The sequence below is a fragment of the Gossypium arboreum genome, chromosome 4 (assembly GCF_025698485.1).
Source record: "Gossypium arboreum isolate Shixiya-1 chromosome 4, ASM2569848v2, whole genome shotgun sequence".
In the NCBI taxonomy this organism is placed as follows: Eukaryota; Viridiplantae; Streptophyta; class Magnoliopsida; order Malvales; family Malvaceae; genus Gossypium; species Gossypium arboreum.
The window spans coordinates 117,421,890-117,493,978 of record NC_069073.1 but is presented as its reverse complement, the minus strand read 5'-3'; the positions used below and the strand labels follow the sequence as shown (position 1 = coordinate 117,493,978).

Genomic DNA, 72,089 nt, shown 5'->3' with positions numbered 1-72,089 from the left:
ATGTTGAAAAGTAAGCAAATGGTGATGCTCAAACTCAAAACCTCTAGTATCGAGAGGATATTGTGGGAGCTTAAATGGTACTATCACTCTTGTTTTGTGAATTCGTCAAAGCTTTTGATATATTAGAAAAACAACTTCGATCAAGATTAATATCAAATTTATTGATACACTTCTTTATCTGTGAACTTATAAAAAATTTAAACAGAACCAAAACACATTAACATACACGAAAAGAAAAGTTTAACTTAAAAATCACATTATAGAAAATATAGAATTTAACCAATGTTAGATTACATTATTTAAATGAAAAATATACTCAACTATTTCATCTCTATTATCCTTATTAATTATTATCTTGAATAATGTTACTTTATATTAATTACATAAATTAAAACTATATTATTTAATAAATTATAAAACTTAAACATCAAATCACAGGCACTATACATGTTACTAGGAACTAATTTTATTAAAGATATTAATTTAATAAATCACTTATATTATTTTACTATAAATTTGAAATATCGAAACTTTGTAAGTTTATCGACTTGAACATGATAATTACAAGATAAATTACAACATGATAAAATTTTGTGTAAATTTGACAAATAATTAAATATATTATAGAGTTAATTGTATATATAGAAGAGAATGTTTTGCCCATGAATTCGCAGGCCTAGTAAATATAATTTTTAGATTTGTTAATATTATATATTTATTAAAATATTTATATGTTTAATATAAAATTAAATCATTGAAATTATTTATTAATTAACTCAAGTTACAAATCCATAAAATTAAAATTTAATTTGAGTTTTTATTTATGGATTTCAACCTATTACTTCTATTATCTTTTACTCAAAAGATAAAAAAATTATAATGTATAAAAATAGTTTTTAAAATTTTTCTATAATTATAATAAAAAGTAAAAACTTAATTAATTAGATTCTTGACAATATTATAATTTATTAAATTATTTATTAAAATAAAATTTAAATTTACACAATACCTTTAAATATATAAACTAATATTGGGGTTGAATATCCAAAACTTTTATTGTTATATTAGTAAATTGAATTTTGATAATGAAATCAAATATTTAAAATATTTGTATTAAAATCAAATTAAATTGAAGTAATAAATATTCTTTGACATATCTTTCTAACTATCAATGAATATTGAATAATAAATCTAATATTTGAATATATAATACATAAATTGATAAGAAAATAAATTAAATAATATTAAATATTTAATTTTTATTATATATTCAATGATTATAAATACATACACCAATTATCTTATCTAGCTTTTTGACAAGTGAACAATCTTGAATGACTGACATAGTTATTATGATTTTAAATTTCCAATTTTTTTAAATGGGTGGTTGCTAAGTTGTTATAAAGGATAGTAACAAAACAAAAGAAAAATAAGTAAATATTTGTGTAGTTCAGACTTAAAATACGTTTGTAAGGTCTTACTTAAAGAAGAAATTAATACTAAATTTTTGATAATTTTTGTAGTTTTAGTCTTATACATTTTACATGAACTCTCCCCATTCAAACAACTTTTCCCTATTAAAGGTTTCTAGAACTCTTAACAAGACAAGACAATACTTTCCTATTGAAAGTTTTTAAATCTCATATGATAAAATAGTTTACTCTTTAGAATTTTTACATGTTAATGTTATTGGATGATAATGTAAAAAAAAAAAAAGAGTCAAAAAATAAAAGAAGAAAAAAAGCGAGGTTTCAACAAATGAGATAAGTGTAACAAACTATGCAATTTTATATATAAGTTGTGAAATTGTTAAAGTTGCCATTCAAATTTTCACTTAGTTGCAAATGAAGTAACTTACTAAAAATTATAACATGAGAGATGGGCTCAAAGTTTAGTTACACAATTCAAAAACTTCCTATTAGATTTTCTCTAAAGAGTAATATACTATAAATCAACAAGTGCAAGATGTGATTTAAGTTCAACTTACTTACCAAGTTGCAATCTCACTCCTATTAGAAAAGAACTATCTTTTCAGTATACTTTCCTAGGTTCCGTTGCTACCGAGGGCTTTACGCAATCGATCGGATCATATAGATATCCTTTGAACACAACATAGGTCGTCGAAAGGATCCTAAAGACTCACCAAAAACTTATGGAACTAATTATGTTTTCATTAGGAGTAAATAAATTAGCAGCTATCATTCTTAAGTTGCATTGAGGTAATTCTTATATGAGTTTGATATTTTATTGCTATGTAACCTAATTGCCTAATTTAGCCCAAGGGTCGTCTTTGCTTTTGCATGTTATGTGTGTTTGCTTGAGGACAAGCAAAGAATTAAGTGTAGGGGAGTTCATTGAACACAAATTGATGTGGCAAATTAAGCTCTTCCGATGCACTTAAGGAGATTTTTCCTGAGCAAAATAGCGTCTTTAGCATAGTTTTCGTTATTTTTAGATTTTGAGTTAATAAGTGAAAATGTCTCATTTTTGCCCGTATTATGACCCAAATTCACCAATAGTGCCATTGGGAGGCCTAACATGTGATTGAGTGATGTAGGGATGTGTAGTAGTGGAAAATAAGCGAGAATGACACCCAAGGGAAGGGTATCATGATACCTTTAACAATATTGAGTGATGTTAGCTATTGCTCAATCGTCATCTCCTTTGGGTTTGATTTTTAGAATACTCTGATGTTCCATTGTAACACTATAAATATTATAACTAACTTGTACACTTGCAGTAAAATCGAGTTTTAAAAATTATTTCATAAATTCATTGTTTTATCGCATATATGTGATACCAGTCAGATCCCATTCCACAGGACATGCATAGAAGAACCCGTAATGGTAGACATAATACCATTTCGAAGGAAATCAGGTATACCTGCAGCTTTCAACGAGGTATCAATAAACTCCTAACTGACTCTATCTTAAGCCTTCTCAAGATCAATTTTAATTGCCATCCACTTCTATGCTTTTGCTTACATCTCATGGAGTGGATCACTTTTTGTGCAAAAATGACGTTATCTGTGATGTTCCTTCCTGCTATAAACCCTATTTGCTCCGGAGCAATGATCTTTAGAAATATAACTCTGAAACGGTTTGCAATTAGCTTCATAACTAATTTGTAAAGAACTGTGCATCTACTAATTAGCTTGATGGGCAAAACTCTCAGGGTTAATGCTCTTTGGAATAAGGACAATTAAAGTATTATCCAAATACGGGTCAATAGCTTGTTCATCAAAAACCTTTTGGACTCATTCACACACAACATCCCCAACCAAATTCTAATAGGTCTGAAACCAAAAAGCACAAAGCACGTAAAGCTTTCTCAAAAGATGTTTTTTATGAATGCCAATGTGACCATAGAGAAACTTATTCCAAGATTTTATACTCAAAGTAAAATGAACAATAGAGTCCACCATATTCCCATAAATTTTCCAATTATCTTTAACAGAATTAGCAAACCTCGGATGGTGAACCCAACCTTCCAAGAATAAAAAAGGTTTACCTTTGGGCAAGTTACCTTCTAGTTTCAAAGAGAGATTCAAAGAGAGAAGTAAAGGCCTATGATCTGATTTCAATGTCGGTAGACGAGTAACTGTGCAATTAGGAAAAGTATTAACTAACGCGTCATTTTCAATTTGTCTATCAAGGAATTCAGAGACCCTTCCTTTATGCCAAGTAAATGATGGTCCCTCGAATCCCAAGTCCTCAAACTCAGCAGACTCCATTAATTCACCAAAAAAGGGACACCTTTTCCTATATCGTGTACCACATATTTTATCATTTGAGGATAATAACGCATTAAAGTCTTCGATTATATATACACACATTAATTATCTTATCTAGCTTTTTGACAAGTGAACAATCAAATTTTCAACTTTTTTTAAATAGGTGGTTGCTAAGTTGTCATAAAAGATAGCAACAAAACAAAAAACAAAAACAAAAAATTATTTATATAGTTTAGACTTAAAATACGTTTGTAAGGTCTTACTTAAAGAAGAATTTAATATTAAATTTTCAGTAACTGTTGCAATTTTAGTCTTATACATTATACATGAACTTTTCGCATTTATACAACTTTTCCTATTAAGGATTTCTACAACTCTTAACAAGACAAGACTTTCCTATTGAAAACTTTTAAATCTCATATGATAAAATAGTTTACTCTTTAGAATTTTCACACGTTAATGTTACTGGATGATAATGTTAAAAAAATGACAAAAAGAAAAAAAAAGAAAAAGCGAGGTGTCAACAAATGAGATAAGTGTAACGAACTATGTAATTCTATATATAAGTTGTGAAATCGTTAAAGTTGTCATTCAAAATTTCACTTAGTTGCAAATGAAGTAACTTACTAAAAATTATAACATGAGAGATGGACTTAAATTTTATTTACACAATTCAAAAACTTCCTATTAGATTTTGTCTAAAGAGTAATCTACTATAAATCAACAAGTGCAAGATGTGATTCAAGTTCAGTTTACTCACCAAGTTGCAGTCTCACTCCTATTAGAAAAGAGTTGTCTTTTCTGTATACTTTCCCCTGTTCCGTTGCTACCGGGGGCTTTACGCAATCGATCAGATCATATAGATATCCCTTGAACACAACATAGGTCGTCAAAAGGATCTCAGAGACTCACTAAAAACTTATGGAACTAATAATGCTTGCATTAGGAATAAATAAATTAGCTAGCTATCATTCTTAAGTTGCATTGAGGTAATTTTCATACGAATTTAATGTTTTACTACTATGTAACCTAATTGCCTAATTTAGTCCAAGGGTCATCTTTTCTTTTGCATGTTATGTGTGTTTGCTTGAAGACAAGCAAAGAATTAAGTTTAGGGGAGTTGATCGACCACAAATTGATGTGGCAAATTAAGCTTTCTCGACGCATTTAAAGAGCTTTTTCTCGAGCAAAATAGTGTATTTAGCATAGTTTTTCGTTATTTTTAGATTTTAAGTTAATAAGTGAAAATGTCTCATTTTTTCCCATATTGTGACCCAAATTGGCTAATAGTGCCATTGGGAGGCCTAATGTGTGATTGAGTGATGTAGAGATGTGTCGGAGGTGGAAAACAAGCGAGAACGACACCCAATGGAAGTATATCGTGATACCTTTGATAATATTGAGTGATGTTAGCTATTGCTCAATCGTCACCTCTTTTGGGTTTTATTATTGGAATACTCTGATGTTCTATTGTAACAGTATAAAAATTATAATTGAGTTGTACGTTTACATAAAATTGGGTTTTAAAAATTGTTTCATAAATTCATAGTTTTTATCGCATATGCACAATGCCAGTCAGATCCCACTCTACAAGACTTGTATGGAAAAATCCGTAATGGCAGACATAATAACATTTAGAAGGAAATCAGGTAAACCTACAGCTTTCAACGAGGTATCAATAAACTTTCAACTGGCTCTGTCATAAGCCTTCTCAAGATCAATTTTAATTGTCATCCACTTCCTACGCTTTTGCTTACATCTCATTGAGTGGATCACTTCTTGTGCAAAAAAAATGTTATCCATGATGTTCCTTTCTGCTATGAACCCTGCTTGCTCCGAAGCAATGATATTTAGAAATACAACTCTGAAGCGATTTGCTATTAACTTCATAACTAATTTGTAAAGTACCGTACATAAATTGATTGGCCTGAAATGGGCAAAACTCTCAGGGCTAATGCTCTTTGGAATAATGACAATTAAAGTATTATCCAACTACGGTTAATAGCTTATCCATCAAAGACCTTTTGAACCACTGACACACACTATCCCTAACCAAATTCCACTAAGTCTGAAATAAAAAAGCACGAAACACGTCAATCTTAGGCGCCTTTATCTAAGACGTATCGAATAAAGTTGTCTTGATGTCATCCTTTGAAATCGCCTTGCCCAAAAAGAGAATATCACTAGAATCAAGTCTTGGAAAATTATTAGATGGTAGATCTCTCGTTCTAGTAGGATGTTCCCTATATAATTTTTGAAAGAATTTGATTGCCTCCTATTGTAAAACTATTTCTTCATAGAGCCACTCACCCTCCTCAACTTTAAGGGTCGAGATATAATTATGCTTCCTTCTCTGTAACGTACTCCTGTGCAAAAAGGTGGTATTACAGTTCCCCAAACTCAATCAATTACACCTAGCTTTCTATTTCAACAATAATTCCTCATGATGAAGAACTCATTCCAGCTCATCTCGTACTTTCATTTCTAATCGAACTAAATTGTCAGAACTTGTGCTTTGCATCTCCTTTTGAATACATGAAAGCTTTCTCAAAAGTTGTTTTTTACGAACGCCAATGTGACCACAGAGAAACTTATTCCAATATTTTATACTTAAGGTAAAATGAGCAATAAAGTCTGTCATATTCCCATAAAATTTCCAATTATCTTTAACAAAATTAGAGAACCTCGGATGGTGAACCCAACTTTCCAAGAATCAAAAGAGTCTACCTTTGGGCAAGTTACCCTCTGGTTTTAAAGAGAGAAGTAGATGCATGTAATCTGGTTTCAATCTCAGTAGATGAGTAACTGTGCAATTAGAAAAAGTATTAACCAGCGCGTCATTTCCAATTTCTCTATCAAGCTAAGTAAAGGATGGTTCTTCAAATCCCAAGTCCTCAAACTCAGCAGACTCCATTAATTCACCAAAAAGGGGACACCTTTTCCTATATCGTCTACCACATATTTTATCATTTGAGGATAATAACACATTAAAGCCTTTGATTATATATACACACATTAATTATCTTTTCTAGCTTTTTGACAAGTGAACAATTAAATTTCCAACTTTTTTTTTAAATGAGTGGTTGCTAAGTTGTCATAAAGGATAACAACAAAAAAAAAACAAATAAATATTATATAGTTTAAACTTAAAATACATTTGTGAGGTCTTACTTAAAGAAGAATTTAATATTAAATTTTCAGTAATTGTTGCAATTTTAGTCTTATACATTTTACATGAACTTTCCCCATTCAAACAACTTTTCCTATTAAGGATTTCTACAACTCTTAACAAGATAATACATTCCTATTGAAAGTTTTTAAATCTCATATGATAAAATAGTTTACTCTTTAGAATATTCACATGTTAATGTTATTGGATGATAATGGAAAAAGAATGACAAAAAAGAAAAGAAAAGAAAAGAAAAAGCGAGGTTCAGCAAATGAGATAAGTGTAACGAACTATGTAATTCTATATATAAGTTGTGAAATTGTTAAAGTTGCCATTCAAATTTTCACTTAGTTGCAAATGAAGTAACTTACTAAAAATTATAACATAAGAGATGGACTCAAAGTTTAGTTACACAATTCAAAAACTTCCTATTAGATTTTGTCTAAAGAGAAATCTACTATAAATCAACAAGTGCAATTCACCAAGTTGCAGTATCACTCTTATATTTAATCTTAGATTAATCTCCTCACTAAGTCCTCCTTGAAAGCTTATTTGCAAACTGAACAACTCAAGCAACTTGCTTACAATAATTTTGCTCTAAAAGACAATTTCTCACTAGAATAAATAAGTGCTTTTTTTCTCTCTACCGAAAACTAAAACAAACTTTCTGTTAAGTAGATATTTAAAACAATCAACGCGAATCTCTAATCTCAAAAGTAGTCTTCAAATATAGAAAAAATTGACAGAAATCTTCGTGATATAAACTTGTTATGTTATCAAATCTCTTCAATAAGGAAGCTCTAGATCACATTGAAATTCTTCGAAAAATCCTTGTTTGGATTGATTCTTGTATGACTTATTTTCAGTGAAGTGCTACTAAAATTCTCTAAGATGTTCAATACAAAAATCTTAACGATTTTGGTCAAAATATGCTACCAAATATAGAAACTTACACTAGAGTATACCATATGCATGTGAGTACATGTCACACTTGTAATGTTAGTGAATTTTTTGGTACTATACAAGTTAATATTTACACACACACTATAGGAATATATCCACACTATAGACACATTTATCTAAAGGGAATTGCTCAAATAAAAACCTACCATTTACTTCCCAAAAGCTGAAACCCAAATTGGCTGCATGGATAAACATCTTTTACCCCAACACCAATCATAATGTTTGTGGTATTTTAACTAAAAGAAATAGGTAACTCATCTCGTAGTATGCAACTATTAATGAGGCATTCGAAAATGAGTGAATGTGGGAATGGTTAGTATTTAATGTAGAGAGAGTTTGTGTGTGCATGAAATGAATTATGCATGTAAAGCAGCAGTCATACGTGTGGGGTATTTTGCCTTTTCATTCAAAACCTACTCAAATTTTCAATTTCCACAAACGTAATCACAACTAGTGAAGAATGTCTTTAGGAACCCCACCACAATTGCCACCCCAATAATGCAAAACAAGAGCAAAAAGCAAATTTAATTTAATACAAATATTTCCTCCTTTCATTTTTTTAAACCATAAAATTAAATTTGATTTTCAATATTTATAACTATGCAAAAGAAGAGTTGAACTTTGTGAACCACAAAAATATCTTAAGAGAGTTTATTTGATACGTAATCTAACCCAACTTAACTTCGGATTTTATAAAGAGTTGATCAGTATTATTTTTAATAACTTATTTAATTCAATAGTTGAACTAATTTGATTCATTCTATTATTTTTAATAACTTATTTGATTAAACCGAACATGGGTATAGACAAGGATAGATGGTGGCCTTGGCCCTCCTAAAAGAATTAAATTATCTTGTAGCCTTTCAATTTTTAAAATTTACAAATTAATATATTGATAAAATTTGAACTTAACCCAAAAATTTATAATTCATCTTTAGTTTCCTTCATAGTATTTTTTTTTTATTTCGCCCTTAAAATCAAACAAATTTATCAAACTAATTAACTTGAGAACAAATAATTTGACCAGTCAAAATGATAGATCGAATTTTAAAATCTTGAAAAGAAAACTTAAATATTGCAAGGGTGTCTTCAACAATTTTTGTGGGTGTTAGGCCATACCCTTAGTTATGTCAAAAATTAAATTTAGACAATAAAGAGCACACGTGTGATTACGACCTAATAATTGATGAATATCTAATATTGGAACTTGGATTTGTACATAAAATTGACATTTAATAAATGAGTCAACAAAGACTGCTAACCATACATAAAAATTTGGTAGTTTTAGTTTATGTATTTTCAAATATCATTTGCCCTTTTTATTTTTCCTATTTTTCCTGTCACTATTTTATTCCTTACCCTGTGATTTGTTCCTTTTTATAATTTAAAAGATCACTTTTTTCTTTTTAAAAATTAATATATATATATATATATATATTTAATTTTTTTTAAAAACAAAATAGTATGAGGATTACACAAGCCCTATACTATTACCTCATGTTAAAATAGAGAGAACCGATTATAAAACCTCGAATCAATTATTTCGATTATATGGTTTGCTGCTAAATTATGTTTCTGTCATATTTGAATGTGTAAAATATTTCATAAAGTAAGAAGAGGTTATGAATCTGCAAATAAAACTTAAAATTTGATGTTTTATCATTATGATAAAAATAAATATTTTTAACCATTTGATATCGTTGATGTGCTTTTACCTTGTACCGCATTCTATTAGGTTTACAAATTGAAGGGTATATCAATAAATTTGATATTATTTTTAGTGAGTTTTATATTCTGATTGTGTTAAATAAATAGGAGACATAATCGTTAAAGAGCAAGCACACGATTGCATGATTGTTGAAAAGCAAGCAAATGGCAATGCTCAAACTCAAAACCTCCAGTATCAAGAGGATATTGAGGGAGCCATGGTAGCTCAAATGGTACTATCACTTTTGTTTTGTGAATTCGTCAAAACTCTTGGTAGGTTAAGAAGATAATTCCGATCAAGATTAATACTAAATTTATTGATGCACATCTTTATCTGTAAACCTATAAAAAAATTTAATAAAATCAAAACACATCAACATATACTAAAAAAAAAAAAGAAAGTTAAACTTAAATATCACATTGTAGAAAATATAAAATTTAACGAATGTTAGATTATATTATTTATATGAAAAATATACTTAACTATTTCATCTCTATTATGCTTATTAATTATTATCTTGAATAATATTAATTTATATTAACTACATAAATTAAAATTATATTATTTAATAAATTACAAAACTTAAACATCAAATCACGGGCACTGTACATGTTATTGGGAGCTAATTTTATTAAAGACATCAATTTCATAAACCTTTAAATTATTTCACCATAAACTTGAAATATAACTCATAAAATAAACTAAACTTGGTAAGTTTATCAACTTGAACATGATTGTCACAGGATTAATTTGACAACTTTTTGTATGTATTTATATGTATTAAATTATTGACGAATGTCGAGACATAGAAGTTTTTTGATCAACATTTTTCGAATTACAAGTTTAGCGTATATGAAAAATTAAGAATTTTTTTATTTTTCAAAATCTAACATAGAGTTTTATAGAAACTATCAAAGTGTCAATAAATTGGACAAAACAGTATAATACAGTTAGCAGCGGGGATTCATATAGAAAAGCAAACCGGAGTATCTTTTAGGAATTTGTTTGAACGGTAGGGTAGTTGAATGTTAGCATTTTTTTTTTTTTTAGTTTAGGTTTTTTAACCAAAAAGATTATTGAAATTATTTATTAACTAAAAAGTTAATTGAAAACATTTTAAAGATTTAACTTTTTATTAAATCAAGTTACCAATCCATAAAATTAAAATTTAATTTGAGTTTTCATTTATAGATTTAACTTTCTTTAGACCAATTACTTCCATCATTATCTTTTACTCAAAAGATAAAAAAAAAAATTATAATGTTTAAAAATTAAGTATAAAAATATTTGATAAAATGAGACGACATATTTTAAAATTTTCTACAATTATAATAAAACCAAAAACTTAATTAATTCAATTCTTGAAAATATTATAATTTATTAAAATTTAAAATTAAATTTAAACAATACCTTTAATATTCGGTTTGAATATCCAAAACTTTTATTCTTATATTAACAAATTGAATTTTGATAATGAATTTAAATATTTAAAATATTTGTATTAAAATCAAATTAAATTTAAGTAATAAATATTCTGACTCATATCCTTCTAACTATGAATTAATATTGAATAATAAATTTAATATTGGAGTACATATAATACATAAATCGATAAGAAAATAAATTAAATAGTGTTAAATATTTAATTTTTATTTATATATTCAATGATTATATATGCATACATTGTTAGGGATTGACCTGTATAAACAACGAACAAGAAATGTAGAGAAGATCGAACACAAATATTTTACATGAAAAATTCCTCTGAAGAGGATAAAAACTACACGCAAAGGAGGCTTCAACTTTTCACTAAATGAGTAAAACTAACAAGAGTAAAATATAGAGAAAATAAACTTAAATGTAATAAACGTACAATAAGCAAACCCCAAAAATAGAGTCTTAACTCGGGAACAAAATTCTCTCCATAGTTACCACGAAACTCTCACTAAAACTCATATGCGACCGCATCTTGTCACCCTCAAAAGAAAAGCGCTTGCTGATTGGCACATTGAAACATGGATACAATGGCCCCTTTAAATATACTAAGGTTAGAGTTTTAATCATACTAAAATATCTTTGGAATAATCAGAGTTCAACTGGGGTAAGAAGTACTACTTGGAGTCTAAAACGCGATTGCATAACTTGGAGAAATCATCGTGACATCCCATGCATGCTCGTCTCAATGTCATCGAAATGTTCATTTGGGGTTTTGTCGCGTCTTTACAACATTGCTTGTCTTTACGTCACTACTTCGCCTTATCTGTTTTACCCTTTCTTCCATAAATCGTCGAACGTCTTCCTAAGATCCTACACAATAATAAATGTGAGGCACACCCCACACACATGAATTATCTCAATTTTTGACAAGTGAATAATCTTGAATGATTGACATAATTATTTTGATTTTAAATTTCCAATTTTTTTTTAAAAAATGGGTGGTTGCTAAGTTGTCATAAAGGATAGTAACAAAACAAAAAGAAAAGCAAATAAATATTTGTGTAGTTTTGGACTTAAAGTACGTTTGTAATGTCTTAGTTAAAGAAGAATTTAATACTAAATGTTCGATAACTATTGTAGTTTTAGTCTTATACATTTTACATGAACTCTTCCCATCCAAACAACTTTTCCTATTAAAGGTTTCTACAACTCTTAACAAAATAAGGCTTTCTTATTGAAAGTTTTTAAATCTCATATGTTAAAATAGTTCACTCTTCAAAATTTTCACATGTTAATGGTATTGGATGATAATGTAAAAAAAGGAAAAAGAAGAAAAGAAAAAGCAAGTTGTCAACAAATGAGAGAAGTGTAACAAACTATGTAATTCTATATATAACTTGTGAAATCGTTGAAGTTGCCATTCAAATTTTCACTTAGTTACAACTGAAGTAACTTACTAACAATTATAAAATGAGAGATGGACTCAAAGTTTAGCTACTCAGTTTAAAAACTTCCTATTAAATCTTGTTTAAAGAGTAATCTACTATAAATAAAAAATTACAAACTGTGATTTAAGTTCAACTTACTCACCAAGTTGCGGTCTTACCCCTATACTTAATCTAGATTAATATCCTTACTAAGGGCGCCTTTAGATGGGTGGTGTGTTCACTTGTGGTTAGTGTAAAAATAGCGGCGGCGATAAGATTAGGTATTGTAAGTTGAGACACCCATCCAAAGGGGCCCTAACTCTTTCTTCTTGAATACTTATTTGCAAATTGAACAACTCAAACAACTTGCTTACAATAATTTTTCTCTAAAAGACAATTTCTCATTAGAACAAATAAATGCTTTTTTCTCTCTCTGTTGAATACTAAAACAAACCCTCTATTAAGTAGACATTTAAAACAATTACTGTGAATCTCTAATCTAAAATGTAGCCTTCGAATATGGAATAAATTGGCAGAGATTTTCATGATATAAACTTGTTATGTCATCAAATATCTTCAACAAGGGAGCGCTAGATCACACTGAAATTCTTCGAAAAGTCATCGTTTAGTTTAGTTCTTGCACGAATTACTTTCAGTGAAGTGCTACTAAAATTCTCTAAGATGTGCAATTCCTAAATCTTAATGGTTTTGGTCAAAATATGCCAACCAAATATAAAAAGTTATGAGAGTATACCACATGCTTGCTGAGTACATGTCGCACTTCTAATGATAGTGAGTTTTAGTACTATACAAGTTAATATTCACACACATTGTAGGGATATATCCACACTACAGACACACTATATCTAAAGAGAACTACTCAAATAAAGGCCTATCACTTACTTCCCAAAAGCTTAAACCCAAATTGGTTGTATGGATACACATCTTTTACCTCAACACTAATCACAGTGTTTGTGGTATTTAACTAAAACCAATTGGTAGCTCATCTTATAGTATGCAATTATTAATGAGGCATTGAGAAATGAGTGAATGTGGGAATGCTTAGTATTTAATGTAGAGAGAGTTTGTGTGTGCATGAAAAACAACTTGGGTGGAGAAGGTCTTTGGCAACCCCACCATAATTGCAACCCCAATAATACAAAACGATAGCAAAAAGCAAATTTAATTTAATCCAAATATTTCCTCCTTTCGTTTTCTTTAAACCATAAAATTAAATTCTTTTTTCGATATTTATAACCAAGCAAACGAAAAGTTGAACATTGTGAACCACAAAAATATACTTTGATAGTTTATTTGACACGTAATCTAATCTAACTTAACTTTAAATTTTATAAAGAGTTGAATCGGTTGATCCATAAATTGGTCTAGGGTGTGCCTCACATTTATCGAACACGTTGCAGGCACCTTAGACGAGAATTGACAAGGAATCAAAGAAGGGCCAACACTTGCCTGGTGTCGGGACGAGGAGGTTGGCTCGTTGGGACGAGGCGATGGACGACATCATGACAAAGCGAATGGGATGTTGCTATGTTACGGCGTGTTCTCCTATTTGGCAACTGCGTTTTAGACTTTAAATAGGACTGCTTCTTCCAATCGGACTCTAATTATTCCAAGGATATTTTAGTATGATTAGAACTCTAATCTAAGCCTATTTATGTTGGGAAATGTGCTATATTGTAGTAAAAATGTAATTGTTTTCTATGTATTTGAACAACGAATGAATAAATAAAGTTATTTCATATTTCACTATTATGTCTTTTGTGTTTTTGTATTTCATGTTTTGCATGCATAGCGAAATTGTGACAAGAAAATATTAGCTCATTGATCGTCTAAGTTCAAACTAATGATAAATGACACTATAAGAATGTTTTAATTGTGAGAAAGACAACTTACTTTAGTAGATAATCTAAACAAGCCTGTAATCCCATAAAAGAATCAAAGTGAGTGTTTGATTCAAATACTTAGAAGGATTATCATGTCATCTACAATTCCAATTGGGGAGATGTCTGGTCTATGTTATTGAAGCAGTTGACTCCACGGGTAGAGACATAGATGTACTCATTGAAAGAATGATACATTGGACTAGACCCAAGTTGAATTAATTTTGAATCCGTTTGTGAATTAATTCACTTGTGACGCTCATTGTGTGATTTACCTAAACCTAAGTTTGTCACTGGTCATGCATATGTGACTTATGTGCTTTGATATAATTGGATGCTTATGCTTTAAAGATGATTGAGCCCATAACTGGTATGTTAGGTACATGACTTGTGTATGACATGACTTTACTAACAACAATGGAATTCATAGCTTGATTAAAAAGTTAACAATATCTTCTTATTGGTATTGTGTAGATTGATAAGTATGGAAAGTGACCACAGGTTGGTTGTTCTCGAACGAGTAATTTATCACAGTCATTTGTTGATAGTGACTATATTAATCATTAAAAAGACATAATAGTGACAATAAGATAAAATAAGATTGTATTGAGTAAACGGATTTAACTCAAAGGAATCGAAGATATCATATGAGGGTAACACACATATGACAAGGTTATTGGATAAAGTAGTTGGATGAATTACTTTTGTAAAGAGTATGCAATAAGAAGTTTTTAGTCATGGTACTTTTTGTGGACTGAGTCTATGATTAAGTAAATTGCGAATTATTGGAATGATGCTTATGAACATAATTGCAATTACTAGAGCTTAATTGTATATGTTTGATTGGTCCCTCCACTAGCTCAACAAAAGCTCAATCGGATTGCATTTTAATTAAAAGAAAATTCTACGAATTTGGGAATAATTTAATTGAGTTGATTTATTCGATGTGGAATTAAATTAGGCAGTCTTGAGAATTTTTCAACTAGAAATTTTGATTAAAGAATTTTCTTGAAAAATTAATTTGAAAATTTTTAATGATTTTTGGGAAAATTAATTTTGATAAAGTAAAATTAAATTAATCAAATAATTAAAATTAATATGATATTTTTTTAAAATTGATTTTCATGTAAGACAATTGACCTAATGAGTAATTTAATTTGAAAATTGGACTTGAAATCGAAAATTGGGCCTGAGAATCCAAAACTAAGACTGAGACCCAAAAACTAATTGAACCGGGCTTGGTATGTGAACCGTGCTGACGGTCCAACCAATGGTAAGACCAGACCGATTGGTTCATCACTAGAACCAAACCAAATTGGCTTGGGTGTCACACTTGCAATGGCACCAACGAACACAACTGTGCCGGCTGTGGCGACAGTGATATTTGGGTGGTCGGCGGGTGGTCCTTCGGTGGTTGAACAATGTAGGAATCAGAGTCATACTGGGACTCTACAGAATAATTTGATTTTAGATTAACTATTCTAAAAATAATATTATTTTAATAAATTTAATTTAATACTTATCTTGATAGTATTTTATTAATTTAATATTAAAATGATTATTTTAATATTAAATTAATAAAATATTTATCTATAAGATTAAATTAAATTAAATATTAAATATAACATCTATCTTATAAGTATTATATTACTTTAATATTAAAGTATTTAAGTTTAATAATAGTTGAACTCTCTAAACTCTCCATATATAAAGAGAGCCATGGGTTATTATTTTTCACACACTTTAATTCAAGAGAAAGTTGTAGAGAGAAAATTCTCTGAATAAGTTATTTTAGAGAATTTCTCGAGATACTTTTTATATTTACAACTAGACCCTAAAGTTTAGAAAACTTACAAAATTACTCCACTGGTAATTTTGTGGAAAATTTACGGATTCGAAGAGAGCCCACACTTGGCAGAGGTGAGCTTGAGGATAGCGAAGAAGACTACTTAGTTGAAGCGTTCATCCTAGATGAAACAAAAAAGGTACAATTTTGAATAAGTGTTTGTTACTTTAGATATCACAACTAAATTTTTTTTTTTGGAAAAAAAATTAAAACTTTTATTTTTCATCAAATTTATTTTTTGTTGCGTTTTTCAAACCCGATTTTCAAACAATTTAAAGGGGCCAATGTATCTCTATTAGATACGTCAATCAACAAAGGGCTTTTTTCTGGTGGGCGACAAGTGTAGTCGTAAATGAGTTTTGGTGAGAGTTATGTGATAATTATGGAGAGTATTTTATACCCCTTTTGTGAGCGTCCTGTGAGATTTAGGGTTTTGTTTATCGATTTGCTCTTTGGGATTTTTAGGTTTGTTTACGAGGTTTGAATATTGTACATTTAGTACTTTTAGGTTTATTTTCTCCATATTGTACTATCGTTTGTTTACTAATTTAGTGAAAAGTCAAAGCCTCATTTGTCTGTAGTTTTTCACTCTTTGGGGGCTTTCTACATAAAATATTTGTGTATTCACTCTTCTCTATTTTTCTATTTTTTTATTTATACGGGTTGATCCGTAATAAATTGGTATCAAAGCTTGGTTCAGTTTTTACAGATCGACTTGTTCAGTGACACAAAAATGATTTTGGATATTGAGAAGTTTAACGGATTACAATTTTCAGTTTCTGCCAGTTTCGAATAATTACGAAATTAGCTAATGTGGCCAAGGACAAGGGTGATGATTCATTACTCTCTACATAATCTGATTGAAAGTGGAGTTGTATCAGATGTCAAACATGTGTCTGATTTAAAGTAGAATCTAATTCCTTTTTTGGCCTTTAGGACTCAAGTAGTTCACAGAGTGTTTGAGGAAAGGTTGGTCGTAGAGGGTTACAGACAGGTGGAGAGGGTTGATGTTTTCTCTCCTGTTCAGGTATTATTGGCCCTTGTTGCATTATACAACTTTAATTTGTAGACTAAGAGTCTTTCAGTTTCCAAGTTCGAGCACGATTTAGACTTGGTTGACATTCTGCAAAATTCGAGTTTGGCTTGTGATGCGGAATGGAAAAGGAGGTGTGATAAATATGAGTCAATGTGGAGATTTGTGAGATGTGTCATGCATTTATCGGACACGTCGCAAGCACCTTAGATGAGAATAGACAAGCAACCAAAGTAGGGCCAAAATAGGCCCGATGTAGGGATGAGAAGCGCCGACTTATTGAGACGGTGTGATGGACGACGTCGTGACAAGGTGAATGAGTCGTTGCAATGTCACGACGTGTTCTCCTATTTGGCAGCGGTGTTTTAGACTTGAAGCAGGACTGCTTCTCCTAGTTAGACTCTAATTATTCAAGGGATAGTATGACTAGGACTCTAATCTAAGCCTATTTAAATGGGTCATTGTATCACATTTAGATACGCCAATCAAAAAAATGAATTTTTTTTTGGGGTGGCAAGATGTAGTCATAGATAAGCTTCAGTGAGAGTGTCGTGGTAGTTATGGAGAGTATTTTATACCCCTTTTGTGAGTTCCATATGAGATTTAAGGTTTTGTTTATCAGTCTGCTCTGTGGGATTTTTAGCTTTATTTTTGGGGTTTGGGTATTGTGCGTTTAGTACTTTTAGGTTTATTTTCTCCATATTATATCTTGTTTGTTTACTTATTTTGTGAAAAGCCAAAGCCTCCTTTGCCCATGGTTTTTCCCTTTTTAAGGGCTTTCCATGTAAAATATTTATGTGTTTGATCTTCTCTATTTTTCTATTTTATTGTTTATACGGGTCAATCCCCAACAATCGGGACAAACCAACTCAATCAATGGTTGAACTAATTTGATTTATTCTATGATTTTTGAAAACTTATTTGATTAAACCGGACATGGGCATAAACAAGGATAGATGATAGCTTTGGCCATCCTAAAAATGATAAAATTATTTTGAAGCCCCTTCAAATTTTTAAAATTTACAAGTTAATATAATGATAAAATTTTAATTCAACCCCAAAAATTTATGATTCATCTTTGGTTTCCTCTATAGTAATTTTTTTTACTTTGCTCTTAAAACCGAACAAACTAATCAAACTAATTAACTTAAAAAACCAAATAATTTGACCAATTTAATCATTGATACAATTTTAAAATCTTAAAAAAAATATTGATTAAGTCTTACCCCAATTGGCATGAGTATTGTTGCCAATGCAGGAGGACGTGGATTCGAGTTTGCTAAAGCGCATTATCCTCCTATTTATTGGTGAGAGAGGAGCTATAAATAATTTTAAGTATTGTAAAATATAAAAACAAATATGATTAAAATCTAAAATAAAATTATTCAAAGAAAAAATATTTTAAAAAAAAAATTAAGTATTGCATGGGTGTCTTCAACAACTTTTATGGGTGTCGGGCCATACCCTTTGTTATGCCAAAAATTAAATTTAGACATTAAAGAACACACGTGTGATTACGATGTAATAATTGATGAATATCTAACATTGGGACTTGTACATAAAATTGACATAACAAGCTTAATATCCACGTACGATTCCTAATTCTTCCCTACACATTTAATAAATGACGTATGTGACCATACATGAGTCAACAAAGAAGGCTGACCATGGGTAAACAATTAGTGGTTCATCACATACAGGACCACAAAAAAATAAAAAAGTTAGTAATTAAATTCAATACCCATAATGAAACTTAAGTTAGATTATGCTATTACTAAGTATATTTAATAAAAAATTTAGATTTAATTATTGTATTTTTTAAATTTAAAATTTTAATATTTATCAAATGATATCTGTTATATTCATTAAATTAAGCAATGCTATTATCACATCTCTAATAACATGTTAGTTTGTTATTCCCACATATTATTCATTAAAAATTCAGTTAATGGATTAGCGACTGTCATTTGCATTAAGATTGAAATTTCAAAAATCCAAAAGTATAGGAACTTAGAATGATCCAATTGGAGAATATGGACTAAATGTGCAACCGTACATATAGTACAAGACCAGTAATTGAATTTAACTAAACGGATTTAATTGCTACTGTTTGGTTAGAACTAAAATTTCAAAATTCTAAAAGTACAGAGACTAAAATTTATTAAATCAAAGTATAAGAACTAAATCCAAAACTTTCACAAAATACAAGCATTAATGGCAGAATGTGGAGTGTGCCTCGCATTTCAGACGAAACAAGGTTGACGTCGGGACGAGGAAGAGCAGATGTCCTGATGATATGACAACGACGTCCCGACGACGCGAAGAATGACATTCCGACGTGGCGACATGTACTCAACTTAAATCAGACTTCTTCTTGTTAAGCACTGCTATTTTTTCTTAGTCAAACTCTGACAATTCTAGGGATATTCTAATTAGATTAGCCATGAATTTTAGTCTATAAATAGGGCTTTTAGCAACCTTAGAGTATTTTAGAGTATTCAATTCAACAACATAATTAAGAGAGACTTTTGTGGGAATTTTGAAAGAATTTTGTATTTCGGGTTCAGGTTTGTTTATTGTTTCTCCATCTTGTATTCCTCTTTGTTTTTTTTCCATTTTAGTGAACTTTTCTTTTCCCGTAGTTTTTTATCTTCTTCGAAGAGAATTTTTTCACGTAAATATGTGTCCAATTTTTTTCGTTTTTCATTCGTATTCGTTGCATAATTCAAATTTATCCCAACATAGAATTTAACCTAAAACACAATATTTTGTAAACTAAATTCAATACCCATAATAAAAATAAATCATTTTCAAGCTTATCCTATAAATGAATCTTATTCAGTATTAATACCAACTGGTGAGGTTCATGCATGGATTCAAATTTTAGGGCAAAATTAAGCCAGCTATTTCGAAAAAAACAGCACACCAAACAATGTTTTAAGTAACGATTGATGAGCTTTGTCACTTCGATTCTAATTCGAAAAAGAAAAGCAATTAATAATGAATATTAGAATGGTGGAGAGCCTCCTCACCATGTTTATTTGACATTAATGCTCCTTTTAAATGTCACCATTGGAGGATAGTGATTTTATGTTTGAATTTTTTTTAATGTATGAAATTGGATTAACTCATAATTAGTAGGCTAAAACACAAAATTAAATTGGGGGGTTTACTTTAAAACTCTTGTCGGTTCAATCCACTGTCTTAAAATTATTGGATGAGAATTAAGTCTTAACATCCATGTCTGATGATTACCAGCATAACGAATGAAATTATTGCCTAACAAACATTTAAATAAAATTATTCTTATTTAATTTTGGTTAAAATATATTAAGTCATTATACTCTTCATAATTTTAAAAGTTAGTCCTTATACTTTTACTTTTAGGAATTTAATCTCTTAATTTTGAGATCTCAAAAATTAGGTCCAATTGTTTAAACTGATAGAATTATTTTGTTAAATTCAAATTTCATTACATCGTCAATTTTTTTAGTTACATAGCTATCAATAGAGCTTTTTTTTTTTAATTTCAAAATGCCACACTAACAAATTTAACAAAAAAAATTAACAACTTTAACAACTGAATCTGAATTTTGAAAAGTGAAATGACTAAATTCTTAGAAATAAAAGCTAGGGACTAAAATTTAAATTTTTTAAGAGTACCAAGACTTATGACATGTTTTAACCTTTACTTTTAAAATTTTAAATTTATTTATTTAGCTTGAAAATAGGGTGTACCTGTCTTTATCCTCGATGACTCATAATTTTCACCCATTTAAACACTAAACTAGGGGTGAGCATTCGATCGAATCTAGTGAAAAATTTCGAGTTAATCAAGTTGACGAGTCTTATTTTATCATCCTAACTCAATTTGAAATTTTTTCGAATCGAGTAAAATAAAATTCGAGTTAAGTCAAATCGGTGAAATTATTTGAGTTAAATTAAAAATTAAACATGTCAAATTAAAATCTTATTATAGTATTACTAATTCCATGTCGAGCACATAAATTTGAAATAATATATATTTGAAATTTTTTAAAGGAAAACAATTAAAAAATATTTTATTATGATAAACTTGAATAATTATTTAACTTATTTAGATCCCTAAAATTATTGTTCTAGAAAATTTTAATTTTTAATTCTTTATATATTTTTAGAATTCTTTTGTAACTTTTTAAAATATATATAAATTTTGGAATTTTATAAATATTTTGAATTTTAAAATTATTTTAAGTTTTTGAAAATTATTTTAAATTTTTTTGTAATTGTTGTTGAGAGAGACCAATTTGCTCGTTTTCAAACTTGACAGAACCAAAAGGGTATTTATACCAATCGCTTATTCAAATTATTCGAATTTGTAAATTTAATTCGATTCAAACTCAAAACTCGAATTACTTATTCGAATTGACTCGAATTGTAACACTCCAAACCTGACCTAGACATTAAGACCATGTCCGAAGAGTTACATTAATGTTATTAAAAAAACCAACTTTTATAAACACTATTTAAAATCATCTAGCAGTTTAAAAATAATCATAAGAAAACCCTGTTGTTAATCCAACAATCCTAGAAGTCATAATACGAAGAAAATACTAAAATTCCTGATAATATAAAAAGGTGATAAAGCAGAATGACCGAGCTTCTATTATGCTGACCTAATCAATACTATGAGTTACTTGAAATTCAGTCAACAGACAAAATGAGTTGATAACTCCATGTATATTGTCGAAACCATTTTTTAATGAGTTTAAAAAATGGCGTTTAACTTATTGAAAAATGAAAACGGGAGTCGCCACCAATCCTTTTAGGTGTGATTGGATCACCACCTTATAAAATGTTTTATTTATTAAAAATTGCTTTTGGTCTAAGAAAATTCAAGAAAACGGGTTCGGGAGTCGATTACGTACGAGGAAGGATTAGGACCCTCGTAACGCCCAAAATCGGTACCAAATTGAATAGTTTTGTCTTAATGCCAAAAGTTCGAAAGAATTTAAAAATAAGATCCCTTTTTAAAATCGGAATAATTTGAGTTGAAAATCATGATTCCTTCGCTCCAAAAGAATACAAACATCACATCCAGCATGATTGGACACAATATTCTTAAACTTTCGTAACTGAAACATCTCGTGATTTACAAAATCTACTTAGAAGGATACTTTAGACATTTAGACAAACCAAAAATCGCAACCCAGCATGTTTGACACTACTTCCCGAATTCCTAAATACAAAAAAACATTGCCTCATTTTTAAAATTCTTTTAGATTAAATGAAATATAATTTTTTTAAAACAATGATGCATTTAACATATTACAAGATATCGATACTAAATAATATAAACTACATGATACATACTTTAACATTTCATGTAAATATAATATAGATAATAATAAATAACGACATAAATTACATAATGTACATTATCATTTCATGTAGATATAATCATAATAACAACATAAATAATCAATTTTCATGCAAATATATAAAAACAATAAATAATAGAAAAATACAAATAATTTATGAGATAAAATTAACATACTAAAACAATACTAAATAAAAAAATACGAAAATAAATTAACAAATTATGAACATATGTAAAATAAATCACAAAATAAAGATGAAAACTAAATACCGTTTAAAATAAATGGAGTATTAAAAATATTTAAAGCAATATATGAATAATAAAGGAGAATTTTTTAAAAATGGTTAATTAATTAATAAAAAAACTATATGATATAATAATTTAATATATATTTATAAAAATAATATTATATTAAATAGGAACAAAACTTTATAGTAAATTTTAGAATATTACATAATATACTAAATATTTAATAATGATATATGTATTATTTAATAATAATTTAAAAATTTTAAAATTATACATAATAATAAATAAAAATAATAAAGTAATATATAATAAAATAAAAATAATATAATGAATAATATATATAATAAAATGATATAATATATAAATAAAATATATACTAAAATATAAATAATATAATAAATAATACATAAAAATAATATATATAATAATTTTTACATATATAAATAATGTTTATAGTAAAATAAATAATATATAAAATATTTAAAATAAATAAATTATATATATAAAATTTAAAAAGGATTAAAATTAAATAAAATAAAACTCTAAGGTTAATTTTAAAATAATAAAAATTTGGACCTAATTGAAACGCGCGCTAAAATTCGAGGGACTCACTGGGCAATTAGCCCTAATCCCAAAACGGCGCCGTTTCGAGGATTGCGCTTCAAAGGGTTCAGAGACCAAATTGAAACAGAAACAAACTATTAGGACCAGATTTAAAAAAATAAAGAAATTTAAAATTGAACGAAATTAAAAAACGGAAAATGCGGAAGGGTTCAAATGGCAATTTGCCTATCTACCAAAAACGGGCGGATCCTTCACTTAAACGGCGCCGTTTTGGTGCTTATTAAACTAAGCAAAAACGACACCATTTTTATAATACTATATAAATCAGATTTTGGCCCAAAAATTCATTTTTAAAGCTGGTTTTAAAAAAAAACTTGAAATCCTCTGAAAAAGGAGAAGAGAAGAGCCCTTTCGGCTCCGGCATTCGGCCTCCATCAGGCCAAGCTCCGGTCATCGGGCTGCACGCGCCCACGGGCCACACGCGCCGCCGTACACAGCGGTTGGAAGGTTAAAAGCCTTCATTTTTCCAGGCGAATCACAGATAATCTCTTCTCTTTTCTAAATACCGACAGTTTTTATCAAAAATGATTCATATGTGTTGAACAAAAAGAAATAAGGAACGAAATGAATAACTAAAATCACCTTTTTCCAAAAAGAAAACCGCTCGTATTTCTTTCTTGTATGTATATATATGCGTGTATCTCTTTGTATATATGTAAAAATCATCCCCTACTATAGTGAAGATATTCGGCTTTTATAGCCCCTATTTTCTAAGTACAAATTTGGTGTGTTTTTTCTGTTCGATTCCTTACCATATTTGCTGTGTATTTCTTTCTCTTTTTGCAGGTGACGATGAGAAAACCGGCGACGATCGGGCGCTGATGACGATTCACTGGCGCACTGATTGAGGCGATGATAGGGTGCTGATGGTACGAATCTATCACTGGTGGGATTGGCGCGCCGATTGCTGCGCAAGTTTAGGGGCATTCGTCTGGTGCTTGCGGCGCCTAGGGTTTCAGAAACCCTAGGCCTTCTGTCTTCTGTTAACTATTTGGGCCATTTGGGCCCTGTGTATTTTGGGTCTGATGAGTTTTGGGCAGCATTTGGGTATTTAGGTATTTGGGCTACGGTATAGGCTTGGGTGTAATTGGGGCATTGGGTTTAAGTATCTGTGGGCCTTATAAAATGGAATGTTTTAAAAAAACTTTATTTTTCTTTTATTTGGTTTATTCTGTTTTTTAGACTTTTAATAGCCCGGGCAAATTGGGCCTATTACATATATAACGGATGTAAATTCAAATAGAATCATAAATATAATGGTAAATTCCCAAACTCGTATTCGAAATCAAAATCAGAGGATATTCAGTATGCTCTTAACAAATCAGATGAAAAATAGAACAATTCAATATCAGAATCAGAACAGATTAGAAACAGATGCAGTTTTCCTACCTCATTTGCTACACACTATCTTCGACCAACCCAACACAACATTAAGAAAATTTAATACCCATCCAGCCCTACACACCACATAGTGTCGGTACGACACGTTTGATATGATTGTAGACTAGCTGCCAGATCAAGTTGCGATAAAACGCCAAATTCAAATACATCCTGTGGCTTAGACACTGAACCATAATAGACCACTTCCTCCTTTACACACTTTCTATCCAATGCAGATGCAAATTATAGATGTTAGAAATCAAGAACGTACACACAGTTATTCAGGTACAATTCATATTCAGATAGTACAGATCAATATCATTAACAGTCATTGCATTTAATATATGTTTAGCTAATCAACTACTCAATCTTAGATCATTAGATAACTACTTATACGGTCTAATTCAAATCATATGAACACTACAAAAGGCCTACGTTTGAGTCAAACGATGCTTACGACCTTAAGGAAAAAAATCCCATTTCTGACCCACACGCTCGTGTGGTTTTACACAACCTAAATAGCTGGTATGCAAGGCTCCACATGGCTTGGCACACACCCGTGTGCCTCACATGACTTGACACTCGCCTGTGTCTCATGTCCGTGTGGTCCCTAATGGCAATAGTGAGTCACTCGGCCTAGTCACACGCCTATGCCTATAGCCTGTGTTGTCCTTAATGGAAAATGTGAGTCATAAGACCTGCCACACAGCTTAACACATGGATGTGTAATGCACATAGCTTGGTACACGTCTGTGTGGTGTCAATAGCCATATTTTTCGACATCCAAAATTCGTAAAAAGTCGAGTTTTATGTATGCACTTGAAGTAGTTTTGACGTAGAAACAACGCAGTGAAATCCCAAAGCTTGAAGTAACCAACCGAAAACCAATTAAACGACTACCACAGTGTAATTTGTGTAGCACCCCAAACCCAGCCCAGACGTTATGGCCGGATCCGACATGCCACATCGAAGCGTTCAAAACATTTTATATTGTTGATCCAGAAAAACTTACTTAGTGTTTTAAAAGATAATTTCATTATAGGTTAAAGTGAATGGAAGTCATGCACCGGTAGGAAACCAGAAAAGAGGAGGTGAGTCTACCGGACTACTTAAGTACCAGTGCTCCTTCGGATCCAATCCTAGACATGCACACCGCCATTGCCACACATTAACGTCATGTATATTTCTAGGAAACCGATTTGATTAAGTCATTTTAGGAAAAGTGATTAATTTTGGAAAATACTTTCATTGCGGAAGCTTTGCTTGTTGTCGTGTTATTTTGAAATCAATTGTTGTTTTTTTTGAAAACGCGCCTAAAGCTATCCAATTTCAACAGTTAAAATAAGTAATACCTATCTTAGTAATACATATTAAAACCATCAAAATAATTAGGCGACCTTATTACATTTAAAAACCCAAACCTCAACATAAATAATAGGATGTCCAGTTCACGGAAGAAAATCAAACTTTCGAATGGGTGGCCACTCAAATTCCCTCACGACTCCAAGCCCACTATGGTTGGGGATTTCTGTGTGGATGAAAATAAAAGGGTGAGTTTGGGGAAACTCAGTGTGTAAGGAAAACTCATTCAAAGCCCAAGTCACTCAAGCCTATTGGGCCTAAGCCCATCGAGTAACAGTGGTCTTGGACGAGCCCTTTTCAGATTACAATAAACCGGGCCTTAGCCCTTATTCAGATAACAAGATGGCCTATAGGCCCATTTCAAAATACATGCAACATCAATAACATATGCAAGCCCATTTGGGGAGACTACTCAATCCACCAACCACTACACTCCACCCGCACCAGCCCTACACTCCATGTGGAGAATAGCTCAACCCACCCAACCCAACACTCCACAGTTGCAGCCTTGCTGCTCAGTTAACAGTAAATTGAGGCAAAGCCTCCAGTACGTGGACAAGCCACTTTCAGTACTCCCTTCGTCAATATCCCAATCCCATGCATCAGATAATAACAACATGACATGCAGTAAATAACAACAGTCAAACATGCATTTAGGTCAATTTAACCCTAGGGGTATTTCGGTAATTTATCTAGTAGAGGTAAAACTATAAATTTTCCACTTTTAAAGGTATTTCAGTAATTTATCTATTTTAGGGTTTTTCATGCATATTCCTACTTTTCACGTACTAATAGAATCACATACCGAGGGTTCTTACCGAATTGGGCCTGTTGGCCCATCATTCCAATTTTGGCCCATTAAGCCCAAAAATATCGAGGGCACAGAAATCATGCACTTTGCAGTCCAAATTTTGCAGCTTACCAAAAACATTAATCGATTTACCTCACGAGCATTCGCACACTTGCAAATCTACAAAATACCGGTTTTGGCATTTCGCTTTTCAATTTTGCCGATCCGACTAAGAAAGAGGGTGTTAGTTACACACATGTTTGCGATGATATCTTGACGAGATCCACACACGAACCGCCTACAATTGGATTACTAACACGTTAATCTAACTATTCAAATACAAACTACGATTAACCCCTTACAATATTCGCCAACCACACCTACAGATCATAGTAAGCTTATAAGAAAACAATAAGCAACTCATTAACAATTTTTGTCAATGTTTACCACATAATCATAATTTCACTGCAAGCTGTCTTCCTGAGCAATAGTCACTAAATTATTTATAACTGGAGCTACGAAACTCCAAATCAAGTGCCGTTAATTTTCCTTGAAAATAGACTCATATATCTTCTATCCATAAAATTTTCAGAATTTTTGGTTTAGCCAATCAATACCAAATTTTTCTCAAAGTTTTCCATATTTCACTATTTGACTAATTTGACCACTCTTCATTACGAATCAAATTTCTCATTGTACAGAATTCAAAATATGTTCTCATTTATTCCATTTGAAACTAGACTCATTAAGCCTTAATTATATAATTTATGCAGCTTATAACTCATCTCCCACAATTTATGGTGATTTTCCAAATTCACGTTACTGCTGCTATCCCAAGCAGATTTATTACCAAATCACTCTTTCACACCTAACTTGCATGCTTGTTATTTAAACATGTATATCACCAATCAATCATCACATATCTATAATTTTACTTAAGTATAATCTCTATTTCGTCATTTTAAAGCACAACATGTTAGCCGATTTTTCCCCTTAGCATCTAAGCACATGCATGCTCATTTGTTTGGCTCAACTTCACATATCTTCCATTTTTCATCAAAAGAACATGAAACAACAACCATTTCCTTCATTTTAATTCATGACCAAATGCTCACAACACAACCAAAAACCAAAATATGCTTCAAGAGTTAAGGTAGAATCAAGAAGAACTCATGAACATCAAGATAGAAGCAAACTATCATGAACTTACCTTCAATTTTCTTCCCCAAGTGACCGAACATTCAAGAGCTTTCTCCTCTCCTTTCTCTTCTCTAACTTTAGGCTATGATGAACAAAGATAGACAAAAACTTTGTTCTTTTCACCCCTTTTTCTTTTAATAAAATTTCATATTTCATCCATTTAATTCTTTAATACAAAAGACATGAAATGCCCATCATGGAACATTTACCTAAACCATTATCATGGAACATTTACCTAACCCATTATCATGGAATATTTACCTAATCCATTATCATGGAACATTTACCTAACCCATTATCAATTTGTACTATGAATTATGAATATCAAGTGCTCATATTGTCTACAACAACATGATGGCTGACCACTTCATGTAAAATGAGAGGTTTGTCATGCAAATCCTCCTATTTTGCACTCCTATTTATTTGGCCACTTCAATTTAGCCTATAGCATTTTCAAACATTTTCACATAGGTCCTATTTCATAATTTCACCCCCTTTTTCTTATGGAACAAAAATTAACTAAAATTGCCGGGTTTTATCTTAAGCTTGGGCCTTCTAGAGGCCCACTAACATAATTAAACCTATGCCAACATTCACAGAATTCCCAAAAATTTGGGCGTTACAATTTCCATAATTTAACTCATACTGAACTATGTTGAAAACCTCAACATAACACTTCCAATGAAACTAACGTTTACCAGCGAATCAGCAGTGACCACTCTAATAACCTGTCAGGAATCGTTACTTCCAACACCCATGCCTAAGATAAAGAAGCCAAAAGTCGCTTGATCAGAAGAATTCAACTCAACAAAAACAAAGTCATTTCAACAGAACGAACCTGACATTTTTAAGAAATTCTAAACAAGATTCACACAACTATCAATCAACACTATGACAACGTACTCACCTGAATACACTGCAGCAATTTAACGGTAATCGATGAGAAGGAAGGAACCAAAAACCAAAAAAAAAAGAAATGGGAAAAACAAAAAAAAACAAAAAAAAAAAGAAAAAGGAAAAGAAGGGAAAGAACTTTAATTTTAATGGTTAAAACCACCAGTCAAAATTCTGACAATAATAAAAACATATTTCCTAACACACACGCCGAGATTCTAACACAAAACTAAAAAGAATACAAAAGTTTAACCATTGAACTAACAAACTCATTCTTGTCATAGTTATGCATAGAATTAAACTTAAATTAACTATTCAAGGATAAAAGTTATGCTAAAATAAATAGCAAAACTTTCTAAAAACATGAATTAAACTCCTGACCTCGAATATATCAACAGAACACATAGCCACTGATACCGTGATTTAATTACGCAAATATTTCTTAATCAAACATTCAAATTTTGGGGCGTTACACGAATAATTAAAATAACTCGACTCGATTAACTCAATTTTTTTTCAAATTGAATCAAGTTTTGCTTACCCTTACATTAACAGAAATGCCATATACTAAAAAATGGTAACAATTCGAGTTTAATCTAATTAATTTATTGTATTTACTAAAATGAGATTCGAATCAAATACCTATAAACTTTGTATTATATTATATCAATTTTGTCATCTATTTTGTAAAATAAATGGTAAACTACACTAGTAGTAACTCAACTATTAGTTTTTTTTTTTTGTCATCCAACTATGAAAAGTTACAAAATTGTCACCTAACTATTCAATTTTATTTCGTTTGGTCAGTAAATAACTAACAGTAACAACTTTTAAAATTGACATAATAGCAACTTTAATTCTCAACACTTATAAATTGTCAGTTTAGTCTTGATTATAAAAAAGCTTAGCCCTCAACCTTTAAACGTTGTGTAATTTTGATCTTTTTTTCCTTTTTGCTTTTCTTTGTGACATTGAGAGTTAATTTTAATAGAATGGGAAAAGATAAAAACTATTATCTTGGATTTTTGGGTATTTTCATTATTTTGTATATTTTTCAATCAACATTAGTTGATAAATTTATTTTTTTAGCTTCTAGGTGAAATGGTCACAAAAAAAGAATGCAACAAAGACCAAATTACAAAATGTGTAAATGTCGAGGATAGACTTTTTAGAATCAAGACTAAATTGACACAAAGTATAAATGTTGAGGGTTAAAGTTGCTATTAAGCCAATTTTAAAAGCTGTTATCGTTAACCAACTAATGACCAAAAAAGATAAAATTGAATAGTTTGTTGACTATTTTGTAACTTTCATAGTTGAGTGGCCAAAAAATAAATTTACTGATTAGGTGACTATTAATGTATTTTAGCCAAAAATAAATGCATGAGTTGCACGACCGGGCAGTGGTCTTAACGCCTCTTATTTGGTGATATTGTGTTTTAGACCCTTAAAATTTACACTGTTATAATTAATAAATGATAAAATTTCTGTTTTGGCTCCCAAAATTTCACAATTCAATTTCAGCCTCTACTATAAACCCTTGAATAAGTATTAATAATAAGATTAGAAATTGAAAAAAATTTTGAAATTTGAAATTTTATTTTATTTTATAATAAAATGCCTAAAATTACCTATAATCCCTCTTCAACCCTTAAATAAAAAGATAAAGTTGCTTCAACACGCTCAAACTCACATCCTCCTACATTTGACAACAATATTAAAAGCAAATGAGCTAAAACTCAATCAGTTTAACTTTTAATTTCTTGTCAACACAAATATGAAACAAAAGTAGGTGAGGAAAATTCAGCTAAAATGTCCCTCCCAATTATTTTGTAATGACAATATATATTATCCAAGGGTCCATCACACAAGTTTTTGGTGAGATATAGCCAAATGAAGCCAACATTTTTGAAAAGATAAATAGCCTAATCTTTTGGCATGAAACTTGTCATGGACCGACAAGGCATGCATTCTAAAGTTAACAGAAAAAGGATGCCATACTCAAATAGTTGAGGGTCCATCCAATTACATAATTTACTCAAAAAACTCATGTTATTTTTTCTAGGGGTTATACTTTCCTCTACGTAGCTAGTTTTCCAAAAAAAAATTTACAATGGTTCTAATAAGATAAAATTATTATAACTATGATCACACATGTTATTGAGGATCGATCTATATAAAAGACGAACAAGAATAAAAAAGAGAAAAGAAATTTGGGCACACAAATATTTTATGTAGAAAACCTTCAAAAAGTAAAAAAACCACGAACAAATGAAGCTTCATGTTTTCACTAAATGAATAAATTAATTGTGGTGAAAAATTATAAAAGGTTATATGTTAACTATTATTAACTGGAAGATTGTGTTGTCAATTGACAAATCAACCAAAAAGAAAATAAGTTCAATTGATATATGTAGCCAATCAATTGGACCCCTCTTGTTATTGCCTTTTCAACCTATCAAAACATGATTATTTGACAATTTGATGTACTATTATTGGACCAAGATGGATTAATATAATTATATACCATCCTCTTTATAATAATTTTACTTGTAGAGGTTATCATATTATTTAAAATTTTTAAATTATATTATATTAATAATATTAATTAGTGAAATTTAAATAATAAAGTTAATAAATTTAGAAATATAATTCTATTTATTAAATATTATTTTATTTAATAAAATATATTTTATATAAAATTTCAATTGTTTTACTAACATTTGAGACAATAAATAATGAATTGATTTACAAGAGATAAAAATTGATTCTACAACAAACGTGACTATAGTAATGGTTGTTATATTCTTATTATATTAATATATTTTCATTATTATAATTTTTTAAAAATTTTCGTAAGTTAATAATTGGTATCATACTTATTTGAATCATATTTCAGTTTTATTTATACATATTGTTTGTCATATAAAGGTGCTCATAAGTTGGGTCGGGTCCAATTAAAATTTTAGACTTATTTGTTAGGTCCGGGTCCAAAAAATAGTAGTAACATAATAGTGAAATAGTAACAAAATAATGAAAAAACAATAAAAAAAATAGCAATAAAAAAAACAGTAATAATAATAAAAATACTTTTTTTTTGCATATTCGGATCGGCCTTGGGTCAAAAAAGCCTTACCCAAAAACAAGCTTGTTTTTAAACGGGCTTTATTTTTTTATCCAAACTTATTTTTCAAATTTATATTTTTACCCAAACCTTCCTAAGCAGGTCTAGTGTCATAGTATCATTTCTAAACTTATTCAATATAATACCATATTTTGTATTTGTATAATATTTGAGGCTCCCTTTTAATTGAAAAGTGAAATTGACTCGTGGCAATAAAATCAAGTATCATAATAGTGAAATTAAAATCATATAATTATATTTTACTATTTTTTATATTTATATCATATTTAAAATTTTCTTTAAATGAATGATGAAATTGATTCTAAAGAGATTTTCATGATCGACATTAAGAAGACTCTCAACCCTTCACTCTTCAAAAAGATAAAAAGAAAGTCATAGACTTTTGAACATAAACTTTTTGGATTGATGCATGAATTTCATAGTTCGTACAAAACATGCTCAATAGCCTTAAAAAAAAGATTGGATAAAGTATGAATCACTTTTTTGTTTTTTAATATTATATTATTAGACAAATCAATCCATTGTCTTTTCAATTAGCTAATTAAGATAATTGTGACTTGCTTTTCAAACAAAGGTCAAACTTGTATGTCCACTAATTTCGACCGACACAATAACTTACATAATCAACTCATTATTATGTTAAGCATCTAAAGTTCATGTGAATTATTAAACTTGAGTCATTTCCTACTATTCAATTCAATTTTATTCTAATTAATATAGATATTATTATTAATATAGGAAGATATAGGTTCGAGTGTATTGAAACACATTGCCCTTCTATTTATGAGGTGGGGAAGGGTTATGAGTAGTTCTAAATATTATGTCAAAATGAGCTGATCAGAACCTATAATGAGATTGTTCAGAAAAAAATTGAATCTTATTTCATTGATTTTTGGCTATAATATTAGTTTATATATATTTGTAAAATTGTAATTGGATAAAGTGACCATTAATAATAAAAATAGAAATAAATATCAAAAGTCTTTTTACATAATTTGAAATTTTTTTATATTTACGAGACATTATTTAAAAAGTTAATTCACAATGTTGAGCGAGCATAAACTGTGGTTTAAATCTTACTTACTCATCAAGTAGCAATATCACTCTGATACTCGAATTATATAACTTTCTTTAAACTTTCCTGCTAAAAGCTTAGATCTTTCTTGGATCAAACTCGTGAATTATACTGAAAGTCTTCAATTTGATCATTGCTTAGTTTGATTCTGGCATAATTAACCCTCACTTATGGGCAATTAACAAACTTCAACAATTAAAGGTACAAATAATTTAGGTAAAAATATGTCAGTATTGTACTCCTAGCTATTCCTCAAGTTACAACTAGTGTTGTAGTTAGTAGATAAAATTGAAACTAACAATATTAAATTCAATGCTTAATATGATATTAGAGCATAAGTATTATTCTATTTTTATTGCACGTTATTGGTCTTTTTTTGTTAACTTTTTTATGGGATAGGTTTTCTTATTTTGTCGAAATATGCTCTAAGTTCATGTGTTTTTTACACTTTTACAATTTAGTTCCCTACTTTTGTTTCAAGAAATTTAATCTTTTTAATTTTCAATTTTAAAAATGTAAGTCTAATTGTTAACTTTATTCAAATTCTCCTGTTAAATTCACGTTCATTACAACGCCTTTTTTGTTACATGGTTATCTAATTAGTATTATTTTATTTCAAAATGTCACGCCATCAAATTTAACAAAAGACTTTTAAAGTCGTTAACAATTGAACCTGAATTTTGAAAGATGAAAAGTAAAAGAACTAAATTCTTGAAAATAAAAGTAGAGAGACAAAATTTAAAATATACAAAAAATACAGGGAGTTAGGACCTATTTTAACCTTTCTATTTCTACATACAAGTGAAAAAACCTTCAGTTTACACTTGTTCTAATGTATTGTTCTAATTGATGTTGAAACACAAGTCGGGATAGAACAACTTGGACGAAACAATTTTAAGGTAAAGTAAAGAAATAAGCAAAGTAAGGAGAGGATTAACATACAATATTTTTTAATACAATTCGGGTTCACCAATCTTACTTTGTAGAGATTCGCTCAGAGAATGATTTTGCTGAATTTATTAGATACTTGAATTCAATTTACCCTCTCACAATGGATAATTGAAGTCCCAAAGTCGAACTCAAATGGTTACAAATCACTTTCCAAATACTTGTTTACAAAAGACACTCCAAAATCTGTTGACAGGTGTGACTAAACTGCCTATTTATAGGTTGTTTCAAGAGTCTTTCCATCAGTATTTTGATAAGCTTAAATCTCTAAATTAAAAGCTGAAATTATCCCATGTGTTATCTCAAGTAATTATCTCATAAAAACCTTTATTCTACCAAATACCCTTATAAAATAAAGATAGAGATCAACATAGCATCTCAAACATTTCAAAACTCTCTATCTCTTTCTTCAAGCTACATGAGTTGGTGATGATGATGATGATGATGATGATGATGATGATGATGATGATGATGATGATGATGATGATGATGATGATGATGATGATGATGATGATGCATGATGCATGAATAACTTCTTTATTTGCTACATAACAATATTAAAACACATAAATTTAAAGGTCAAATATGCCAACACAATATCTTTGTCCGCATTAAACTAATTTGTTTTAACTGTTTTTCGAACATGAAATGGGATAAGGTAATCAAAGTTTCTAACAACACGTATTGAGAATTATTATATCAGTGATATCTCACATCTTAGTAAACACATAGAAATTTTTGTTTCATAGTTTTAGTTTGGTTAAATTTTTGTTATTAGTCCCTATATTTTACAAAAAGTTATGGATTTAATCACTGTACTTTAATTTAGTCTTTTTTAGTCCCTATATTTTTCAAATTTTAAAATTACAATCCTCACCAAACGATAATTGTTAAATTCATTCAGTTAAGTTTTGCTATTTTCTAAATATGATGCAAAAAAACATATTATCATTTGTGTAATGCCATGTCAGTTTGTTATTTCCACATATTACTCACTAAAAATCCAATTAATGAGTTAACGACAATCTTTTGTTCCAAGACTGAAATCTCAAAATTTGAAAACTATGGGAACTTGGAATGACACAACTAGAGAATATTGACTAAATCTACAACTATACACATAATATAGGTCTAGTAATTGAATTTAACCGAACAATTTTAACTATTGTCTTTTGGGCCAAGATTAAAATTTCAAAAATCAAAAAAGTATAAGGACTAAAATTGACCAATTCAAAAAATATATAGACAGAAATTGATCAAATTAAAGTATATGGACTAAATCCATAACTTTTATAAAGTATAGGGACTAATATCAGAATTTAACCTTTTAGTTTCTCCTGGGTACAACAGAGAATGATAAGAACCAAACACATGAAAAAAGTAATTGTAATTTGTGTATTCTAAGATGACGACTCCTTTTTCTTTGAAAGACGTGAAGTTTGGATTTCTTTGTCTCCAAGAATGGGATTATCTTAAAACATAAAAATGTTTGTTTATTTGCAAGTTGAGACATAAATTAAATAATATTCTAAAGTGAGTTTGAATGGACGATTGGGTGTAGGTGCAGTGCATTTAGCTTATTTTTTGTCTCACGTTATAGTATCGTTACAGTATCCAATCTCACTGTCACCGTTATTTTTACACTAACTACAAGTAAATGCACCACCCATCCAAACTCACCCTCCATTCACTTTTACTTTCACGGTTCCGGATTTCTCAATTTATTAAATTATCTGTTTGATTTAGATTTTTATTATTTCAACTTAGGGTATAATTGAACACCCCAAATATTGGTAAGCTCGAGCTTGAGTTTGACTAGAAATTTAGAGCTCGGTTGAATATTTACTTTTAAGCTTAGAGATATAATTGAGTTACTTGAGTTTGGGCTCAATTAAACTCGCTTATCAATTTTTGTACTGAAGTTCAAACTTAAATAGTTGAACTTGATTAAACTCATGTATTCAAAATTGAGCTTGATTTGATGATTAAGTTTATAGTTAATAATATAATTTAATTATATAAAATATTTAAAATATATAACCAAAATATAAAGCTCAATAAAGTTTGATTAGTTATTTGAGTCAAGTATACTAAATTTGAGTTTTGCTTGATTGATAGCTCCTAGCTATTCAAGCTTGAGTATTTATCAAATAATTATTACTAACTTCAGTAATGAAACTAAAATATCCATTATTATCGTATCAAATAATTATTTTTTAGTACTTATTTTTATTTATTTTTACTACATAACCCTATTTATAAAATTTAAAATTTTCAGTATCAAAAAATTTCCTCGTTTTCTTTTAATTTTTGTCTGTAAATGTTTATTTTGTTGAACTTAAATATTTGTTTATATTGTCTTGAAATATCAAATATTAATTCCATCGAAAAAGAAATATCATATTAATTCTTCTCTATTTGGGTTTGAAAGTTGAAACCCAATTCATGAAAACAGCTCCAAGGTTCGGCTTGTAATTAAATTAGCCCAATCCTATTAGACACAAAACATGCGTTTGAATTCAACCAGTTGTCGGTATTGTATTAATATTGGTAGTACTGTTTCAATCTTAAACCCGTATTAAGTAGTCTATGTTTCGTTCTAATTAAAATTTTAATGTATTTCAACTCATTTCGATTAATATCGATTTATACCGAGCTAATGGTTGAACCAGTTCAACCACCTGCTTAATTAGCCTTTTTGAAAATATAAGAAAATTGAAAAAAATCAAGAACTACAACAATCAAAGCAAATGAAATGATAATAAAGTTGGAATTGAAAATGTATAAATCGAAAGGCTAGACAGAAGGAAATGTATAAATTTGAAAATGTATAACACTTATTGAGGGAAAGACTACCCCCAAAGATTTTCAGGTTAGTATTGTTTCAAGTGCTTGAAAAGATGTCATTGGCATGTTCATAGAGTGAAAATGGCAGGTTCATAGAGTGAAAGTATTTCGTTGTGCATAGTCATTCACTTAGAAATATTGTATTTACATTTAATGAAATTTAAACTCATGCCTTATAGCATATATGACATTTTTGGATAAAATGAATACCCTTCGAGTTAATGGAAACAACATCGACCCATTGAGAGATCTATTAACTTTTGACTAATAATACCTTGCAAACATTTTTCAATGGAGTTGACCTCTCATCAACAATAGACTTTAATCCTTAAAACTCCTATGGACTCGATTTTGGGCCTTTGGTGCATTTGCTGAACCATTTGCCTCATGTTTTATTTTAATAATTTATAACAAATTTTCATTTATAATAAAATAATCATAATTATGAAGCACATTCTTTGTTAAATTAGTTTTCTATAACAACATATTGCCTAAAATTTTAAGTAAAGTTATAGTTATTTTTTTAGAAAAAAACAACCTCAAGAGATTACATTAAAAAGTACATAATTAACTCGTGTAAGATTAATTCTATCCACCAACAACAAATTGCGCACCAAAATTGGTGGTTCTTCAAAGGAGATCAGTCCCACGTCACCATTAAATACACATTTTGTCATTTAATTTGCAACTTCATTTTTAGATCTTGAGATAGGATGAAAACAGACTTTCCATTTCGATTAGTAACAAATGAATAAATCATAGTTCCACCATTCTACTACTTGTAGCTCCACCGGCTAAAATAGTTTTTCACTAGAAGGGTATTGTTACACTCTACATTAATTTGTCTAAAACCCTTATCCCAAGTTATGCGCAGTCCTTCTAACACTACTCTTACCTCATTTCCAAAGATTGAATCCTTACCAACTATCACTGAATATCCAAATAACCAATTTGCATAAGAGTCCTTAAACACACCTTGTATATAAGCGTTACAAACATTTGGTGACCCTGCTCCATCCGTATTAAGTTTAATCCATCCTTTAAATAAATTTATTAAATAATTTTCACACAAAAAATCTATTAATCATATTTTATTAAATGAAAATAGCTTTCAATGAGTGGAACTAAAGATATCAATTTAATAAACTATTAAGTTCCATAATTAAATATTCTACATTTTTATTATAAATTTGAAACAACACAAACTTATAAATTAATTACTTGAATTTAATAACTCATGATAAATTAATCAATTTAATTTGATGACTTATATTGATTTAGTTTAAACTTGTTAAATTTATACATAATTAATCATGTGAAATAATATAAAATAAAATATGCATAAAACAATAATGCATGCATTGATGCACTTACCATAGATATTTTAATTTAATTAATTTGATTCCCACTTTCTTTATTTTTAATATAATTCTCACTTTCTTTATTTGATGAAAATTCATGATATGAATTTTATGAGTTTACAACAATTATAACTTTATAACCGTAAATTGTTATAGATGTATAACTACCGTCTCTCTATAATATGCAAAACCTTAACAATGAAGGTTGACGGTAATAATTATTTGATCCAATATTAATTATTTGTTTTAACTAAACAATAAAAAAGTAAAGTTATAGTTAATTTTACGTTTACTCTCCGACAACAACAGTGCTAAAAGTTTAGTATTTAACAATAAAGATAATAAAACAATAATTTTCAATAAGTTCAATTGTCTTAACCATATACTATATATAATAACTTTTAAATGAGTAAATTAGTTTTTATACATTGGTTTTGATACTTTCATTAAAAGTTTTATTTATATATACCGTTAAAACCTGGTATGACCGACACAATAATCTAATAGGGATATATGGCATGCCACATATATATCATCTTGACATACAATGACTGATTTTAATAGAATGACCAATTTATTCTTTAATTTAACATATAAAAACTAATTTACTCATTTGTTAGTAGAGGGGTAAAATGCGATCAAACTATTAATATAAAGGCCTCTATAGTACTTTAATTTACAAAAATATTAAGATATATATGTCAAGTTATCATATGCCTTTAGGATAAGCCAAAAAAAAAAAAGGATCTTCCATGAAAAAGTAAAAGAACTAAAAATGATCAAATTATAACATAGAACTCGTATAAAATAATAATAATTATAATAATAATAGAGGAACTAAATCCCCCAAATAGCATAGGGACCTTTTTATAAAGTTGATCTATTTCAAATAGATAAAAAAAACAATTATACCAACAAAAACACCCACTTTTGCGGTTCACAACGTCCTCGCTAACGTTTTTGTCAAGACTGTATCTCATACTTCCATTATTGATATTTTTATATACCAAAGAGGACAAAACGTATGACATTAGCTATCATCTCTGTTCATTCGTTTGTTTCTTAAGCCTGTTCTTTTGTGTTTAAAATAAACATTTTTAGGTCCAAAAGTATTTTTGAAAGAAAAACTGTATAGAATAAGTTATTTTTGGCTAGAATTTTTAACTTTTCAGAAGTGCTTTTTAAAATCACTTCTGAAAAGGAGAAGTTAAAATTTTTAACTTTTTCTCTCCCAAAAGCACTTTTAGTGCTTAATTATTTTTTCACCCATCCAATAACACAGTACTTTCTATTTTTTTTCTTTCTTCTACTTAATTACAAATGTGTTAAAATTATTAATTAAAAATAAAAAAATTTAAAATTCTAATTACAAATATTTAATGGTTATATTTAAATATTTAAAATGTAGTTTATATATTCTAATTAAATTTTATAAGTAATTAATATTTATCACTTAAAATATTTAAAATTTATATTTTATATTATTAAAATATTAACAACAAATTATAATAATTTTTATATTTTTACTAAAATATAATAATATTAACTAATTTAAAATAAATATTTTATTTGTCAAAAATATTTTTAATAGTAATATTAAAAACTCAAATTTTAAATTAAACTTTTTAAAACTATTCTCAAAAATACTTTTCTATATAGCAATTTTCAAAAGCACTGTAAATTAAAATACTAAACTGAAGCTGAAACCTTAACTGATTGTAAAAAGTAAACAAAAATCCAAATACAGGTCAGTGTTTACTGACTAAAGATCCTTGAGTATTGTTTTCCTCTCCAATTCTCAACCTCGAACTTATCTATGACATCAAAGCTTTGGTCTCTCTATATATAAACATTCACTTTCTTCCACGATCAAAATATCAGTCACACCAAACCAAAAAGGGGGATCGAAATGGGGTGGAAAGGAATTCTGGGTTTTGAATTGATTATGGAATAGTTTTGTCCAGACTGTATCTCACACCTCTATTATTGATATTTTTATATACCAAATAGGACAAAACGTATGACATTAGCTATCCTCTCTGTCCATTCGTTTGTTTCTTAAAAGAACACGAAACTGAAGCTGAAACTTTAACTGATTCTGTAAAAAGTAAACAAAAAACCAAATACAGTTTAGTGTTTACTGACTAAAGATTCTTGAGTATTGCTTTCTTCTCCAATTCTCAACCTCGAACTTATCTACGACATCAAAGCTTTGGTCTCTCTATATATAAACATTCACTTTCTTCCACGATCAAAATATCAGTCACACCAAACCAAAGAGGGGGATCGAAATGGGGTGGAAAGGAATTCTGGGTTTTGATTATGGAATAGTTTTAGCACCTATGGGCCATGATATTGCTGGACCTGAGCTCGTAGCTGCTGTTGCAAACGCTGGTGGCCTTGCCCTTCTTCATGCTCCTGATTGGGTACTATAAAATTCCCATTTTTTTTCGTTCTTTATGGTTGAGCCAATAGGGTCTTCAATTTTGAGTTTGTATTTACTATTGGTTACTAGTGTCCATAGCTTGTTTGACACAATGAGTAAATGAAATTTAAGGGTCTATTTCAGTTTGTTTTAGATGTTTTAAGCTGGTTTAAGCTGTTTGGTTTTGGTGTTTGTAGGATTCACCAGAGCAGCTAAAGGAGCTGATAAGGAAGACACGAGAGCTAACTGATAAACCCTTTGGGGTTGGTGTTCTTTTGCCATTCCCTCACAAGGAGAACATAAAGGCTATATTGGAAGAAAAGGTGGCTGTTCTGCAAGTAGCGTGGGGTGAATGCTCAAAGGACCTTGTTTTAGAAGCTCATAATGCAGGGGTCATGGTTGTTCCTCAAGTGAGTATCATGCTTTCCCCCTTTTGTTCCATTGGTAAACATGGTTAAGTTCTATGTTACTCTGATAAGGGTCGGACACGGACATGTGGCTGACCAAGAACCTTTTCTTATGAGACATATTGTTGCCTTTATGTAAATCTAGCTTACTATGACTCTGTATTTCAGTCTAAGACTTTGTGTCTGACACTTTTATTAGGACATGGTTATGAGGAATGATCCTACAAGGACCTTTAAATACAAGAAAAAGAATATACATGTATCGGATATGAATACAACAAGCACACCCAAATATATATATATGTTTAGTCCCTAATTTTGCTTCCTCATAGACTATCTCATGAGCTAAATGTAACTACATTGCAGGTTGGGAGTCTTGAGGAAGCAAAAAAAGTAATTGATGCGGGTGTAGATGCGATTATCGTTCAAGGCTATGAAGCTGGAGGGCACGTAATTGGACAGGTATGAGCATTTCTTAAGCTTTATTACATTGCAAGGTTTCAACTGTGTAATCAATATACCGGAGCTTCTTACTTTCCAAAATTCATAACCCTGTTGATGTGTTCCTCAACACCATAAAACTTTGTAACACTGAAAGTTCGGGGTAAAAAGGTTGATGTTTTTACCATTTTCAGGATGGTCTAATTTCATTATTGCCACGAGTGGTTGATGCGGTGGCTGGTCGTGATATTCCGGTAATTGCTGCTGGGGGCATTGTAGATGCTCGTGGTTACGTGGCTGCCTTAGCTCTTGGTGCTAAAGGCATTTGCATGGGAACTAGGTTTGAACCATCTTATTATAATCTCAAGATTTGGCTTTCATTTGGTGCTCGGAATTTGTTACCTCATTCATGCTTAGAAAATCATCTCATCTCTTGGTGTTCTATATATATATATATGTATTTGCATGTTTTATAATGGAATGTAATGACTTGCTATAGTTCGCAGTTTGTTCATAGATTCGTTAAGCCTTTTCTGCTCTTGCGAGGCATTTGCAGGTTTCTTGCAACTCAAGAAAGCTATGCTCACCCAACATACAAACAGAAACTGATCGAACACGATGAAACCGAATACATCAATATCTTCGGCAGAGCACTCTGGCCTGGTGCACCGCAGCGTGTCCTGCGAACGCCATTCGTCTGTGACTGGAAATCCCTTCCTGCTCATGAAAACGAAAGTAATCAGCCCATCATCGGTCGATCACTAATACATGGCATGGTCAGAATCTAAATACTCTATTCGAATCCGGATAACATTGGAATGATAGTTTTCTGAATGAATTCTAAGCTTTCAGTTTCTAAATGTTCTTCAACAGGAAACCGAAATCCAACGCTTTTCTGCTTCGGATCCCAATCCAACAACAACAGGTGAGATCGAAAACATGGCACTTTACGCAGGCCAAAGTGTCGGCCTAATCAAAGAGATTCTTCCTGCTGGAGAAGTAGTGAAGAGACTGGTTGAAGGGGCTCAACATTTGATCCGCCAAAGATTTAACGAGGAATCAGTCTAAAAATCCATTTGTAAACATGTATTGCACTTTGCTTATGTGAGAGTGTTTTTAAAGCTTGGTTGGTTAAAGCTGTTACAGCATTTTAATGTATGAAATAATCCAAAAGAGACTAATATAATACAGGAAATAAAGCTGTACAGAGATTTTTTTTTCTCATTTCTCCTTTAAGAACATATGAATTATACCATTTAATAGGTTCATATCCCAAATTATATCTACTTTACATCTTTAATGGAGGAAAAAAAGAGTTTGCGAGAAGTGGTGCACCAGCGAGCGTACGAAGCATGGAGATTAGGCCAGTCGGAGGATGGGCAATACGTGAAATGGTGAAGCCAGAGTGAAAGCACTTGCTCTTGCTCCTCGTGTTGTAACATGTCGATGACGTCTTCCAATATCATCTCGAGCTCGGCTCTTTCACTTAGGCTCAACACCGGTATGTCGTTGCCATTGTTACCTCTGCATAGCAATGGCAGCCATGTAATTAGCATCTTCATCTTTGTTTGCCTCAACCTCTCTTTGTTGCCTCCTTCAGTCTCTTCCAAACCTGTATCCTTCGTTTGCCTGAATAAGAATGCTGCAAAAAAAAAAACAAAAAAAAATAATCTGAAACACTTTTTGACATAACATCTAAAATTACTCGTAAAAAAAGCAACATCGTTTTGTATTGACAATAGGATATCCGATTGGGTTAAATCCATTATTAAGATTAAAAATAGTAATGGAGAAACTAACGTACCCGAAACCTTAACGAGGGAACCTTGAACCCGGTTTTCAGCCACAACCGAAAGCTGAGCCAAATTCGAAGCCGACGCCCATCTCTCAACAGCCTCTTCCTTGAATCCGCAACCAACCAATTTCTGCGTTAACCAAAGCAGCTCAGCCACCAACTTCTCCGCCGAATTCCCCAAACGGCTACTCACATCCTCCCTCACCCTCCCGCTCCACACTCCATCCCGAACCGTCCGGAAAACTCGATCAAACCGAAACTGACCCGATCCGGTCCCCATTTCAATCAACGCAGCTTCAACCCGGCAAATAGTCCTTGAAAAAGCCGCCGACAAAACCCTCCGGTTCACTTCACGTAAAGCTTCAACGTCTTCCCTATTATTCCCTTCTATAAGCCTTTCCGCTAAAGATCGAACGATCCCATACTTGGTCGAGCTAACCGGAATGTCATTAACGCTAACCAGTAACTGCCAAAGCGACCGACCGATCCCCGAGTCGCCGATCCCGGAGTCGGCGATGTAACTGCTTTGGGTCGGCTTAAACGTGTAGCCATTTTCGGATTTTAAGGAATGTAAATAATGAGAAGGGAAAAAAGAAAGAAACAAGCGTAGAAAGAAAAGAAAAGAAGTGACGATCAAATAACGTATTATTTCGAGGAGTTTGTATTTTCCGGCTAAGTTCAAGAGGGATTTGTCGGCGTAAATGAGTACTGATTTTACCGTATTTCGAAGGAGTAATGGGGCCATAATTGTTGCAAAGTTCTCCATCATAACCATATGCTTTACTTCTGCTGGCTGAATGGTGTGACGCTAGGAAATGATGAAGAAGAAGTGACTAATATACAGAAAAATGCTTGTTTTTTAGGTTGAGTGGTTGAGGTTTTTTTACTAAAATAAATTAAAAAAAAATTATTTATCAAAATAAGTTGTCAGTCTAATTATATATGAAAATGGAGTATTTTTTTTATTCGCGTTTATCTGACAGGCGTAAATGATTATTTTATATTAATTTTTTTTTTGTTTTTTATCTAAATAATTATTATTTTTTATTTTCGAGTTAGTATAACTCGCGTATAAATACGAATACAGGTTGCGCCTACTTGAGAGGCGCGACTAATCGAGCCTTTCTCAGAGGTGCAAATGAATATGCCTACCTCAGAGGCGCAAATGGTTGTGGTGGGGCCCACACGTGCTTAACTTTTCCCTTATATATACTCTTGAAAATTAAATGAACACATACACAAAATTTAACATAGCAAGTTGAACGGAAAGAAGATAGGGAGAAGAAAAAAAAGAAAGGAGAAGAAAACAAGGAGGAGGATAAGGTATTTTAGTATTTTTTTTTGTAAATAGAATGTAAAGTTTTGTTAGTAATTTTATTATTTGTGTAACAGTCAAATTTTTCAGTGGTGTTGGAAATAGTGATTCGAGATCACTAAATTCGACGAGTAAGTTTAGAAATTTTAACAAATAATAATTATAGGCCAAGCGCGAACTTAAAAGAATTATTTTTAATTAGTGAATTTTGCGATTTTAAAAGAATTAATCAGGTAAATTTGGTTGAAAACGAGGTATCGAGACCTCGGATTTATAAACTGAGCCATAAATATTTTTATAAATATTTATGGAGTGTTATTAAGTTAGTATTAAAGTTTCGTTAGAAAATTTTAATGTTTGGTTAGTCAATTAATTAAAAATGACTAAATTGAAAATAGTGCGAAATTTATTAAATTGTGATTAAATAGTTTAAGTGATTAAAAAGGAGGGATTTAAAAGGTAATTGGACCCAAATTGTATGGCCTGGACGGTTGGGCAAAAAAATCAGCAAAAAAGACAAGGAGAAACAAGGGCAAAATGGGAAATTTTGCAAATTAAACGTATAAAACAAGACAAATTTGAAAAATCTAGAGATATCATCATTTTTCTTCAGCAAAAACGCCATGGGAGGTCTGAAAGCTGCTGGTTTTTCATACTTTGACATATGTGAGTTCAATTCTTACCCTTTTCTTTGAGATTTTTATGTTTTTGTGACTTTTACAATTAGGTCCAAGTGTTTAATTCATTAGTTTTTGATTTTATGAACAAAATTAAAAGCTATCATTGATAAGTGTTAGCTGTTTATGATGAAATAAAACGAATTTAAAGCTTTTATTTTGTTGTTTGATGATTTTATCAAGTAATTTCAATAGATATTGATTTTAGGACCTAATTGTGAAAAAGTTGTGAATTAAGGTTTAGTGTTAAAATTATGATTTTCAAAGATTGTGTAATAGTTTAGAATGATGGAATAAAATGTTAATTGAGAAAAATTAGCTTAATAGATGGGCTAATTAAGCAAGGACTGAATTGTATGACCTTTGAAATTTAGAGGAAAAATGGTAATAAACATCTTGAACTAAAACAATATTGAACAGCAGAAGTAGACTAAATTTGAAAAATCACCATAAATTGTACAAATCGAATTAGAAGATGAATAAAATATGAAATTAAAGCTTATTGAGTCTAGTTTTTCATAGAATAAACGGTGTAAGCAATGGATTTGTAAATTATGATATATAATGAATTTTGTGAGACAATGTTAGAATGAATTATGGTTCCCCTGTTTTGACTTTGGAAAATCACCAAAATTTGGAGAAAACTAATTAGAGCCTCAAATGTATATGCTTAGAATCCTTAATGAGTCTATTTTCAATATAAATCAATGGGAACATTATCCGAGTTTTTTATTGTGATATAATTAATTTTTAGTGAAGTGAGGTCAGAACTGTTGGATAGTGAAACAGGGGAAACTTAAATGAATAAACTGTACTAATTGGCTAAACCAAAAATTCTTAAAATTTTATGGTGGAATGATATGTGAGTCTAGTTTTAGGGAAAATTTACGGATCTTAATTTTGAGCTCTGTAACTCGAATTATAAATAATTGAGTGACTATGACTCGTGTGAATAGATTGATGTGAGCATTAATAAGTAAATTGTGAAATCGTACTTACAAGAATGTTATATACATTAAGGATGTGGAATGGAGAGGAGGAGGAGGAAAAATATATATGAATATTCAGTTAGCATGGCTAATTTGCATGTTTTAAGCTCATGGACTAAATTGAATAAAAGTAAAACTTTAGGGGGTAATTTTGTAAAATGTAAAAATGACTAAATTGAAGGGAATAAATTGTTTTATTATCTAAATTAATAAATTGAATGAAATTATCAATTTAAGATTGGGTGAAATTTGGGAAAATGGTAAATTACCAATATGCCCCTAAATCTTGGTATTTCTACAATTTAGTCAGGTAGGTTCGGATACCCTGAATGAGCATGTAAATATGACAATTTAAGTATTGAATCGTATTTTATATGATATTTTGAATTGAATATATGAAAAGGATGTTACATGAAACATGAAAATGAATACTAAATAATATAAATTAATTGAAATTATTCTGAAAATTTCGGTAATGCCTCGTATCCTATCCCGGTCTCAGGTACGGGTATGGGGTATTACAATTTGAAAGTTATTTTGTTAGGTTATTAATTTTTTTAGCTTATGAATGAAAATATTTGCATTAAAAATTTTATATATTTTTGTTTCTATTCGAAACTGTTTTGAAAATTTTGAAAATTTTTTAACAGATCTAGTATTGAAGATGGAGAATCAATTTTTCGTATGTGTTTTTTTCGATGGAGAAATTTTGACAACAACTGTGGGATGTATATTTGAATGTCGCAAACAAGTAGCAATGAGATTTAGTAAAATATATCGTTTGATGATATGAAGGAAAAATTAGTGAAAAAATTTATAAGCGTTGTGGGAGAAGGATGTGAAACTTTTCTACAAGTTTCCGGTTTAACGGATCCCATAAAATTCACCGAAATGGAAGTCGAGAGCGATGAAGACGTGGAGACAATGGTCGCTCTTTATTGTGGGACTCAAGCAACCAAAATGCACCGATTACATTATTTGTTTGAGTTAGGCGGTATAGAGGCAATCAAGATCCCACTTCATTAGGTGAAGAAGATAGAGCTCAAGAGCCGTGTATGGTGGTTCCGATATCGTACGTTAATAGCCAATCAACTATACACAGGATCGACATTGATCTTAATGCTGCACCCGAGACTGATGTGGTTGGTGATGATATATACCATAGTAGTGATCCTTCTGATCACGAAGTCGATAGTGAGAGTGATCCGACGTAGACGAGGTCCCGGATGATATTGACAACGAAGGCGTGAATGATGATAGAAACATTAACGCGTCTTCAGTCGGGAACCAGATTCATCGTATTGCGATACACAATAATCCTGGGGTACACATGTCTCGGATAGACCCCGATACGGCGCACGCAGCTGAGTTTTCAGAGTACCCTGAAATACTACCTGCTCACCAGATAGCTGTATATTCTGATCCTGAGGAGTTGTTCGTGGGCCAAAAATTCGAAAGTAAGGAAGAATGTGTTTTTGCCATTAAGCGATATAGCATGAATATATTAGTAGACTATAAAGTTGTAACGTCTAAACTGACATTATACATTGGAGAGTGTTAGAGGTCGGCGGAAGGCTGCAATTGGCGGATACTAGCTGCATTTATCCAGAAGTCGCAGATGTGGGAGATACAAAAATTTGTTGGGCCTCACACATGCATTTCAACACGTATGACAGAAAATCATCGAAAACTTGATTCCAAAACTATCTGTACGTGCATCATGCCAATGGTGAAAGACATGCCTACCATTAAAGTTTCAGTACTGATTGCCGAAATGCAGGTACGATTCCAGTATCGAGTATCATACTGAAAGACATGTATAGCTAAACAAATGGCAATGGAACAATTGTACGGAGATTTTGATGCATCGTACAATAAGTTTCAGGGACGGATAGCCGTTATGAGGGAGTACGTACCAAGGACTGTCATTGAGTTGCAGACACGACCTTATTACGGGCCGGATGACCAACTAAAATCGGGAAAAAGAATTTTTCATCTAATGTTCTGGACGTTTGATCCATGTGTGTGCGCATTTCCCCACTACAAGCCGTTTGTGCAAGTAGATGGGACCTGGCTATATGATCCTACTTCTTGCGATTGCTCAAGACGGTAACAGGAACGTGCTTCCGATAGCATTTGCCATCGTTGATAAGGAGAACATGGAATCGTGGGAATTCTTGCTTACCAACCTACGGAGGTATGTTATTAGCAACGATAATATTTACATCATCTCTGATAGAGGGAAATGATTAATTGCCGCCATTAGGCGTTCCAGTGTGCCATGGAGATCTGTTTACTGCATCCGGCACATCGCAGCTAACTTTCAGCGAGATTATAAGAATGCAGACTGGAAGAGACAAGTTGTGAGAATGGGTAAAGGATTACCTTATCTTTTTAATATAAATTTTAATGTTTTAGGGCAGTGTTATAACTTATCTTTTTTTAATACATATGCCACGCACGAGTTAGAGCCACACATTTTTCGCCAAAGAATGACTCAACTTGAGAGCGACATGGAGGGTCAAACAAACATATCTTTCCGACAATGGTTGGGTACTATGGAGTCGTGGCAATGGACTCAAAGTTTTGACGAGGGCTTTCGTTATGGTCAAATGACCACAAACTTGGTAGAGGGGATCAATGCTGTGTTGTTAAAAACACGACATCTTCCAATTTCATCTGTCTTCTCAGCTACATTCTACAGGTTGGCTACCTTAATGCCAAGAATGGGTCAACAACAAGTTAACCAAATGGAGGCGAGACACGTGTTTGTAGAAGATGTCAGGGATGCAATTACTGCAAACCATCGGATGGCGAGGTCAATGACTGTAGAAGTATATTCACGACGTAATGAAACGTTTCGAATTACTGAGACTATCGGTCGTCGACCCGGTATACCACCTAGATCCTACGGAGTTGATCTTCGAAATAGACGATGCGATTGCAGGAGGTTTCAAACACTTCATTATCTATGTGCACATGTTGTGGCAACTTGTGCTAAAGTCTCACTCAATGTAGAATATTTTATCGATGAAGTGTACACCCTTGGATGCACGTTGCGTGTATGGGAGAACGAGTTCCTCGTGCTTCCTGGCCTATCTACTTGGGAGGTACCTCCGATGACCTTCGAGTTTGTTCCAGATAAAGGGTTACGTTGGAACTCGAAAGGTCGTCCACAATCATCCAGAATCCATAACGAAATGGACATTAGGGAGAAATCCGACGGAAAGCTGTGTGGTGTATGCAGATTAGCCGGTCATAATCGAAGTAAATGCCCGCTCCGAAACTACCATGTTGGACAATCATCGCAATCGGGTAGAAATTGAGATGTAGTTTCATGACATGTTAAAAGGATTGAATCACAAATTTGTCAACAATTTGTTGCAGTTAATCTAATTTGACTTACATAGTTAGTATAAAGTTTATTTATTTAAATAATAAATAAAAAACCATAAAATTGATAAATAAAATGGCAAAAAAGTCATTACATAAATACAAAGTTAACTATTTAAATTGCAAAAAAAATTAAACTGTTAATTAAAATGCCAAAATATTCATTACATAAATAAATATGATGTTATTTATATTACAAAACCCCCTAAAATTAATGGTTTGATGGTGTCGTTCTAGGGGTATATTTTTGTGGAGCTCGACGTTCACGTTGTGGGCGATTATGACGATTAACATTCTCTTCATCCGTATGTGGGGGTGTGCGAAACATAAATGAAAAATCATATGTCTCAAGTGCCATCGATGAACTTGAGCTGGGAGGAGTGGAGTACTGCGATTGATACGGGCCGGGAGGAGTGGAGTACGGTGGTGGATACGGGCCGGAAGGAGCGGAGCACTGAGGTGGATATGAGTCAGGATGACTGGAGTGCTGATGTGGTAGTGGGCTGAAGATACCAAACTCTGAATAATATCCGTGGGCTGACGAGCCTGGGAAATAGTCATTACCCCCTAAATCTGGATGATAAGAACTATCTCCAGAGTGTAGTTCTGGCTCTGGCTCTGGTGCGTGATGCGAATTTGAAAAAGGTTTGCCTAATTCGTGTCGTATGTGGAGGGACTACCATCGACCGCCCACCAAATAAAAAAGATTTCCCTATCTCACAGTACCACTGCATGTACTCTAACGAGGGCTGTAGATCCAAAGCACAATCTATCTGAGGTACCCTTCCTAATCGGTTGTTCCACATCGTAATATATTTTACATGCACTTCTCCCTAATTATTTCCATACACCCCCCTCTTGCTCATCCCATGGATATCCCCCAATTGTACTGGCGGTGTCGGAGACCGTTGCCGGAGTCGGACACGAGGGGTTAACGGGCTTAATCCATTTATTTTCACAGTCTATTTAAAAAAAAATTTCCCAGACAAGTTGGCTAACTGTGTCACTGTCTCTTTAAAAATCATATCTCGAGTTCCAAAACTCGAAAACCAGTTCCGTAAATTTTTTCTGAAACTAGACTTATATATCCATCTACAAATTTTTTTCTAGAATTTTTAGTCGAGCCAATTAGTACAGTTTATTAGTTAAAGTATCCCCTGTTTCAAGGTTCGACTACTCTGACCTCCACGCACTACGACTTGGATATCTCCCTGTACAGGGCTTCAATACTGATGCCGTTTGTTTCTAATGAAACTAGACTCAAAAATTAATCTATAAATATAAGGCATGACTTCTAATTATCTTTGGTTAATATATGATGAATTTCAAAATTCGGAACAGGGAATCCAGAAACCGTTCTGGCCCTATTTTGCGAAAACCTAAATATCTCTTAACAAACAACTCATATGATTGTTTCGTTTCTTCCATGTGAAAGTAGATTCATCAAGGTTTGATTACATAATTTATTCACTATTTAATTCCATTCCTACTATTTTTAGTGATTTTTCAAATCTACATCACTGCTGCTGTCAGCATCTACCTTTAAGGTAGACTTTACCTATTTCATAGTTTCCATGATTCAACTAGCCCTTTAGCATATATAGCCCAAAATATAATCATGATGAACCATTCTAATGGCTAATCGTTGCCAAACATTTCCATGCCTCTTAATAAACATATACATTCAAGATGATTATAACATTATGCTCAAAATATATATAAGCCATTTTCGCATGGCTATCCAAATATATACAACACCAAAGTACTTGACTAATAACAAAAAGAGGTGTCCTATACATGCCATTTCAAAGTTCAACCAAAAGTGTACCAAAAGGGGCTTTGATAGTGTAGGAGACTTCGACTTCCAAAAATCCAGTCCGATGGTGACGAACCAAAATCTATAAAACAGAGATTCAAAGAAACGGAGTAAGCATTTAATGCTTAGTAAGTTTTGAGCCATAAAATTAGACACAACTACAATGTAGCCTTCATATGGCTAAATGGATAATTTCATATGCACAAATTCTCAATATCATACTTACTTCACATTACCAACCCTTATATTCACACAAAAAAAGATCAACTTAGTCAAAGGCCGGAAACTCATTAATCGACTGAGCGAATAATATTTAAGCGGAATCACTACTCAAATGCATATACGAAACGTACCTCATCGTTGGGATTTTACGAGCGTATTAATTGAAATTATTACAGCAAGATCGCTCATTCCCAACCAAGTACCTTCGGGGTTTAGCCGGATATAGCTACTGCTCAAATGCCTTCGGGACTTAGCCCGGTTATAGTAACTCGCACAAATGCCTTCGGGACTTAGCCCGGATATAGTACTTCGCACAAATGCCTTCGGGACTTAGCCCGGATATAGTAACTCGCACCAATGCCTTCGGGACTTAGCCCGGATATAGTACTTCGCACAAATACCTTCGGAACTTGCCCGGAACTAGTCACTAGCACAAATGCCTTCGGGACTTAGCCCGGTTATCATCCAAATATTCACACACATATCAATAAGTCATGACACATCTATATTTCGTTTTCATAATTGGAGTTCAAACACAAGTCACGTATTAAGCAAACCCATTTTCGGCTCACTAGCCACATACAAACAGCATGGTTTACTTTGCTTTATGACACTATCTCTATGCACATACGGCTACCCGTCATATGTATAGACTAATTAGCTCAACATATGATTCAAGTAGAATCATCATATCGCCGCATATTTGTTATGCTCATACATCATGACTTAATCAAATCGGTAACTAAGTCTCGTTACTCGAAAACTTACCTCAGATGTTGTCGAACGATTTCGATGGCTATTCGACCACTTTTTCCTTCCCTTTATTGTATTTAATTCCCTTTTGCTCTTGAGCTTAATTTAACAAATAAATTGATTTAATCATTTGAGCATCGAAAAGAGGAACTCAAGGTACTTAGCCCATATATATACATTAGACATTAAAGTCACATACATGTGAAATCATGAATCAACTCAACATATTAATCCACACTCCCTTTTAGCCGATTGTCTAAACCAAGATAAAGGCATCAATATGCTTGCCTCTAACCGAATACATGCAACACTAATCTTCTCATGTGGCCGAGTATGCATGTATATGTTGAGGCCAATTATATACTTAATACCACACATAAATGGCATGCCAATACATCATGTGCAAACATATATATATATATATATATATATATATATGTGCAAGAGCCGAATCATAAGGTTGATTATAACTATTTCATATATTTTCATCATGTACCCGAATGCACAAATACATTACAATAACTTCCAACTCAAATCATGTTACAAATTTATACTTCACAAGGATAAATCATTAACCAAATATAAACATATATCCGAATTCACATGTATATTTTATTTTTACATGAAGTATAGTCGAATCATTTTAACCATGAGTAACATAACAAGCATAAATCATACTTATGGATATACCATGGCCGATTGCTTCATGAAGTTGCTAAGACCTACCTTTTTTTTTTTTTCAAATTCTCACACACACTCTATCATCTTCATACCTCACCAACACAACATCTAGCATCCACCAAGAAGACAATACCCATGGCCGAGTATCATCTCCCTCACATAGCAAAGATTTAGACCATGGGCTAGGTAGGACTCAAGCTAACAACTAAAATATACATGAATCTCATAGAGTAACATCAAACATACCTTAGCCTAGTTACATGCATGGCCGAACCTCTTCAACCTTTCTTCTTCCTTTCTCCTTAAAGTTTTCGGCCAAAGATGTTCAAGGATGAACACTTTTTTTTTTTTTGTTTTCTTTCCTTCAACTCACGGCAATGGGGGGAAACAATCACACACATTCTTTCTTTTTTTTTTTCATTATATTCCCTTTCATTATTTTATTACTGTGCTCCTTATTTTATTTTTCCTAACATACATCACTAACATAACATGTTTGTGACATGTTTCCACCTATAGCATGGCCGGCCACTATGCTTTAATTTGGCTAATTTGACATGCAAGGACAAGCACTTTCCCACATATATTAATAGGCCACTTGAACACTTGCCTAGCATATTTCTAAATTGTCTCACATAAGTCCCTACTAATAAATTTCACATACACTGACCAAATTAAAGTATGGAACTATCACACAAGCATTTACGCACATCATAAACACAAAATATAACCTTTAATTATTTATAAGGCTCGGTTTCGTGGTCCCGAAACCACTTTCCGACTAGGGTTAATTTAGGGCAGTCACAACTCTCCCCCACTTAAGAAATTTTCGTCCCCGAAAATCTTACCGGTAAATAGGTTTGGGTATCGTTCTTTCATAGAGTTCTCGGTTTCCCAAGTAGCTTCTTCGATTCCGTGTTTGAGCCATAACACTTTTACTAACGGAACCCTTTTGTTTCGCAAATCTTTCACTTCACGAGCTAGGATACGAATTGTTTCTTCTTCATAACTCATATCAGTTTGAATTTCAACCTCGGAGGGACTTATTATGTGCGAAGGATCAGATCTGTAACGTCGAAGCATCGAAACATGAAAAACGTTGTGGATCCTTTCAAGTTCAAGGGGTAAAAGCAACCTGTATGCAACTGGACCAACTCGTTCGGAGATTTCATACGGCCTAATGAATCTCGGACTCAATTTTCCCTTACGGCCAAATCTGAGTATCTTTTTCCAAGGTGAAACCTTAAGAAACACTTTGTCTCCCACCTGATACTCAATATCTCTTCGTTTCAAATCTGCGTACGACTTCTGGGGATCTGTGGCTGCCTTCAAACTTTCACGGATTACTTTCACTTTTTGTTCAGCATCTTTAATCAAATCAACTCCGAAAATTTTACTTTCACCGAGCTCGGTCCAAAACAATGGTGTACGGCATTTTCGACCGTACAAAGCCTCGTAAGGTGCCATATTAATACTTGACTGAAAACTATTGTTGTAAGCGAATTCAATCAAAGGTAAATACCGTTCCCATGAACCACTAAACTCAAAGATGCAGCATCTCAACATATCCTCGAGTATTTGAATTATCCGCTCGGATTGACCATCGGTTTGGGGGTGAAAAGCGGTGCTAAAATGCAACTTGGTACCCAAAGCTTCTTGTAATTTCTTCCAAAATCGCAAGGTGAATCTCGGATCTCTATCCGACACAATAGAAATCGGTACTCCGTGTAATCTCACAATCTGAGAAACATACAATTCAGCTAGTTTATCCAATGAAAAATTCGTACGTACGGGGTTAAAATGAGCCGACTTAGTCAGCCTATCAACAACAACCCAAATCGCATCTTTCTTACTTGTCGACAATGGCACCCAGACACAAAATCCATCGTGATTCTATCCCATTTCCATTCAGGTATCATGATCGGCTGAAGTAAACCCGTAGGCACTTGATGTTCCGCCTTCACTTGCTGACATATTAAACACTTCGAAACAAAGTCAGAAATGTCTCGTTTCATACCACGCCACTAAAACTGGCGTTTCAGATCGTTGTACATTTTCGTACTCCCCGAGTGAATTGACATTTAACTACAATGAGCTTCGTTCAGAATCATCGAAATGAGTTCTGAATTTCTTGGAACACACAAACTACTTCTGAACCTCAAACAATCGTCATCATCAATTTGAAATTCGGATTCCATATTCGGAACACATTCAGCCCGTTTTGCAACCAATTCATCATCGACTTTCTGAGCTTCTCGAATTTGATGAATCAGTAATGGTTTGGCCTTTAATTTAGCTACTAACACATTGTCAGGTAGAACAGACAAGTGTACATTCATCGCTCGTAAAGCAAACAGTGATTTCCGGCTTAAGGCGTCCGCAACCACATTAGCCTTTCCCGGGTGATAATCAATGACAAGCTCGTAATCTTTCAACAACTCAAGCCAACGCCTTTGTCGCAGATTCAAGTCTCTTTGAGTCATCAAATATTTGAGACTTTTATGATCCGAATATACATGGCACTTCTCACCAAATAAATAATGTCGCCATATTTTCAAGGCAAATACGATGGCAGCTAGTTCGAGATCATGGGTCGGGTAATTTTTCTCGTGTGGCTTCAATTGTCTCGACCCATAGGCCACAACTCGACCTTCTTGCATCAATACGCAACCCAAACCAAGTAGGGATGCATCACTATAAATGACGAACTCCTTGCCTGATTTGGGCTGCACTAGTACTGGAGCTTCCGTCAAGTGAGTTTTCAATTGTTTGAAACTTTTCTGACACTTTTCTGTCCATTCAAACTTAACATCCTTCTGAAGTAGTTTCGTCATTGGTGTGGCTATCATCGAGAAACCTTTCACAAACCGTCGGTAGTAAACCAAAGTCCCAAAAGCTCGAACCTCGATAATATTTCTGGAGGCTTCCAGTTAAGTATGGTTGAAATTTTGCTCGGGTCAACTCGAATACGATGCAGATACCACATGACCCAAGAAGCTAACCTCTCTAACCGAACTCACACTTACTAAACTTAGCATATAACCGCTTATCCCGTAAAATTTGCAACACTAATCCCGTGTGTTCAAGATGATCGGTTTCATTTCTCGAATAAACCAAAATATCATCGATAAACACGACTACAAACCGATCCAAATACGGTGCGAAGATCCGATTCATCAAATCCATAAATACCGCAGGGCATTAGTGAGCCCAAACGGCATCACTAAGAACTCATAGTGACCGTATCTCGTTCGAAAGCGCTTTTGGGTATATCCGAATCTCGAATTCTGGCCCGGTAATAACTCGATCTCAAATCTATCTTTGAAAACACCGAGGCTCCCTTTAGTTGATCAAACAAATCGTCAATACGTGGCATCGGATATTTATTCTTTATTGTCACATTATTCACCGACGATAGTCGATGCACAACCTCATGGTTCCGTCCTTCTTTTCACAAACAATCTTGGTGCACCCAAGGTGAGAAACTTGGTCGAGCGAAACCTCTATCCGTCAATTCTTGCAACCGATCTTTCAACTCTTTTAACTTTCGGTTGGTGCCATACGATCACGAGCTATCGAAATCGGCGTAGTCTCGTACAAGCTCAATACCAAACTCTACCTCCCGAACAGTGGTAAACCCAAGAATTCTTCGGAAAAACATCCGAGTATTCACAAACCACCGGCACAGATTCGGGTTTCTTTTCTAACTCTTTGTCATCAAGTACATACGCAAGGTATGCTTCGCACCCCTTTCTTACATATTTCTGAGCCAACATTGATGATATTATAACTGGCAACCCCTTTAAGTCCGTAGACTAAACTCGGATTATCTCATTATTTGCGCACCTCAAATCAATAGTCTTACTTTTGCAATTCACAACCGCATCATGCACAGTCAACCAATCTAAACCGAGGATAACATCAAATTCATCAAGCGGCAAAAGCATCAAGTCCGTGGGAAAACAGAACCTCAATTCTAGGGACATTTCTTACACACTTTGTCGACAAGCACGTAACGACCCAAGGATTTGACACCGAATTATGAACTCGAGAGACTCAATAGGTAAAGTCTTACTGGATGCTAAGGTTTCGCATATATAAGAATGAGTAGAACCAGGGTCAATCAAAGTAATCACATTAATATCAAAGAGAGTAAAAGTACCGCTAATAACATCTGACGAGGAAGCATCCTCGCGTGCGCGTATAGCATAAGCCCTAGCAGGAGCACGAGCCTCAGATCTGGTTGTAGCATCTCTAGATCCTCTCTGACCGCCACTAGCATTGCCCGTATTCCTAGATGGTCTACCCCGAGCAGTAGTAGCACCAGGTTTCCCACTCTGATTCACATTCTGTTCAGACAACCTCGGGCAATCTTTAATAAAGTGGTCAACCGATCCGCACTTGTAACAGGAGCGGTCATGGAATCTACAACTCCCCGAATGCCATTTACCACAATACTGGCACTCCGCTCTGTCTCGACGATCATTTCCAACACTGGCGACCGAAGTGACTCGTGCACTCACAAGACCTCTTACGAAACTCCCGAAGTGTCTCTCGTCTAGAAAAGCCCGAAGTGTCTCTCGACCGGCCTAAGCCATCTCTAAATTTCTTCGATGACTGTGGGAAGGGCTTCCCCGAAGACCTCTTACGAAACTCCTCTGCTCCCACCTCAGCTTTTCTTTTCTCCATACTGAGCTCCTCGGCTTTGCAAGCTCGCTCGACAAGTGCCACAAATTCTCGGATTTCCAAAATGCCAACATACAGCTTTATATCATCATTCAGTCCATCCTCGAAACGTTTACACATCACGGCCTCTAAAGAAATGCATTCTCGCGCGTATCGGCTAAGCCTCACAAATTTTCGTTCATAGTCGGTAACTGACATGGAACCTTGTTTGAGTTCAAGAAATTCCTTTCGTTTTTGGTCAATGAATCTCTGATTGATATACTTCTTTCGAAACTCGGTTTGGAAGAACTCCCAAGTTACTTGCTCTCTGGGCACAACAGAAGTCAACGTATTCCACCAATAGTAGGCAGAATCACATAGCAAGGAATAGTACACTTTAGGCACTCATCGAGTGTGCAAGATAGTTCATCTAGTACCCGGATAGTGTTGTCCAACCAAAATTCCGCTTGCTCGGCATCATCGTTGTCCGTGGCTTTAAATTCAGTAGCCCCGTGTTTTCGGATTCTGTCAACTGGGGGCTTATTTGACCTTATTTGGTCAGTTACCGGAGGTATGGTAGGTGCGGAGGTGGTATTTGTCGGGAATGGAGGTTGTGGAACAGCCGTATTAGTTCGAATGTATTGGTTGAACCAATCATTCATCACGCTATAAAAAGCTTGTCTAGCTTCATCATTCGGATTACTAGCATTAGGTTGAGAGTCCATGGCGTGCTGTCCCTTGTCTTGGGGAGCAGCGCTACACTCTCGAGATCATCAGCTATCGCTTGGTCAGGATCGGGATCCATTACTATAAATAAACACATTTGCAAATGTCAGAAATCACCACACTATCAAATAATCACATAATGGCATGTATAGCTAGACCTAAACGTAGTACGGTAGTCCTAGAATCGACTAAACCGTAGCTCTGATACCAATAAAATTGTAACACCCCGTACCCGAGACCGTTTTCGAAGTCGGACACGAGGGGTTAACGGGCTTAATCCATTTATTTTCATAGTCCATTTAAAAAAAAATTTCCTAGACGAGCTGGCTAACTGCGTCACTGTCACCTTAAAAATCATATCTCGAGTTCCAAAACTCGAAAACCAGTTCCGTAAATTTTTCCTAGAACTAGACTCATATATACATCTACAAATTTTTTTCTAGAATTTTTGGTCTAGCAAATTAGTAGAGTTTATTAGTTAAAGTCTCCCCTGTTTCAGGGTTCGACTACTCTGACCTCCACGCACTACGACTTGGATATCTCCCTGTACAGGGCTTCAATACTGATTCCGTTTGTTTCTAATGAAACTAGACTAAAAAATTAATCTATACATATAAGGAATGACTTCTAATTATCTCTGGTTAATTTATGATGAATTTCCAAAGTCGGAACAGGGAATCTAGAAACCGTTCTGGCCCTGTTTCGCAAAAACCTAAATATCTCTTAACAAACAACTCATATGATCATTTCGTTTCTTCCATGTGAAATTAGATTCATCAAGGTTTGATTACATAATTTATTCACTATTTAATTCTATTCTTACTATTTTTAGTGATTTTTCAAATCTACATCACTGCTGCTGTCAGCATCTACCTTTAAGGTAGACTTTACCTATTTCATAGTTTCCATGATTCAACTAGCCCTTTAGCATATATAACCCAAAATATAATCATGATGAACCATTATAATGGCTAATCGTTGCCAAACATTTCCATGCCTCTTAATGAACATATACATTCAAGATGATTATAACATTATGCTCAAAATATATATAAGCCATTTTCGCATGGCTATCTAAATATATGCAACACCAAAGTACTTGACTAATAACAAAAAGGGGTGTCCTAAACATGCCATTTCAAAGTTCAACCAAAAGTGTACCAAAAGGGGCTTTGATAGTGTGGGAGACTTCGACTTCCAAAAATCCCGAGTCCGATAGCTGACGAACCAAAATCTATAAAACAGAGATTCAAAGAAACGGAGTAAGCATTTAATGCTTAGTAAGTTTTGAGCCATAAAATTAGACACAACTACAATGTAGCCTTCATATGGCTAAATGGATAATTTCATATGCACAAATTCTCAATATCATACTTATTTCACATTACCAACCCTTATATTCACACAAAAAACGATCAACTTAGCCAAAGGCCGGAAACTCATTAATCGACTGAGCGAATAATATTTAAACGGAATCACTACTCAAATGTATATACGAAACGTACCTCATCGTTGGGATTTTACGAGCGTATTAATTGAAATTATTACAGCAAGATCGCTCATTCCTAACCAAGTACCTTCGGGGTTTAGCCGGATATAGCTACTGCTCAAATGCCTTCGGGACTTAGCCCGGTTATAGCAACTCGCACAAATGCCTTCGGGACTTAGCCCGGAATTAGTACTTCGCACAAATGCCTTCGGGACTTAGCCCGGATATAGTAACTCGCACCAATGCCTTCGGGACTTAGCCCGGATATAGTACTTCGCACAAATGCCTTCGGACTTGCCGGAACTAGTCACTAAGCGCAAATGCCTTGGGACTTAGCAGGTTATCATCCAAATATTCACACACATATCAATAAGTCATGACACATCTATATTTCGTTTTCATAATTGGAGTTCAAACACAAGTCACGTATTAAGCAAACCCATTTTCGGCTCACTAGCCACATACAAACAACATGGTTTACTTTGCTTTATGACACTATCTCTATGCACATACGGCTACCGTCATACGTATAGACTAATTAGCTCAACATATGATTCAAGTAGAATCATCATATCGCCGCATATTTGTTATGCTCATACATTATGACTTAATCAAATCGGTAACTAAGTCTCGTTACTCGAAAACTTACCTCGGATGTTGTCGAGCGATTTCGATGGCTATTCGACCACTTTTCCTTCCCTTTATCGGATTTAGTTCCCTTTGCTCTTGAGCTTAATTTAACAAATAAATTGATTTAATCATTTGAGCATCGAAAAGAGGAACTCAAGGTACTTAGCCCATATATATACATTAGACATTAAAGTCACATACATGTGAAATCATGAATCAATTCAACATATTAATCCACACTCCCTTTTAGCCGATTGTCTAAACCAAGATAAAGGCATCAATATGCTTGCCTCTAACCGAATACATGCAACACTAATCTTCTCATGTGGCCGAGTATGCATGTATATGTTGAGGCCAATTATATACTTAATACCACACATAAATGGCATACCAATACATCATGTGCAAACATATATATATATATGTGCAAGAGCCGAATCATAAGGTTGATTATAACCATTTCATATATTTTCATCATGTACCCGAATGCACAAATGCATTACAATAACTTCCAACTCAAATCATGTTATAAATTTATACTTCACAAGGATAAATCATTAACCAAATATAAACATATATCCGAATTCACATGTATTTTTTATTTTTACATGAAGCATAGCCGAATCATTTTAACCATGAGTAACATAACAAGCATAAATCATACTTATGGATATACCATGGCCGATTGCTTCATGAAGTTGCTAAGACCTACCTTTTTTTTTTTTTTCAAATTCTCACACACACTCTATCATCTTCATACCTCACCAACACAACATCTAGCATCCACCAAGAAGACAACACCCATGGCCGAGTATCATCTCCCTCACATAGCAAAGATTTAGACCATGGGCTAGGTAGGACTCAAGCTAACAACTAAAATATACATGAATCTCATGGAGCAACATCAAACATACCTTAGCCTAGTTACATGCATGGCCGAACCTCTTCAACCTTTCTTCTTCCTTTCTCCTTAAAGTTTTCGGCCAAAGATGTTCAAGGATGAACACTTTTTTTTTTTTGTTTTCTTTCCTTCAACTCACGGCAATGGGGGGGGAAACAATCACACACATTCTTTCTTTTTTTTTTTTTCATCATATTCCCTTTCATTATTTTATTACCATGCTACTTATTTTATTTTTCCTAACATACATCACTAACATAACATGTTTGTGACATGTTTCCACCCATAGCATGGCCGGCCACTATGCTTTAATTTGGCTAATTTGACATGCAAGGACAAGCACTTTCCCACATATATTAATAGGCCACTTGAACACTTGCCTAGCATATTTCTAAATTGTCTCACATAAGTCCCTACTAATAAATTTCACATACACTGACCAAATTAAAGTATGGAACTATCACACAAGCATTTACGCACATCATAAACACAGAATATAACCTTTAATTATTTATAAGACTCGGTTTCGTGGTCCCGAAACCACTTTCCGACTAGGATCAATTTAGGGCTGTCACAGCCATGATACCACTCCACTATATGAAAATTGATAACAGGTGCACTAATGCACCATAGGTTTGAGTGGACGTAGGCAGATGGGGGAATAACCACCATAATTTCTGGAACGGAATACGGCATCCAAACGAACTGCACAGCTAATAACATTTTTATATTAATGCGGGTTGAGTGAGATAAAATAATAAAATTAAGTTTATATTGGAAAAACTTACCCCCTCTCCAGCATGATTCTCAATCATCAGACGGTATATCGGAACCGTGTATGGCTTTCCGATACCCAGATTAGTGCTCCATCTAAGGAAAAGAAATCGTTAGAACAATATAATTCGAAAAAAAAGTCAACTAATTCTTATAACGAGTAAAAATTCATCACCTATTAACGAGTGGAAATATATATGATTGATGACTAATGGATGCCAAGAATGACATCCGGTAAAGTGCCCACGACTGCGGCAGTATGAGGCATCGCCTATGTCTATCGTAGAAGGATCTGTCGTCCGATAAAGTTCGCGATACAGCATGGCTAACACTGCAGATCCCCAACTGTATGAACGAGTGTTATGCAAATTGGATAATAAGGGTAAGTACATCAAGTGAACCATACTGTCGTCTGCATCCGGCATGAGTACACCCCCTATAAGGTGCATAATATAAGATCGAGCGGCCTGCATCACCTCCCTTTCATTGGCAGTACTCGGCAAATGCTCAAAATTTGTCTTTAGCCATGAAAACCTCAAACCGGTAAATTTCCCTTCACTTGGCGAGCGACCAAGTAATTCATAGCAAAGGGTAGCCGGCCTAGAGATCAAACTTACACCCGTGACCACATTCTCATCGATGGGAAGCTCGAGCTGTAGTGCAAATCCTCTAGAGTGATGGTACACTCCCCGCATGGCAAATGAAACGTGTGGGTCTCTGGACGCCATCGATCGACTAAAGCGGAAATCAAGTCGTATCGTAGATCAAAAGTCCGGATCAATGCCGCTGATCCGAACCCGGCTAATTCCAAGTATAGTATTAGGCGTTCATCTGGCAGAAACCCTACACTATTAACACGGCCCCTCAATACGCAGATCGCCTCGACATTATTAAATTAGCAAAATAATTAATACAATATAATTTAATTCCGCAAATAACATGAGTATCAAATAAAAAATTTATTACCATCTCATTAATAGTACTTGATATGTGATTATTATTATTAATTAAAGAACTCATTTCTTTGCAAATCTGCAATTAAAACAATGAATTCATTTAATTTGTTTCAAAAATATAATAAATTATTTCAAATTTCGAAACAAAACACCGAAAATATCTAATAATTTCCCATAATTTACCTACAATAAAAAAATTTATGTTAGATTACAATAATAATATAATTAAAATTAATATAAACTATATAAACATAAAAACATACAATTAAAAAATAAAAATAGAAATAGTAACATACCGATTAGTTTCTTTCAAACAAACAACCTATAAAAATAACAACAAATTTAATCAATATTTTAATAAATCAATAAAATTGTCAAATAAATGAAAAATAAAATAAAACTACACTACATAACAAATACTTTATAACTTTTTCAAATATTGTATTGAAAAATCAAACACATGAAAATTAATTATATATAATAGTGATTTGAATTAAGATTTTATAACTTTTTCTAATACCGATAATTCTCAAATCCTTAAATCAAATGATAATTTTATAAATTTAGAGGCTTTTAATTAGACGGCATATAAATGAAGTATTTGTTAGGCTAAATATGAATTTTCATTGTTTAGCCTAAAATCAAATAATAACATACCAATACTTAATAATAAATTAAAAATTTTAAATGACCTTAAACATCATTTGTCTAAATTCATTTCAAGATGAAATGATTTTTATTTTTTTATAAACTTATATGTTTAATCACCAAATACTAAACTAAACACAACAAATACTAATAAATTAATTTTAAAATAATTACAAACACAAAATTTTTAACATAATCCTAAATTACTAACAAATTAATTTTAAAATAATTATAAAAAAATACATTCATACAAAATATTAATCCAAAACTATAAACACTAAACATAAATATTTTATAATTAATAATTAACAAAAAAAATCACAATATCTTAATTAAACTCTTTAAATTATAAACAAAATTATTTACTAAAAAATACATTACCTTTTTTTTTCTTTCTTCTTCTTCTTCTTCTTCTTCTTTTTTTCTTCTCCTTTCTCTTTTTTTTCTCTCTTTCGGTGTGGATGGGGTATGGGGGACCATACTTATAAGGTCCCCCATTTGCAACTTTTTCTTCCCATTGAAGGGACTAAGCAGCAGATGGGCAGCATTCTTTGGTCTGTGGAGCTTGGGAGGGGGGCATGCATGCATGCATGCAGAGGTTGCTGGAGGGGCTGTTGGCATTGGGTTTCTTGTTGGTTGCCCATTTGCGCCTATCTACTAAAGCGATTAATCGCACCTATCCGAAGCGAGCACGATTCTTTTTCACCCGTATTTTAACCCGTTAAACCGTATTTTTACCCGTATATATATTTAAATATTTTAATAAAAATAAAAAAATAATATTTTATTTAAAAAACAAAAAAAAATTTAATATAAAATAATCATTTGCGACTGTCAGATAGGCGCGAATGAAAAAACACCCCATTTTCGTATATAATTGGGCTGACAACCTATTTTGATAAATAATTTTTTTTTAATTTATTTTAGTAAAAAACCCAGTGGTTGAAATTGATTAACATATAAATTATGGTTTTAGAACAGATTGTGGTTTCAAATTGTTGTTTATATGAATAATAAATCCAGTTTAGTTGAGCGGATTCCAACTATGAAAGTTTTTGTTTAAGGACTTGTTGATATGTTTTTGATAGCTTTAAGAATTTTTATCAATTAGGTCCCTTTCTTTTAATTTTCATATTTTTGAGGTCCCTAGAGCTTGATTTAGCTAACCCGATATTAATTCGTAAAATTTTTAAAGTTTTGAAATGTTTCCATTGATCATTTTTGAAGCTTTTGGTGTTAAATGGTTTGATTGTAAGCTTAAATGTGATTAGGGACTAATTTATAAAGTTAAATTTGTTACTTTTGAGTATAGGGATTAAAATGAAAATAATTCAAAATTATCATGAAATTTCTATAAATATAGATATTAGAGGGTTGTAAAAGGATGTGATTGAAATCAGATTGAAAAACGGGGCTTAAATGTGAAAGTTATGATTATTTTGGTTTTAGGGACTAAATTGAATAAAATGTAAAAATTTAGAAACTTTTTTAAATAAAATTGAACTGTTATTCGCGTGAAATAAAATGTTATAAGACATTTTAAACTGATGAATTGAAATGAATTACCATATAGATCAAGATTTGAATCAACCAGTAGATAATCCAAGAAAAGGAAAATTGTTAATTAGTCCCTACATTTCAACTCGTTAGCAATTTTTGTAGTAAGTTCATATGGTATAGTTATATATGTTAATGTAATGTATGTGTTTGAATTATGAATTTATATATCTTGAATGTGATTTGAATTATATGCAAATTGGTATAAAAAGGTGAGAAACAGAATGAATTGTAAATAAACGAATTAATGTGCTCGGATACAATTGGCATGAAAATAGGGTTATTTTCATGCTATATAGGATATGGTATGAAGTGATACTGATGTACAGAGAATTCACTATTTAAATCGGCATCCAACATTTGTTGTGGATTATTGAGATTTGTCTCTATAGAGACCACGATTACTGATTGTCTCTATAGAGACCCTGGTGTGTTCTAGAGGAATGCAATATCTTATGATATACGATGCCTACGGGCTTGACACTTTGGTGCTCAGGAGTGTTTTGGAGTTATCGCTTGAACGAGCTATTTAATTTGTTTTGGTTGGCATATCCGTATCTATTTATTATAAATCATAGAGCTAAATTGTTAATGTAAAATGGAAAATATCTTATTGATAATATGTATAGTATAGGAAAATGTCTACATGTGATTGGAATGATGAGATGGCATATATGTTCAATGATTCTGATAGAATGATACTGTATGGAAATGTATTGTACCTACTGAAATGCTACAAGATTGTAACTGATGAACTCACCTTCTTGATGTGAAACTTGATGACTGGAAAGTCGTATAATTAGTTAATTCATTATGTTATTTGTGATTTGAATTGAGTTTACTGTTTAAGCTCATATGAACTTACTAAGCATACGTAATGCTTACTCTGTTGTATTTTCTTTGCTTGTAATTGTCTTTTAATTGTTTTTTTACTCAATTATGTGACATGTATATAAGGATTCCTAAAGAATATGTGATTATCTTGGAAATAATGATTTTGAGCCTTAATGCTATGTGGCTTGAATGTTTATAATCTAGTTGTATTAATATGCATAATGGCATGGGGATAAGTTATATTATAAGTATATGAATGGTTAGTTTTGAATGTGGAAATGTTAAGATTATGTGGTGAGATTGGTATAATTGAATTGGCATGAAAATGTAATAGTTTAGGTAGATGGAATAGTTTGGAATGATTCATGCACCTTGTTGCAATTTGATGCCAATCATGGTATATTGGTTAGATGTTAGGAAGATGATGAATGATATGTTTTGGCATGGTTTTGAGAATGTTTTAAACATGTTTGAAGGATGATAGAAGAAATCTTTTGACTTATTTGGATGATTGGATTAGAACAAGTATCAAATAGCCTTAAAATACCAAAAATAGGATTCACATTTTGACGTCATATGATGGTCATCCCGACAAGAAAAGGCTTGTAATGTCACGCTGAGACGAGAAATTTCATCATCTTGACGAGGCTAAAACTATGAGTGACATTGTGAAGTTGAGCGTACTGACGTTGTGATGTAACAAACTTTTTGGGATGTCATGACAAGGAACTCCCTCACGTTACGACGTCGTTCTGAACTTTTGAAAAGTTTACAGTTTGGTTATTCTTCACACTCAGGACAACTTAAGAGCTTCTGTAAGCTCGATTAAGACTCAGTTTTAATTGTATTTTGTATTATGTTTAGAATTATGAAATCAATTGGTGTTTAAATTGAATTAATTGATATGATTTGTATATGATTGCTCCGGTATTTATAATAGTATCCAGTAACTCGGGTCCAGCGACTAGACCAAGTTAGAGGTGTTACATACTGCTCACAAATTATCCCAAATTTAATGGATTCAATGTTGGACGAGCTTGTACTTTGTCAAAGAAAATAAAGAGTATATGTAACATCCCGAAATAGGGCCTAAACGGAATAGTGGTTGCGAAACCACAAATTAGAGGTAAAAAATTTATTTTTATTATTATTTTGAGTTTCATGATATGATTGCATGATTGTGTGAAAATTTCGTGATGAAATTCTATGCATAAAGTGCTTAAGTTGAGATTAGGGACTAAATCAAATAATTTGCAAAACTTGCATTCTAGAAGTTTTTAGTATGAAATTGCTTTGGAATATTAATTAGGAGGGTTTAAATAACAATTTTACCAATTTCTAAGTTCATGGACAAAATAGGACATTGATGGAATTTTTGAAAGTTTAATAAGGAAGGGCATTTTGGTCATTTGGATATTAAATGAAATAAAAAGGGAAAAATAACACAAAATTCATCATCTTCTTCATTAGCACAAAATTTCAAGGGTTCTCCATAGCTAGGGTTTGTTTCAAGCTTTCAAGCTCCATAGTAAGTTTTCGGAGTCCCGGTAACTCGATAAAGCTTATGCTAGCAATAATTTAAGTTAGGGTTCATATTTGGAAAAATACCCATAGGTGAAAAGTGTTTATTTTGGATGTTTCCTGATAGAATATGAGGTCTTATATTATGTTAGACAACTTGTGCTACTCGGTTTTAGGTAAAAACGAGTAAAAGGGTTTAATCGGTAAAAATACCTAATAGTCATAAGTATATGTTGGAGTGAGAATTTGATTTTGCTATAGAAGGGAAAAATGATCAGTATGTCATAAAACATAAGAAAATAGGCTGAAGTTTAATTTACGATATTTGGGGCAAAAGTTTAGGGGCAAAAATGTAATTTTCCAAAGTTTGAGTAAAGGACTGTTTTGATAAATGTGAATATTAAATAAGTTAAATTTGCTATTATAGATCAAGAAGAGCCAAATTCGGGAGTAGATCGGGGAAAAGAAAAAGTAAAGGACTAAATTGTAAAGTTTAGTCACATTTTGTATCGAGGTAAGTTTACAGTAAATAAATGCAATATTCTTTTATTTTACATTATTATTGTCAATTTCAGCATTTATATACTTATTTTTGAGAATATTTAAAGTCGAATTAAAGGCTAAGTGACAGAGAAAAAGCATTAGGAAGCCCGCTTGAACCTTAGGAATGTTAGGATATTGGGGTTGACAGGCGAGACAGATGTAAATGAGCCATGTAAGTTCATATCAGATATATGGCTTTGGAGACAGGGATGAGCCATGTAAGCCCATGTTAGATATATAGATGGCATTGGAGACAGGAATAATTCATGTAAGTCCATGCCGAAGACATGGCATTGACAGGATATTGATAGACAGGAACGACCCTAGTATACTTAGTATTCCGAGTGGTTCAACGGGTCATTGTACACGTTAAATTACAGTGAATTATCAGCAAAAGGGAAGGTAATTATATTTATGAATAGTGAAAGGTCAGGTAAGAAAGAAGGTAAGTGAGTAAAGAAGAAGGTAGAAAATGAGAAGTAAAGAAAGTTTATGAGGCTAGGTGAATTATTCATTATGTTGAATGTTGTAATTTATTTGCTTGTAAGCTTACTAAGCCTAGTGCTTACTCTATTTATTTTCTTTTTCTTATAGTTTTTATCAAGCCACTCGGGGATCGAAGGAAACGTCGGAGACCCGATCACACTATCGAAGAAATCACATTGGTATAGTTAGACGTTTCGTTTTGTGTATGGCATGTATAGGAACTTGGTTTCTTTTGATATGATATGATCAATGAATGATGTGTAAATACTTGCTAGTGATTAGCTAATAGAATGGCTGATGATATACATGTTTAATAGTATGTATGATTAAGTAGTAACTATCACATGAAAACTATGAAAAATGTGAAAGTAACTTAAAAACGGATTCAAGTATCAGAAATAACGTGATTTTGAAAAATCACAAAAAAATTTGTAGAGAAATGGTTTGATAGTGAATAATATATTAAATTAAATCTCATTGTGTCTATTTTCATATGGAGTAAGCAAAACAGGTAAAGGTTTTGTATTTTATAAGATATCTGAGTTTTAGTGAAATAGGGCCAGAGCGATTTCTAGATCCCCTATTCCAACTTTGGAAATTCACCATAAATTTTAAAAAAATAATTAGGTGGTTTAATTTATATGGTTAGAATCCTTATTGAATCTAGTTTTAATAGAAACAAACGGTATAGTCATATGAATTTTTTACAGGGAGAAAAGTGGTTCGTAGTAAGTATAGGTCAGTGCAGTCAAATTCTAAAACAGGGGTAACTTTAACTAATAAACTGTACTAATTGGATAAGTAAAAAATTCTAGAAAAAAATTAGTAGATAGATATATGAGTCTAGTTTCAGGAAAAATTTAAGGATATTAATTTTGAGTTTTGAAACTCGAGAAATGAATTTTTAAGCAACCATGATGCAGAAAAATAGTTTATTCTGAAAATTAAAATAAGTGGTTTAGAGTTGTTTAAAAGGTAAGATAAGTTTAGTAACACCTCAAGCTTGACTCCGGTGATGGTTTCGGGAGTGGGGGCGTTACAGTATATCCATGAATGCAAAGAATGTATATGTTAAAGAATGATATAGAAAATAATATTTACTATGTAGCCATGTTTATAACATACCACCGCTCCTTATCTTTGTGGAATTGGCCCATGTAATATGACCCGATATGACTTATATAATACTTATGATGTGCACGATCCCAAAATCTTCCATGCTGATCAATCGTAGCATGCATTCTGGGTGTCCTATCAGAAATTATGCATATATCGGGTTGTGGAACAACATACCTTCTTAAGTTAGTCAAGAAGTCTCAAGTATTCACAATCTCTTGTTCAATAATTACAAAACCTATTGGTAGGATTTTTCGACTACTGTCCTATGCAACAACCAACAAAAAATGATGTTCATATCTCTTGTACATGAATGTACTGTTAATTTGGACTAGTGGCTTACAATACCAAAATGCTTCAATGAATGTCCAAAAAAAATGATGGAAAATTCTTTTGCCTCAGACCATTTGATTTCCATGATATGCAGGTTTTTGTTTGCAGATCGATGACGGTGCCTTAAATATACTAATTCAGTACCTTCAACCATTACTACATATCATTGTATGATTTATCTCACACGTTATATATTTTTTCCATCACCTTTTGTTTTGTAACTCATGCCTTGTAGTATGACGCAATGAAACCGTACTTACTACGGATATTAGCAATCAAAATCGGTACGAAAATCCTAGGATTCACTTTTACCATAGGTAAGACAATGTCATAAATAAAGTCAGAATTCAATTTCAGATGATTTTATGACATATCTGCACCAACATAACTATTCCACCATAGGTAAGACAATGTCAAAGATAAGGTCAAAATCCAATTTCGAATGACTTTTCATGGACATCTAGTACTATACATTACACACATCGCCTCATATTTTTTTGCTCGTGGTTTGTAACATGGAAATTGACCCCATGCGTTATGTTATACCACTTCACTACAGCGATAACAAAATCTTTAGAGAAAACTTCATTCCAACTTGTAAATCACAAAAATTTGTAGAAAAACTCACATGGCCGGGTCTTCTATGAGGAAGTTCTAGAAATTCTAACACATCTTTAGCATCATTGTCGACATTAAACATGGGTTGGAGGTTCATACATCGTAAAATCTGGTTGTGTTCCTCCAGCACTGTCCAGACCTTTACTGTCAAAAGCACTCTCTTCTGGTTTAGTAGGAACAACCTCTGATTAAAAAAATAATACAATTTTTGAACCATCCAGTCTGGAATCTCGGATTGGAGAACCATTGGTTTCAACTTCCTCTTCCTTCTTAGCTTCCTCTTCGTTCTCAACCTCAGTTGAAGTTTCATGTCCAGGATCAGATGTCCTTCGTCGGTGCAGGTTGTAGGGAGAATATGTCCATTCTTGACAACCCTACGTTAAAACTAATATTTTTTACGAATTTCCCACTTGTGTAACTTGATGGCATACCCGTATAAATGTTTCCAGCATAGAACATAGATGTTTCGAAATTGAAATAAAAAACACTCACAGAATGTCATGTCAGGGTCTCCACGTTCGGGTTACCAACTAACCTCGACTGTACGCCAAAGTTAAAATCAACTGTACAAATTTCCCACAATTTAGTGTGACAAATTAAGCTCTTTTCATTATATAAGGAGATTTATGTCTTTTATGTTTATTTCTAGAATTATTTAGTTTTAACTTAGATTGAATAAAATTGAGTGTTTAGCGTTTTTTTATGACTTTTTGAGTTGATCCAAGCCTAAGGAAGAACTAACAAGTTTGATTGTGTGCTAGTCAACAACTTAAGTCGAGAAGTCAGTGGACTTTCTTAGATGTCGCATCATTCAGAGGGAATCTCACAACAACAAAGCTAGCCTCAACACTTAGAATAATTTTGAGCACAAATCTAAGAGGTGAGCTATGACAACCGATGTCGCGACACCCAACTTCAAACCGAGAG

The 72,089-nt window shown here is 32.3% G+C and overlaps 2 protein-coding genes and 1 long non-coding RNA gene across 3 annotated transcripts; 2 read left to right on the top strand and 1 right to left on the bottom strand.

The window, feature by feature from the left end:
- Positions 1 to 40,195: 40,195 nt before the first annotated feature.
- Positions 40,196 to 42,948, top strand: LOC108460867 (uncharacterized). Its single transcript, XM_017760560.2, has 6 exons — positions 40,196 to 40,877; positions 41,074 to 41,286; positions 41,650 to 41,745; positions 41,919 to 42,064; positions 42,281 to 42,500; positions 42,598 to 42,948. Exons 1-6 carry the CDS (start codon positions 40,743 to 40,745, stop codon positions 42,790 to 42,792), a joined length of 1,005 nt encoding a protein of 334 aa, XP_017616049.1. The 5' UTR covers positions 40,196 to 40,742; the 3' UTR covers positions 42,793 to 42,948.
- LOC108460866 (uncharacterized) lies at positions 42,648 to 44,365 on the bottom strand. The gene is made up of 2 exons (XM_017760559.2): positions 43,529 to 44,365; positions 42,648 to 43,366 (listed from the first exon to the last, which is right to left on the bottom strand). The coding sequence occupies exons 1-2, from the start codon at positions 44,292 to 44,294 to the stop codon at positions 43,008 to 43,010; spliced, it is 1,125 nt and encodes a 374-aa protein (XP_017616048.1). The 5' UTR covers positions 44,295 to 44,365; the 3' UTR covers positions 42,648 to 43,007.
- A 1,064-nt stretch (positions 44,366 to 45,429) lies between these two features.
- LOC128291492 (uncharacterized) lies at positions 45,430 to 69,402 on the top strand. The gene is made up of 2 exons (XR_008281297.1): positions 45,430 to 45,500; positions 69,204 to 69,402. It is a non-coding gene; the product is annotated as an uncharacterized LOC128291492 (long non-coding RNA).
- The last annotated feature ends 2,687 nt before the right edge of the window (positions 69,403 to 72,089 follow it).

What these genes read in the sequence shown, in the direction of transcription:
- LOC108460867 (XM_017760560.2), top strand. Translation starts at nt 40,743, where the DNA reads ATGGGGTGGAAAGGAATTCTGGGTTTTGATTATGGAATAGTTTTAGCA. An exon ending in GAGGGCACGTAATTGGACAG is followed by an intron (nt 41,746 to 41,918) that starts GTATGAGCATTT and finishes TACCATTTTCAG; the next exon opens with GATGGTCTAATTTCATTATT. An exon ending in GATCACTAATACATGGCATG is followed by an intron (nt 42,501 to 42,597) that starts GTCAGAATCTAA and finishes GTTCTTCAACAG; the next exon opens with GAAACCGAAATCCAACGCTT.
- LOC108460866 (XM_017760559.2), bottom strand. Translation starts at nt 44,294, where the DNA reads ATGGTTATGATGGAGAACTTTGCAACAATTATGGCCCCATTACTCCTT. An exon ending in TTCCCTCGTTAAGGTTTCGG is followed by an intron (nt 43,367 to 43,528) that starts GTACGTTAGTTT and finishes TTTTTTTTGCAG; the next exon opens with CATTCTTATTCAGGCAAACG.